This window comes from Tachypleus tridentatus, chromosome 7 (genome assembly GCF_004210375.1).
Source record: "Tachypleus tridentatus isolate NWPU-2018 chromosome 7, ASM421037v1, whole genome shotgun sequence".
NCBI lineage: Eukaryota > Metazoa > Arthropoda > Merostomata > Xiphosura > Limulidae > Tachypleus > Tachypleus tridentatus.
In genome coordinates, this window is record NC_134831.1 from 119,233,127 (window position 1) to 119,294,786 (window position 61,660).

Below are 61,660 nucleotides of genomic sequence, written 5' to 3' on the forward strand. Positions count from 1 at the left end.
TTTGAGTTATTTTATCATGACAGTGAAGTTTAAAGGGTTTTTATTTGTTGAAATTCGAGAGCTGTCGTCCCTCATTAAAAACGAAATGTGGGGTTGATAGTCACAATACAACGCTTCCACTATGGGAAAGCTGAGTATGTTGGGTGATGGGATTCGAACCCTCGACCAGAAGATTTCGAGCGCAGCAATCTAACCATGAGGGCATGCCAGACAGACTGAAAGTGATAGCTAAAACTATGAGTGGCCATTCACCACTTCTCCCCTCCCCCCCGAGCAGTCCCTTCCATCCCCACACTTCCTCTACAAACAACTCCACTTCCTCAGAGATTTATTGTTCCATAGAAGTGACTAATCACAGTAAAGCATGCTCTAAAACAACGACGCCCTTTTTATACAACGATTGTTTTAATTACAAAGACTGAACGCCTTCGGTTTCCCAGTTCATGCTTGTCTAAGAATCCAGGAAATGTGACGTAATTCGGAGTTAACAAACATCTTGAACAGCGTAACACACTTTACTGCAGAAAGACGGGCACGTTTAAGTACGCTCTGCAACCAATGTGGATGATTTAAAAGGCTTTATAGTGTCTTAAGTTTATACTGCAAATAGTGCGATTGGCGAAAAATTGGAAAAATATGTTTGGTTAAAATAACGGCGAATGTGTTTAAAAAATTAATATATTAAGAACAGTTCTTGTTGTTTTTTTCAGTCGTGATAAACATGCTTTACTAAGTTGCTTGACGACTGTTACCAGTTTTCGCCAACTCGTGACGTTACAAAGAAATCGGATAAAAACCGACCAACCTGCATCTAACCCTCAGATCTAAACACAATGCCTTAGTGTAAACTCTTGCTGTGTAAATAAACTATATTTTATCTACAGTACAGAAACAATTCGAATTTCTTCAGTGACAGGTTTGCTGTTACAGAATTTAAAGGTTAGTGTTCATCGATCTACCAGTTTAACCTACTGAAGACTAAATACAACCAGTCCTTAAAAAGATTGTTGCATCTCGAACTTTTTCCAGCGTAAACTCATTCTTTCTTGCAACATCGGATCTTAGTACTTCTGGAAACGACACCAAGTAACTGGTAAGAACATATTGACATCTACACTGTATAGTAACTTGTGTTATCTATTGTACACGTAGGTTTAACTCTTTTGGAGAAGGTAGAAAAAATTATCACTTCGAATAGTACAACTCTTCATCATAGTGGACTTGTTTTTATTTTGTTTTAGTTTCGTCGTAATGTGCCCTAAATCTGAAATTGTTTATTCATGTTATCAGACGTTCTTTTTTAAATATATTTAGCAGCTTCAGTTAGACCCACAAGAAGAAATCTCCCGAGAAATAATTTAATTATTACAGTTTCAAAAATCTTGCTAGTTTTTTTTTTTTTTAATTATGAAAATGCATAGGAATTTGTGAAACTTGAGGTCGGAGTTTGTCTTGAGATGAGAAAACTTCGATAATTTTAATGAAACTACTTGAACCTGACGGTCCTTAGCCATTAGTAATGTTATTCCAGGACTTTCTTCAAGTTCGTTCATGAAATACGGATGCGCATTGTCATGTTTCACTCGATTCCACTATTTGTTGGTAAAAAAAAAATAGCTCGAGTTGACGGTGACTAGTGATGACTGGCTGCCTTCCCTTTAGTCTTTCAATGTTAAGTTAGGGACAGATAGACCTTGTGTAGCTTAACGCGAAATTCCAAACAAGCAAGCAAAAACTGGATTTAGTGTATTTGCCAAGTAATAGGATTTTTTCTTTTCAAGTTGAGAAATAAATAACATGAGCCCTTTAAACAAAATCATTGATTAATTCTTAAGAAATTAATTAATTCTTAATGAAATTCAAGCACGTGTTGTAGCAGTTAAAGTTCTATGCAAGATTACACTTGTCAGTCAGCTGGTTGGTTGTTTCAAAATTTTCACAAACCAACATTAGGGCTATCCACGTGTAACCAGCCCTAGTTTCCTACTGATAGACTAGAGGGAAAGTAGTTAGTCAACAGCACACTTCGTCGACATTTAAGCCTATTTAATCGGAACTGTAACATTTGATCGTTTCTTATATATAATGCTCCCACAGGCCCAAATTATGCGGCAACGAATTTTCGGATTCACAGACAGACAAGGTAACTGTTATTCCACTCATTAAACAGACAGCTGGACAGACTGTTAAAAGTTTTTTTTATCTCTAAAGCTGTAGAGTGTCTAGTTAGTTTAAATACACAAACATGAACTATACACATGTATGATGAGAATACAAGGATAGCCAACAACATAAAACATTTAGTTTTGTTATGAATTTCTCGCAAAGCTACTCCAGAAATATGTCCGCTAACCATCCCTAATTTAGCAGTGATAGAAGAGAGGGAAGGCAGCTAGTCAACATAACCTACCGTCAACTTTTGGGCTATTCTTTTACCAACCAATAGAGGGATTGACCTTTGTATACTAACGCTCCAAAGGCTGAAATTACGTCTTCGGATATAGGGATTTGAATACGCGACTCTTAGGTTGTGTAGTTAACAAAAAATGACGAAGTGAGCTCGTTCTTAACATTAACTTAAAGAAAAAAGTAAAACCTGAAAGATAAACAAAAAATTTTGCACTATTTAGTGCTTCTCTTTAAAAGAAAAAAGAACAGTGTAATACTGTTACTTTCTTTAAGGGTTCACAGACAATAGACATTTGTAAACTACATCCAAGAATGTTCTGTGTATAGTTAATAAATGATTTATAATCTTCAAAACATATTCCTGCTTAATTAAAGACCAAATAACTGTGTAGCGATTCTGTCGTCAGAAGTTACGAGTCTTTGGTTACGTTGTAGACGTTTCAACGACAGAGTTTTGTGGAATGCTGTTCGCTTGACACGTAGAAGTAACTGGTATTGTGGATATATTAACAAATAAAGACCGATGGTGGCCAACTGCAGTGCTCGTGAGTTGTTACTTAAATGGCTCAATGTAACTGATCATACGATAGGTTCAATCCTTACACTTAAAAAAAGAAAATAACAACACAAAAAATCAGCTTTTTTTTCTTTCTTTGTCGAGAACGTATATTGTATTTCTTTACCACATCCAATATTGGGTATATTTCATTTTTCTCGTATATTGTTGATTGATAATTCAATATTTTCGAGGCAGCATGGCTAGGTGGTTAAGACGTTCGACTTTTAATCTGAGGCTCGCGGGTTCGGATCCTCGTCGCACCAAACCTGCTCGCCGTTTCACCAGTGGGAGTGTTATAATATGACGGTCAATCCCACTATTCGTTAGTAAGTAATCCAAGAGTTGGCGGTGGGTGGTGATGACTAGATTCCTTCCCTCTAGGCTTACACTCTTAAATTAGAGACGGCTGGCGCAAATAGCCCTCGTGTAGCTTTGCGCGAAATAAAAAAACAAAGAATTATGAAAACTATCACAGGATATAGTGCATCGCACTTGTGATACATAGCTTTCAGTTCTGTAGAATATTCACTTCCCAAGTTATAAATAGGTTATTATTTCGCCACCATAGAGAGAGAGAGAGAGAAAAAAAAAGCTTTCTTTAGTTTGAAATATTGATTAATGTTTTTATACATAAATACAGCCCCACAGTGGAACGTGTACGATCACTTCCAGCTTTTGAGGACTTTGACCATAATGGATATTAAAAAAAAATGAAAATACATGAAAATAAAGTAAAACCAGTATTAGCTCGTTAAAAAGTTAAATACAGTTTAGAGGAAGGCATATAAAAAAAATAATAAGTCGCAAATTTTAATAAATGATGCCAAAAATTAACAAGTGTATATATTTGAGTCTCAGACCAAATGTCCCTCCTGACCTTGTCTTTGATTGGTTCTGCTCGAGGGATATTATGTGGATAGGGTGGAGAACTTATCTTGTGATTCGATGTATTCTAATAATGATAACTTTAGGATTACGACTGGAGTATTGTTAACGAATCCAAGTAAAAAGTGGTAAATTTGCAAGTACTGCTGCGTAAAGTTCCTTTTGCAGGTCTTTGTTTAACAGAAAGATAATTTCTGCTCTCAATGTGTAGAAGTCATTTTTTGTTTTATAACTTTAATTCTTTATGGTATTTAGATAAAATATGACTTTTTATCCTGTGACTTTATTTATTTTCACCTTGTTAACAGGGAAGGGTACTCATTTCGCGATTGTAATTATTGAAGGTTTACCTATCTCTTTGGACTGTGGAATACAAAAATGTGTTTGTTTTTTTATCAATCTTATTTTCTAAAACGATTTTTTCCCCACACTTACCACACTAACGGGTGAAGTTCATAAAACTATTAGAGCAATAAACGTAATGGGGAAAAAAAAATTGGTTTTCACAGGTATGGAATTAGTTTTATCTGTGTTTGAATGTGTTTGATGTGATGTTGATTTAAGTTGTGCACACAAACCGTCACTACAAATATCCCCCCCCTTCTCTCTGCTCGTTAGTATTTTTATTAATGTTTCTACAATGTTACGCCCCTAAAATTTTTCGGTGGGGTCTTTCAGCCCTTCAAGCTTGCCTTGAGCCAACCCTGCACGAGGAATGGAAGAATCGTGTTTCTACCACACTTCTCATTTTTAGACAATCCCAGGCTTTAGGCTACAAACGCTAGCGACTAGTTGCATTTTCTCCGCTCTGTGGTTCAAATTAAGGATCTATGCTTGAACCGTATGGGTCCCTGAGAACCATGCCGTTTGTGAGCATAAGGCGTTTAAAATACACGGAAAGTTATCAAATTAGTGGGAATACCAACGAAACAAGCTAGTTTATTGGTAGGCACGTAAAAAGCTACATTTAAAACGCAGGAAGTCATTCGTACATGTATGTGTACGTCATTTCCTCGCCAGCCAATGGCGGAATGTTTCCTTTCAATAAACTCTTGGTTTCTTCTCGATCGCTATTGGCCAATATATACTTAAATGTGCCTTCGTTTACTGAATTTTGGACATTGTCATTTCTCTATGGTCGATACTCACGGTTTAGTTTTAGTAGAGTAACTTAAATAGTAGATTAAGTGTCCTATAATGAGAAGTGCTTGTTGAGCTGAGAACTTTTTGTATTGAAGAGAGTTTAAGTGCCTGGGATTGTGTACCGACAAGCGTTGCGTTTAAATGGCTGGGAATTCTAGACAACTGTTTTGCGCAACTGAAAATTTTTCCCCGGAAGTAAAGTTTTTCCTAACTGATTCTTCCAGGAAGAAGACTTGATGCAGTAATAAACCACAGCCCGTACACACCATAGCTCAGCGGCAAGCGCGGCAGCTAATAACATTAAAATTAGGGTTCGATCCTTACATTGGGCACAGCTCAAATAGCTCGATATGCAGGTTTACGTTTAAATAAAACAAATCCAGTTAGCGCCAAAGCTAGCTTAAAAGGTCTCTTATCTAAGAGCAAACGCGTGTACTTTTTATGTATGTTAATATATAGTCTTTCTGATCTAGAGTCTTGCGAATATTATCAGAGAAAAAAAAAAAAAACAGCTCAGATAAGTTGATTCGAACATGCTTGTTACATCACACGAACTTCGTCACTGTCGTACAGTAACGAGCATCTATTAAAACAAAATATGTATCAGAATTTACTAGAATATTTATCTATTACTGTTGCGAAGCTCTTCAGTGGCTCAGCGATACTTCTTCATTCATAAGCCTCTTTACCACAGAAAAATATCTTCGCTTATCATAATGAAAATAAGGTTTCGATACCTACAATGGGCAAATAGTTCACTGCGTAGCTTTGTGCATGTCAGCAAACTGAAGAAAATGAAGTTACCGTTTCAAAATATCCTTTTACTAGGCTAAACTGTGAGAATTTGATATTTAGTTATTCATTTAAGACAAACTAAAATAGAACACATATCGTTTGTTTGGTTTGAATTTCGCGCAAAGCTACACGAGGGCTATCTGCATTCGCTATCCTTAATTTAGTAGTGTAAGACTAGTAGAAAGGCAGCCAGTCATCGCCACCCACCGTCAATTTTTGGGCTACTCTTTTACCAACGAATTGTGGGACCGTCGTATACTAACGCTCCAACGGCTGAAAGGGCGAGCGTATTTGGTGTGAAAGGGATTCGAACCCGCGACATTCAGATTACGAGTTGAGCGCCCTAACCACCTGGCTATGCCGGGCCTGAACTTTTATCGTGCAACTCAGAAACTGTTGTGATGCGTTTTGATCAGACTATAATTGTTTGTTATGATAACGTCGTAGCCTAATTTAGTTCTGAGTAAAATGTAGACCAACTGGTGATACGCTTAACAAAACCTGTTAGTAAATACTTAATTAATTAAGATTATTCACAAACTTTATTAATAATCGCATCTGTGATAATCACAACAGAACAGTTAACCTCTCTAGCATCTGTGTTAATCACAACAGGACAGTTAACGTCTCTAGCATCTGTGTTAATCACAACAGGACGGTTAACGTCTCTAGCATCTGTGTTAATCACAACAGGACAGTTAACGTCTCTAGCATCTGTGTTAATCACAACAGGACAGTTAACCTCTCTAGCATCTGTGTTAATCACAACAGGACAGTTAACCTCTCTAGCATCTGTGTTAATCACAACAGGACAGTTAACCTCTCTAGCATCTGTGTTAATCACAACAGGACAGTTAACCTCTCTAGATTTGTTGGTATTGTCGTTATCAAATTCCGTTGAGCGAATCGAAAGTATTGTTAATGGGGTCTTATCCCTTCACACTTGCAGAGAAACAGCTCTCACCAAATAATTATTACTACATACTAGCTGGGGTACCTGTACCCTGGACAGAAGTTATACAAGTTCATGATTAATGAAAGGTTATCTTAGGACATGAAAAGTAGTTTCCTTTATATATAATTAAAAAACAACAACAACCAAACGCCCATAAAAACAGCAAAATACAAAATATGAAACCATAAATTTTCATTTATCACCTCATAGATTCAACAAACCTTCATACCAATTTTGGTGAATCCACACCTTGCGAACTATTTACATGGACATGCAACAGACAGTAATATTATATTTATACAGATGTTGCCAGTGCATTAGATCCGCGTGTGACGTACTTATAACATCATATCTGCACCTTGAGAATAATAAAAAAAAAAGGTTCTCTGTGACAGGAAAGGAAGGCGAAACGGGGAAAATCTTGATCCTTATTGCAAATATACGTGCACACAGGATAAAAATTTTGCGAAGTTGGAGGTTGCACATTGCGTAATAAATTTTTTTTTGCCGTATCATATAAGCAAGAGTTTCATTAAACTATGATGATATTACCGATCAACAATTAGTAAAGTTTCTCTATCCACATTTAAGCTTGATGTTTCTTTAATGGATGATGTAAAAAGCGTTTCGACTGCGGCTTTGTGTGAGGGTAAATCCAACCAACCTGGTGAACTTTAGTATTAGGCAAAAAGCCTCGTCGGTAGCAGCAGAAAACAAGATGCAAAGTGTGAGGCTTAAATGTTATTATATCCCTTTTACTGAAAGCCCTATAAACAAAACGTAATAAATGTTATTATTAATTGTTGTTAAGTTTAAAGCTACACACTAAAATACCTGTGCTCTGCTTACTTCGAGTATCAAAACCCAATATTTAGCGTTATAAGCCCACAATTTTACTGCTGAGTCAACAGGGTATCTTATTAGTACTATTATTATGTAATTTAAAAATAATCTACCGATAAATAATACTTTCCAGCTTAGACGTTCACATCATAAGAACTCTGTTTTGTTTGACGTTGTAGAAATGTGAATCAAATATAGACTATAGTACTGTTACGAAAAACAATGGTGAGTAATTAAAAGTCATTATATTATATCAGTCAACGGTTTTATCATCAGTTGTTAGAACATTAAGTATATCAACCAAATACTACCCCTTTTGATACTTATATGAGGATATCCTACCATTTATCTTTCCACTTTTAAAAACAACAGGACGTAATTAAACTAATATATCGTTAATCTCTTACATACCTAAAGGATGTGAAAGAGAGATTAGGTGCTTTATTAGAATATTGTTGTTTGTAAACCTATGTTGTTCTTTTAGGACGTTGAACTTTCCAAATCTCGTCTGTGTTGCACGCATGCGCATTACGATCAAAACAATTGGCTTTGTCAACACACCGGCAGTAGTTATTTTATATTTGTTGCCACTGGTATGTAGTTTATCTTGGGTAAAGACTACGCTCCCTGAAGGTAATTTTTTTTTTCTAGCACGGAAAACAGATTTATGTGACATGATACCGGTATTTGTAACAGGGCATTGAAAACGTGAAGATATAAAAAGGTGTTTTATATATATATGTTACTTTACTTGCTTTGTTTTGAATTTCGCTCAAAACTACACGAGGGCTATCTGCGCTGGCCGTCCCTAGTTTAGCAGTGTAAGACTAGAGGAAAGACAGCTTGTCATCACCACCCACCGCCAATTCTTGGGCTATTCTTTTACCAACGAATAGTGAGATTGACTGAAACATTATAACGCCCTCACGGCTGAAAGGGCGAGCATGTTTGGCGCGACGGGGATGCGAACCCGCGACCCTGGGATTGCAAGCCGGGTGCCTTAACTACCTTGCTTTGGCGGGTCTACTGTACTTGTACCAGTAAAATTGGTAATCAAAATAAAGAAACAGTTGTGTACTGGAAAGCTAAAATAATGGGAAAAAAATGCTAATTTAATAAAAAGTAGCATATTGACTTACATTGACTAAAAACGTTACTCGTATAGAATAAAGAATTAAAATTTGAATGTTATTGGAACTGGCATGGTTAAGTCGCATTTTGCGGGTTGCGCGTTCGAACCCTTGTCTCTACAAATATTTCCGCCAATTCCACTGTTTATTGATAAAAGAGTAGCCTAAGATTTGTGAGTGGTGATGACGAATTGCCCACTCTCTAGTCTTACACTGCTAAATTAGGAACGACTAGCTCAGATAGCCCTAGTGTAGCTTTGCGCAAATTGCTAAATAAACCACATCATTTTGACTTCCTGTTTCGAAAAGTTATAATTTCTATTAAATTAATTATATACCCAAATATTACACATGTCTAACTGACAAAGCAAATTCCTACCAGTATCTTATTTTTAGTAATAATGAAACAAATATGCATTATAATTTCGTGCTTGGTTCATTTTCAAAACAGTCATATTTTTCAAACATCCCGACAAGTCATTTGCAAAATTCTAAAAAGGCTTCAGAAACCATGTAATAATTGAGAAATAGAAGTATTAATAAAACATAAAAGTTTGATCTTTGGCTCTCTTGTCATTGAAAATTTATTGGCGCATAATGTCCAAAGTTTTTCATCAACCACAACTTCCCCCAAATTTAGCTGCACGCGCTATATTACCATCCACTGACTATCCACCCCATCTGGGCCCGGCATGGCCAAGTGTGTTATGGTGTTTGACTCGTAATCCGAGGGTCGCACCAAAGGTGCTCGCCCTTTCAGCTGTGGAGGCGTTATAATTTGACGGTCAATCCCACTATTCATTTGTAAAAGAGTAGCCCAAGAGTTGGCCGTAGGTGGTGATGACTAGCTGCCTTACCTCTAGTCTTACACTGCTAAATTAGGAACGGCTAGCGCAGATAGCCCTCTAGTAGCTTTGCGCAAAATTCAAAATAATCAAACAACCAATCCAGTGATTATCTGTTTTATTGTCAATCAAACAAACAACCAATCCAGTGACTATTCGTTTCATTGTTAATCAAACAAACAACCAATCCAGACTATCTGTTTCATTGTTAATCAAACAAACAACCAATCCAGTGACTATCTGTTTCATTGTTAATCAAACAAACAACCAATCCAGTGACTATTCGTTTCATTGTTAATCAAACAAACAACCAATCCAGAGACTATCTGTTTCATTGTTAATCAAACAAACAACCAATCCAGTGACTATCTGTTTCATTGTTAATCAAACAAACAACCAATCCAGTGACTATCTGTTTCATTGTTAATCAAACAAACAACCAATCTACTGACTATCTGTTTCTTTGTTAATCAAACAAACAACCAATCCACTGACTATCTGTTTCTTTGTTAATCAAACAAACAACCAATCCACTGACTATCTGTTTCTTTGTTAATCAGACAAACAACCAACCTACTGACTATCTGTTTCTTTGTTAATCAGACAAACAACCAATCTACTGACTATCTGTTTCTTTGTTAATCAAACAAACAACCAATCCACTGACTATCTGTTTCTTTGTTAATCAAACAAACAACCAATCCACTGACTATCTGTTTCATTGTTAATCAAACAAACAACCAATCTACTGACTATCTGTTTCTTTGTTAATCAAACAAACAGCCAATCCACTGACTATCTGTTTCTTTGTTAATCAAAGAAACAACCAATCCACTGACTATCTGTTTCATTGTTAATCAAACAAACAACCAATCCACTGACTATCTGTTTCTTTTTTTAATCAAACAAACAACCAATCCACTGACTATCTGTTTCTTTTTTTAATCAAACAAACAACCAATCCATTGACTATCTGTTTCATTGTTCTAAAATTATCACAGTGAACGTTAGTGACACCAGTGATTCTCAGTTTCATTATTTTTTCTTGAAATTTAAAATGACACTTAAATCTACATTCAAACTTACACAACTGCTCACAGTATTGCACTGTTAAAACTTACGTATGCTAGTTTTTAGATTTCTCTGATGTTTTGACTATATATAAAGTTCAATGTTAAAGAATACATCTTTGATATTTGTAGATTATCTCGTGGAAGGTGTCGCTAGAAAATTCCCTAGGCTTCTGTTAGAAGTTTCAATATTAGTATTAGTCGTTTAGCAGCTAAGATAAAATTTGTAGAATACCTTCCTTTACCCCCCCCTTCCCTCCCCATTGGCGTAGCGGTATACCTGCTGACTTACAATGCTAAAACCCGTGTTTCGATACCCGTAGTGGGCAGAGCACAGAAAGCCCAATGTGAAACTTTGTGCTTAATTGTATTAGTCGTTAGCGGTTTCGATACATATTGCAGAGTCCGTCATTCCTCTAATTGCAATGGGTTAATTATGTTACAAATACAACTGGTTACACCATTAACAAATATACGATGCAGTGGGGTGTTCGAACCTATTCGTTAAGCATATTGTGGCTTTCCTCTCTCTCTACTCAGATTTGTTTTCTAGATTTCGCTCGATAAAAATTTCTCAGCATCTACAAAGACTGTGCCACTTGTTTGTTTAACTGAATTGTCACTGTTCGTTTAATTGTTACGTTAAATAAGTCATTTATTTTTGTTGCATTGTTAAACAGTATGGACTCAATTAAAGTTCAGACAAGAACCCTGCGTTCAAGCAACCACTGCACTTTTATCACCAGTTACTAGTGAACTTATCACTTAATATTGCATTCTTTCCCTCAAAATCACGCTTATATGAAACACAAAGAAATTTTGTGTTACTTTTATAATAATTACGTTAGCAATCAAACTATTTACAGCTTTCCTCGGTCGGGCTGTACAGAGGCTGTTTAAGAAAATTCAGTTTTTTCATAATTTCAGTATGTGAAATATTCATGGTTTTTGTTTTATTTTACTTCTAATATTTAATTGAATTTCACCAGGTGAAACTTACCGAGTTCCTCCGTTTCTACTTGAAACAACACTGTTTTAAATATCCATTTTTTATACACCTGTTTACTAAACGTTGAAAGTCGACTGAAATGAAATATCGAACTGATTTCCATCACAGGTGCTACTGTTGAATGTTCCTGGAATATAATATGAACCCGAATCCAAATGCGTTTATAACTGTGGACGCTGTTTACATAATAAAGTAACTGTGGATGCTGTTTACATAATAACGTAACTGTGGATGCTGTTTACATAATAAAGTAACTGTGGATGCTGTTTACATAATAACGTAACTGTGGATGCTGTTTACATAATAACGTAATTGTGGATACTGTTTACATAATAACGTAACTGTGGATGTTGTTTACATAATAACGTAACTGTGGATGCTGTTTACATAATAAAGTAACTGTGAATGATGTTTACATAATAAAGTAACTGTGGATGCTGTTTACATAATAAATAAAAATAAGCTTCATATTATAAATTACTGAAACTAAACTCCGTATTTTTAAAGAAATATGAATTTCAGCAACTTTGCTGTAAATTTAAATATATATATTATATTCAAATGTACGAGTTGTAAAGTCTCCCAGTTCTTAAGGACGAAGCTGAAAATATGGGCTGTGTGTTTTATGTCCATCATAAGGATCGAGCTCAGTTGTTTTCTAGCTTAATAAGCCTTGCCGTATAAGCCACCAGGGGTCAGGTTTACAGACGTCAACTGCACGTGAATAAGTTTCTTCCATTGTTTTTCTACTTCTTTAAGCAGAACTGATTCGTTTTTTAGCAGAAATTTATAGTTGTATGATGATTAAAACTATTACTTGAAGCTACACTGTTTTAAATACGTTTCTGCCGCAGTACATCTCAAAAAATGTTTTAAAAGTACTAGAAACTGTTTCAGAACTCTATATCTTCATTCATGCGATGCATTGTTTCTAAGCTCAATGACAATCTCTGTAACATTAAAAATACTTTGTATTAATCTTTAAGAATCGCATCATATTGTTTGTTTCTATTTGATTTTCGTGCAGAACTATGCGAGGGCTGTTGGCGCTAGCCGTCCCTAATTTAGCAATGTAAGACTAGAAGGAAGGCAGCTAGTCATTATCATCCACCGCCAACTCTTCGGCTTCTCTTTTACCAACGAATAGTGAGATTGACTGAATATTATAACGCCTCTACAGCATTTGATGTAAAAGTGATTTGAACCCTCGACCATCAGATTACGAGTCGCGCGCCACTTAACCACCTGGTCGAACCGGACTCGCATCATATTAAACATTTGAAAATAACTTTAATGTAAGTGTATTTTAGAGGAAAATTTCAAGTCTGAAGTCATAGAAAAAAATAAAATATACATTTTAGTATGCGGTGGTTCATCATAAACTTGAGGGTTTATAACTCTAACATTCGGAGCTCAATAACTGCTTTGACCCAACAGAGACAGCTCACTTTTAACTTTGTAAGGCATATTAAGACAAAAACCAACTACGACAAACATTAAGCTTTGGAGAATGACGTCATCACGATTTATTATTATGTACGATGTGAATGACATGCGAAGAAACTTGATCAGATGGCTGAATGAATTGTTGAACTGCGAGGCGGCGTGATTAGTTGACGTTCGACCTTTTTAAACCTAAAAAGTAGGTCAAAAGACATTTTGTGAAGGGTTATTTATTACCATTGAAACGGGCTCGGCTTGACCAGATGGTTAAGACGCTCGATTCGTAATCCGAGGGTCACGGGCTAGAATCCCCGTCACACCAAACATGAACGCCCTTTCCGCCGTGGGAGCGTTATAATGTTACGATCAAGCCCACTATTCGTTGGCAAATAAGTAGCCCAAGAGTGGCGGTTGATGGTGATGCCTAGCTGCTTTTTCTCTAGTCTTACACTGCTAAATTATGGACGACTAGCGCAGATATCCCTCGCGTAGCTTTGCGCGAAATTCAAAAACAAAACAGTAGTCCAAGATTTGGCGATGGGTATTGTTGACTAGCTGCCTTCCCTCTAGTCTGTTACTGCTAAATTAGGGAAGATTAACGAATATATTTATCGAGTAGTTTTGCACAAAATTCAGGATATGAAGGAAGAAGTCAAAGATGTACCTGACCCTCCCAGGTCCAGTTAAAAAACACCAAAAAACAAACAAACCCGATACATCGGATGGATTCGTCAGGCGATATCTTCCACAACGTTTACATGAGTTGTTTTACAAAAGTATTAAGAAGTAAAAAGCTTGTTAGAACTTAGTTCTGTATACTGAGTTTTGGAATTTTGCGCAAAGCTACTCGAGGATTATCTGCGCCAGCCTTCCCTAATTTAGCAGTGTAAGACTAGAGAGAAGGCAGTTAGTCATCACCACCCACCTCCAACTCTTGGGCTACTCTTTTACTAACGAATAGTGGGATTGACCCTCACATTATAACGCCCCCACGGCTGAAAGGGCGAGCATGTTTGGTGCGACGGGATTCGAACCGCGACTCTCAGATTACGAGTCGAACGCATTAACCCACCTGGCCATGCAGGGCCATTTTTGTTGTTTTTAGAGCCGACTATGATTAACGCTATGCGGCGCAAATCTGCGCCCTATCGAGCACCCTACAGTTAATTTTGTGTTTTGTAACACCACACAAACGCATCACTTAAGATATGCGAAAGATCGATCCAGTTATCTGATTATTTGACCAACAGGAATATTGATTTTTATTAAAACAATCACGTGTGAGTCATGGGTCAGAGAAGTGAATTTAGAAAACATATATAATGTAGCATCAGTGAGAGCCCACTAGAAGAACAAAAAATATAATTATGTTGTGATGATATGTGGCGCATGTGTCGAGCGTGGTTGTTTGTGTGGGCTGGTATACAACCGTCATCTTTCAGTGCGGTCGTGTATGAGATATGAAGATAATTGATAACCAGACATCTTTTCGACTTGTCTTAAAGCAAAATGTTAATATATACAGGTTTGGGTTTGTATTCCATTATTTATGTTCAAGTCTTGTCCTTGAAGTTAATTGAAAATATACGAGTTTAATTAAACATCAATGCTCGTGCACTTCAAGCAACTGTCGATTAATGTGTTACACATCGTATGGGATAATGTCACAGTGCTGTTGTACTCGGTTAACATAGGTATACCAGAGTACTTTGTGAACGAAGTGCTTTTGTAGTCAGTAAACATAAGTATATGAGAGAACGTTTTACACAAAATGATTTTGTAGTCAGTGAAGATAAGTATATGAGAGAACGTTTTGCACAAAATGATTTTTGTAGTCAGTAAAGATAAGTATATGAGAGAACGTTTTACACAAAATGATTTTGTAGTCAGTGAAGATAAGTATATGAGAATACGCTGTGCATCATGTGATTCATTAGTCAGTAAACAACTTTAGCTGATTGTATGTGAAAGAAATATTTGGTTTTCAATCTTTGCCCCGTTTTTTAAATGTACAGACAAGAGTTAAACTGGACAAAACTTACACAGAGAGGTCAAAGGTGACCAGAACATATCAAAACAATTTGTTTTCCTCTAACGCCATGCAACTTCCATGTTATAAAAGGAACCAGGTGAACAAGTTTGTTAAATACAAAACTACACAATGGGCTAGCTATGCTGTGCCCATCACGAGGGTTGAAACAACGTTTTTAGCACTGGGTAGTCAGTTGATGACCTAGAGGAATCACGTTTATAATGCATGATACCTGTAAAATCTGAGAACAAAGGACATGACAGAAACCTATCTCCTTCATTTTGTTTCACAAGAGCGCTTAAATGCGAAGTAACTTGAAGAGCTTGTGACATGCGATTGGTATTCGAATAAATCGTCTAGTAATTCTTGAAGTTTCCAAAGAAAAATAAATTAACAGATGACTTTCTTATATCCATGGCAGTGCACTGTCTGATTGGTATAGTGTCTTGAAATGACATTTCAATGTTTTACTTTTATGTCTAGGTGATAAAGTGTATTCAAACAATGTCGCCGTATAGGGGCTGTCTCTTCAGACGTCTTATTAACTCTTGTTATGTTTACGTAGGAATACATTGTAGATAATAAAATCCGAGTGTTTCCGGAAACGTATTGCACCAGACTTGGATAAACAGATGTTGGTATTAAAATTTGCCCCCAAAATATGTTAATACCACGTTTTTTTTCGTGTTTTTTTCTACCTTTGAGAAGATAAACACGTTAACTTAACAGACTTAGAAAGTAAGAATGACAAAGCAACAGAATCGTGACTTACTTTTCTTCTCTAATACGAGGTATCGAAACAGTATTAACATTTTGGTCTTTCTCGTGTTTTAATTGTTAATTTGATTTCAGATATATAGATGGCGTCTACAGCAAGAGAGAACGGCGGACCGTGGGAGAAAGACTCCGATAACCAGTGTAACACACAGTTGTGTACATCCTATGTTCTGGGTATCTTAGCCTGTGTACTAATTATCGGTGGGATTTGTCTGGCTTTTTATCGGTGGGATTATATGTGGTTAGTCGTTTCGGCCATTGGAGCTATTCTGGCGCTCCTCGGAGCAGCACTTCACTTCTGCGGTTCCAGTACCAACCAGAATCATCAACGACCGAAGATGGAAGAAAGAGAAAAGCCGAAGAAGCATGGTCAGATTCCCACCGACCAGTCGATTCCATCGGCACCAACTCTGAGGGATGCTTGCTCTACCAGTCAACTTTCGTTAAACATGACACCTTTCCACTTCCCTGGGTATGATACTGTTCCAGGAGACTCCAATCGCCCAACGTCTATAACCTCTGTATCGAATTTCAACATTAATGGCCAGAATTACGTGTTGTTACCAGTTGATGTGGAATGTTCCGTCGCAGACACCCGGAATATTGCCGCCAGACTAAGTGAAGTCTTTTCCAACTCTTCGCTGGAGTTCGTTAGGTAAAATATTGGTTTTATTCTGCTATTAAACAAGATAATAAGAATTAATGTAGAGAACAACTACCGCTAGTTGAAAGTAAAGTTCAGTAAATATAAACAGCGTTTCAGAAAATCAGTTTCACATTTCAAAATGTATTTAAAAAAAGAGAGACACGTCATAAAGGATAAAATTCATAAAGCGATCAAAGAAAAGTATTTTTTTGTTTACGTTGGACAACCTACTGTGCCCAGTGCAGGGAATCGAAGTTTTGGTGTGTCACTGGTGGACCTGAAATTATCATCTGGTGATGAAAGTATTAACGAATTGAGAGTGAGGGTGGGGCTTGAAATGACCAGGTAGTTAGGGCGTTTTACTCCTAATTTGAGGGTCACAGGTTCAAATCCCCCTCACACCAAATATGCTCGCCGTTTCAGTAGTGTGGGGGTGTTATAATGGGACGATCGATCCTACTATTCATTGGTAAAAGATTAAAGTAGCCCAAGAGTTGGCGGTACGTGGTGATGACCAGTTGCTTTCCTTTTAGTCTTGCGCTGCCCTCTTGTAGGTTTGTGTGAAATTCAAAAGAAACAAGGGAGGGTGATTATGCACTTTAATATGATGTAACTTTTAAAAAAACAAAGTGTTTTAGGTTTATTAAGCATTTCTTTCTTTTTTCGTTTTAAAGGTTATTGCACATATTCTCCAATTACATAACAGTTTTTATGTTATCTTTGTTTTTTCGACATCTTATAAATCAAGCCCTCCCCTACAGCTGTATGTATGCGGATTTAAAACACCAGAATCCGGATTTTGATATCCATGGTGAGCAGAGCACAGATAGCCCATTGTATAACTTTGTGCTTAATTACAAATAACAACAATACAAATCAAGTGTTAATATAAATTATTGTTTGTATATTAATGTTTGTCTTGGTAATCCTGAATAAAATTATTTTATTTCAGTTGTTTTATTTTAGTTCCATTAACCTCTCTGTACAAAATTCCTTTTCAGCTCAGCCGTAAGTCTGAAAGCTTATGACGTGGGTTTCGATACCCGTTGTGGGTAGAGCACAAATAATCTAGTGCGTAGTTTTTTGCTTAAGAACAACTAAACATTATAACAATTAAAATATATGTATAAAATCCATTAATGTGGGGTTTTATTTAAAAAAACAAAACGAATCAATGTATCTAAGGACAACCTACCGTTCCAAAGTAAATTAATTTAATTGGCGCATAGTACAAGTAACTACCTCTAAAACCCACAACAACGTGCGGAAAATTCTCAACAATGCACGAAGGGTAGAAAAAAAATATATTTTTGTTGTCTTCTTTCAGAAGACATTGGAAAGTATGCACGTCTTTTAACACTTCTTTCTGAAATTTTTAAGATTTCTATTGGAATTTATATAATTTTCAAGTTGATTTCTAAAAATTAAGAAAGTAGAAAACAAAACATTTGAAAAAATAAGTTATCAATATATTATTTCCACTTTAGTTTTAGTCTTTTAGGCTTAAGACCCACTTTACCCGCCAAATCTGATTTTTTGTCACATTTCCTTCCGAGATCAAACGTTGTGTAGAATGTTTGAGTCCCAACAAACAACTTTTATCAGTTTTTTTAAATAGGTGCAATATACTTTGTTAGGACTAGCAATGTGTACTACTTTCGTGACCGTTTTTGTTCCCGTTCTTTATTTACTGAATTTTTACGAAACTATTTGCACTAGTTGTCCCTACTTTTGAAGTGATACAGGAAGGTAGGTAGCTAGCCAATATCACCCACTTCCAACTCTTTATCCACGAATAATGAATGGTCTTCTATGACAAGTCTGATGTCCTGACCACAAGGCCCGTTCACAAAATACGTAAAAGATTCGAAATATGTTTTATTTAAAGAGGGCAAGTATTTTTATAGCGCAAAGCAACGTAATGGACTATAGCGTTATGTCCACTGCGAGGAATCAAACTCCAGTTTTGGAGCTGAGAGTTCGCAAACTATGAGTTAACCACCCTGAGGGTGAGGGTGGGGTGAAGACGGTGAGAATAAGAAAATAAATAAAGTAACTGATATTAGGTTTTATTTATACTAAATTAAAGAATAATTTGGTCAATAGTTATTCTATTTAACATTTATATCTTTTCAAGAAAATGTTCCATACTTTTTTCTCCACATTCTTGACAATATGCAAATTCAATTTTGATTTTCTAGTGGGACCACTGAGCAGTCCACGACACAGAAGGATTACCGTAACTATCAGATAGAGGATAATGTTCATGCGAATGAACCAAAGTCTCAGTCAAATCGTCATTCGTATCTTCAAACGATTAACGGAACCATTGCTCTCTGGCCACCGGAAGAGCGGAACACCAAGCATCTAATGAATGATATGCAATCAGGAACTCGGACGTGCTCTCAATTACCGGACTACGCAAACAGCGAGAACACTCGAACAGTTTTAATTTCGAATGAAGAGCGTTTAATAGAAAGTGGAGAAACTCTAGGTGAACCGATGATTGAAACAATAAACACTCAAATAGCTAATTCAGAAACACAGGTCTCTGAGGAACAGCGAGTCGGGAGGAATCCAGAACAAGAATGTTTGTATGACTTCCCACGCCAGTTGATCAGACCTGTTGAACCTGAACATGTAGTGATAACCAATTTTAACGCAAGAAGCGCAGGTGAGCATGTTGGAATCACTGTTGTAAAGGAACCTCTTCTTTCAACGTCTGTGCTTCAAAAGTCAAATGATCTGGTTCACGATCGAAATGCTAAAAGTGTGAACTACAACAACCCTTCAGAAAGTACTCTACAATCAGATGATATCTCTTCAGACAAACAGTCTTCCTCTGGAATAGTTACTGCATCCTCCAGGAACAGTGTACATCTTAGAAAGAGTCAGCAAGAGACTAGTTATGAAGAGTTTCGAGGACAAGAAAACTCGCTTGGCCACGTTCCAGAAGTTCACGTGATGTGCAGTCAAGAACTAAACGAACATTTAGTGCAAAATTTGGAAGTACAATTCCCTCGTGAGAGTCACGATGTCCAAACCTCGGACTTGCTCAGTTCTCCTTCGGTTGAAACTGTTCTAGAAGCGCAATCTTTTCCACCTCCCAGCTACGAAGAAGTCGCACGAGATAAACGCATAACTGAGAGCGCATATTGTTCAGCTTTCGGAACGTTATAACCATTAACAAATGGAAATGTAGTACAGATCGTGTCATGCGTATAACATACTCTGTATTTAAGTTGAAATGTCAGAAAAAAAAACGTATTGCGTATTATAAGAAAGAAATCACCACCTGTAAACCATGTAACTGTTATCTTTTGTTAATACATGGTGTTTTAGATTTGTGTGTAAGCCAGAACTCTCAGTTTGATGTCGCACTACATATGCACTCGACAGAGTAACTCAGAAGCACCAACTTTCCTCCAGCATTGTCGAACCAGTAATGCAGAGACTGACAAACTGTAGTATGCGAGAACAAAAGTAAAAATTGTAAGATTTGTAATAAGCTTGAATTTAGCTTCCCGAATTCGCTTCTAGACTCATCCTTAGCATTCCTAGACCTGACAGTGTGTTCTTCCCTTCAAACTGACAGAAACCATAACAGATGTTTTGAGTTATGTCATACAAAATAGCTGCATATTTACTATTAGTAGGTAAGTGTTAAGAAAAGTTAAAGTAAAGTTTGATTTCATTAAACTACCTCTACAAACAGTGACAACCATCACCAGAATTGGATTTCAAGAACGCTATGCTGACAGTATAGTTCTTGAACAGGTTCAGCTGTTCTTCTAGGAGTATAGAGGAGCATTTGCTATGATATACGGACATACATCAATAAGATATACTCACATATCTGTATATCACTGGGAATGGTGCTCGGATGCTGTACGATATTTTAAAAAATCGGAGCAATTACCAGTTGGCCGTTTCGGTGCTATTGGACCTTATTTAAACGTTTATGGGACGTATTGTTTATTCCTATTGTGTGCTTTTTTTTCTATCTTGATCCGGAAATGCAAGTGATAAACAGACTAATAATATTTCCAGACCTCAGCTCCATAGAACACGCACAAGACCCTTTTCGGGAGTATCAATTACCAAGCACATTGGATTAGTTCATAAGCTCCTAGACTGATATTCAGGACTCTGAAAGGGTGTTTGAAGATATTTGTTTGGACATACTCGTAATGAACGTGAACAGAAAATATCCAGACAGCTCCAGTTTTAATATTCTGAACCATAGTGTTGCTGTCGACACCTATATCAAGTGTAGCATTCAAGGAGGGCCTATTGTGGCAGTTCTATGTTCTCTGCGTTATGGCTATTACAAGGCATTTAATTTATATTTAAGGAGTTATATTTCAATGTTTTACAAAATATACATTGGTAAGTTCTTAAGCCGTGATAACTTATGTACAATATAAATGTTAAGAGTGGTGAATTCATGCACTCAAGTGGATCAAGGGTAAGAATACGTTAATATTAATGAAACGTCTAGTTTTAAATGTTTCTTTTCATAAAGTAAAAAAACAACTTATTTTACATTTTATCAAGATTTGAATGAATAAACAATCAAAGCCAAGGAATAAATGATTATTATATTTAGTCAGGTCTCTTCCCACTTTTTGTTAATGTAATAATCAGTAGAGATTAATAACAAAGTGTAAAATACATACAACTAAAAATCATACATATAATATACAGTTCACCATAAGTAGAAGTATGATGCTTAACAACAGTTTTCTTTCTTAAAACAAATATATTTTAACATACAAACAAGAATACAATTTTAAATAGCGGTCATTACAAATAATGATTTGTATACAAAAGTTTTCTAAGCTTACAAATAATGTAGAGGTTTCTATCTGGCCTCGAACTGGATATCTTATTGAAGGTTCACGATGAGTGAATTAATTTCGATTTGACATCGGTACAATTCATTTAACACTGACCACACGTGAGTTTCTCACAGGTGAAGTTATATAATATCTTCGTAAAAATACTAATGTCTGATGTTTTGAATTTCGCGCAAAGCTACACGAGAACTGCGTGTCTGGCGTTAATCCGCTGAAGTTAAACGATTTGTAATGTTCGAAATATTTAAACGTTCACGGTCAGTATATCCGAAGTTACCGATTAATAAGAGTTAATCACAGTTATGGGCCCGGCATGGCCAGGTGACTAAGGCACTGGACTCTAATTCCGAGGGTCACGGGTTCGAATCCTGGTCACACCAAACATGCTTGCCTTTTCAGCCGTGTAGGCATTATAATATGATGGTTAATCCCATTATTCGTTGGTAAAAGAGTAGTCCAAGAGTTGGCGGTGGATGGTGATGACCTCAAGTCTTACACTGCAAAATTAGGGACGGCTAGCGCAGATAGCCCTTGTGTAGCTTCGTGTGAAATTAAAAAAAACAACTAATCACAGTTATAGCTTCCAAAGTTATAGTATACCAACTGTAACAAACCGACAATATATATTGTCTCCCAGCTCGTCGCGTTTGTTACATTATATAAGTGTGAGGAGATATTCTAGAAAGTTCAGCCTGCACAACAGTAATGACAATAAGCTAGTGCTTTTATACACACACATATTGTTGTTTCTAACGCTCAAGAATCTTCTAGAATTTTAGTGAATAGACGGGAATTTCGCAATACACATTTAACAATACAAGTTACATGAATTTCTAAATTTATATTTAACTGAAACAAACATGGATATTAAAATAGATATATAACAGTAAATCCATCATAATATGTAGAAAAAAAACATTTTTGTCTATCGTACAGTTTGTAAATTTCCTTTACATAGCCTCAAATCTCCATAACTAAAGTTCTTTCAGTATCCTTGTATGTGGTATTTTCTCTACCACAAGCTGTTACAAATTCAGCAGTTTACGGTAACATTAAATGGTAATAACCCTCACAACAAATATCACATTGAATGTCACTCTGTACGAGGTTAGGACAATCACACTTCGAGCCCCATTCTTGCACGAAGGGTTATGAATTAGAAACATCATTTTATTAAAGTTCCTAATTAAACTGATTAATTAATATTTCAAATATTAGACGTAAGTAAATAAGCTGTTAGGAAATAAATACCCTCTCTGCACTTGTCTGATTACCTTCCTTATTTTGTTCGCGAAATACAGGAATATACAGAATACGGGAACAGAGACATTATAATAGGATGGTCGCCATACACATACTGTTGTAAAGGCTGTAATTAAACAAACAAAATGTGTGAAACTGAAGGGACGTAAAGTTGGGATGGTGCCTGAACTTTTCACAGTTTAATGATTCTGGTCAGTTGAAAACCACCCAGCAGTTTAAGACCACAGAATGGGAGAAGCCCAAACAGCAACTAACAGATGAACACTACAAAATTCAATGGTGGAATCTGAGTGTTTGAGATCGATTAACTACCTTTTGGTTTTGAGTAAATCTTTGGAACATTAAGAAGGTAAAGCGCCACCTTATTTGGGTAAATATTTGAAACTTTAAGAAGATAAAGACACCTTATTTGATGGGGTAAGTTTCACTCTCCTTTTTTGGCCTGAAAATTTAATCAAATGAAATGCATCCTTAGTAACTTCTGCCATTCCAACTGCAAAGTATGAATAACCAAGAATCGAGGGATTGACAGGAGGAATAAAATACCAGCAATATTAGGTCTTCACGCTTACTGCATTAAAATATGGTCAATCCTATCAAAGAATAGTGATTTCCGTGATAGCTTATGATCAACTTGTAGAAAAAATGGAAAACATGTTACTTTAGAGATCAAGCAGACCACACAGAATAATTCTGTAGTCATCCAATAACAACACCCGACTCATCATTTTACGTTTGAAGAATCACGTTAAGTATGGTAAAGTATCTGGCTAGTTCAGATGAAACGTAGTTCAGATGAAAAGTAGTACATATTTGAAAGTACAAAATGAGTTTTGAATAATTATTACTCAAACCTACGGTTTAAATAAAACAAAACAGAAGCACAACTGAGTCCAACATTGATTTAATAGCGGTAACTTGCTGTGACCTTTTACAACTGGACACATTTGGTTTTAGAATGAAACATTAAGGCAACAAAAGGTGTCACAAAGCTATCAATCCATTTCATTGTAACAAAATTATCCAATGATATCAAGTTATGAAAGCAAAATTGAAGTCCTGATTCAAATATACTCATGATGGTACAACAAGCAGCCCAAGAAAGATGACTGAAGGTTTGCTCAGGCTTAGTAAACACCAGTCTGATTTCTGCAGTGTCAGTTGGTGTATTGTCATTAGAATAGAAAGTCACCATAAATGAGATAAAACTGCTAAATTCCATGAACAACGTAGGTCTTCTAGTCTTGTATAGAACTTAATAAAACTGTTTGCATCCATTATGTTTAAAAGTTAACCTCTGAAGGTGTGCTCTTCCTTGAACCGTTTCCATAGATTCATTTTATGGCATGAGGGTGATTGATCGACAAGAACATCTTTGTCAACTGTTCCTGAGTTAACACTTTCTGAACAATTCAAGAAGATGCATTTCTTGAGGTAATGAATGACTCATACTCTAGAAGAGTGCTTCTCAACTGGATGTAGTCCATCCAGAGATTAGAGATCAGAAGCAGGGGGAACAAGTATTGTTTATTACACAACATATTCAAGAGCACAAAAAGTCATTATTTATTCTAGTTGTAGTTTGATAAATACATTTTTTTTTTTTGTTGAATTCATTCTGGTTGTATTCTGCATTTTAATTTAGTACTTTCTTCTAACCAGGGTAAGAAATTTTTTGTAAAACATATACAGAGGTGAATGGTATTGGAAAAAAAATGAGAATCACGTGTCTATAATACAATTTACTATATTAACCCACTTGACTGTGTTTGCTTGGAAACCAGTTGCTTGCATCTAGCCATTAACTCTGAGCATATTTCGATATGGTTTGTCTTTCAATTTTCATGTTGCAGCTTAATGTGTTTCAGTTCACACAAAATAGATTTTATACCACCACTTTTTTTTTTAATGCAAAGTTTTGTGTGTGTGTTTTTTACAGCAAAGCCACATCAGGCTATCTGCTGTGTCTACCAAGGGGAATCGAACTCTGATTTTAACATTGTAAATCCAAAGACTTACTGCTGTTCCAGCAAGAGATGTGAAGTTTTACTCCCTGAATGGAATCCACACTATCAGAGCCTAAAAAAAAGTTTCTGTTGGTACATCAGCAATCTGTAAAGATTTGGTATGATGTATGAAACTAAAACAAATATGGCTGGATGTTTCTTGTACACGCTTGTCCATTATAGGATGTTCAAAAAATATCAAACTATTTTTGACCACCTTGTGTAGACATTATTCCAAAAACAAACATAGTTATTGTTGAGACACTGTACATTCTAATTGCTACGAATTGTAAAGTATTCTTAAAATGTTATTTATAGACAAGTAACCATTGGTCCTTCAAGGTTGTCCCTGTACACCCACCATTTAAACAGTAAAAACTTAAACCAACTCTTTACTTTCAAGGAAATCATTAATTCCTCTTTTAAACTCTTGTAAAGTGCCATCCTAATGCTAACAGCAACTCATTCCTTACACCAATAATCCTTGCAGAAAAACAAGACTGGCTTAAGTAAAATCTTTTCCAAGTTGTAACTCTGTATTCCCTCATCTCATTATTTTAATAATTTAGTGCAAAGAAATCACTGCTTTAGATCTGTAACAATAATGGTTATTTTTAAAGTTGTTGGAGTGAGATCTAGAACTTTCCTAAGGTATAAATCCATATTACAATGAATATTTAATGTTGTTTTTTTTACATTGTAAGGCAAAAACCATCATTTTCTCAATTACATAACTATATTTTACATGTCTCTAAGGAACTTTAAAAGCATAACGTTATTTTAAGCTGCATTAGATAAAATAAAACATAAATTTCATAAAATTGACTTTTCTATCTTTCTGTTGAAATTTTTAAATAAATGGAACATTTTCTGTATAACATTTTGCACAACAGTTTCTGATCCACCAATCAAATGTTTCACAGATGTAATGGTACATCTCTTTTATTATTACTATCTTTTTTTTAAGACAACTGTGACAATTGTAAAATAATTTACCAATAGCTATTCCTACTACCATGATTTATAAGCAAGAATTTGATGTTGTCTGATACTGACAATAAATATTTGGTAGTTTAAAAAGTGAGGTCCGAATGGGAGTTCCATTTTATTATGTTACTGAACCAACTGATATAAAAATCAATCAACTCTCATCAACTGTTGGTGACATAATGATTCATAACTCGGTGTGCTTTTATGTAAGTAATAAATTCCCTTCCGATGTTTTGACAAGACTATTGGTGTTAAAGGTGAACTGTAATAAAAGCTATTAAACTAAGATGTTGCTAGATATATGTAAAACTAGAACTGCCTTATGTTTTTTGTTTTTATTGATAGATTGTTCGGGCAAAGTATTAATGATGAAACTTTCAAGAATGGACAGCAACTGCCTGTTGTGAAGTAGACAACGTTTTGTAAGTCTTCTGCCTTTCATCTTCAGGTGGACCTTCAGGCTGTTAAATTTCTGTAGTATCTCCAGATCCAACATCTAGTACTTGTTTTCAGTTATTTTTTATCTAAAGGCAGACATACTATAATTAAGTTTAATTGTATTTCAGTTGCATTGGGAGTTGATGCAGTCTGTGATATTACTACTTTCCAGAACCATACAAATTAATTTGGTTTCGAATTTTGTCCAAAGCTACTAAACAACTGTTTGCATAAGCCACTCCCTAATTCAATTGCAATAGACTAGAGGGAATTGCTGTTAGCAAACACTATCCACTACCAATTCCCAAGCTACTATTTTAACAACAAAAGGTGTGACTGACCATCACATTACTGCACTCCCACAGCTGAAAAGATGAGCATATTCAGTAAAGGGATTCAAACTTTCAGATATCAGGCTGAATGCCTTAATCACTCAGCCCAAGTTGATGTTTAATATGGAAGAAACATCATTGAAAACCATTAGATCCTCATCAAGAAAATAAACAGCAACGGAAATATGATTTTGTTTATGACAAAATACAAAATCTCCGACTTAAACGTCTAGTACACACTTATCACCTAGTGTGAGTAACAAAAACTCAAGGGTATTGCACATATGTATGCCTCAAATTTTATTTCATTACCCTAACATTTTCAAACAAATACAGCACCATACTGGAATTATATAAATTTTTTTAACCTTCACACTACATTACATAAAAACATAACCTTCAAAAATGATTTTGTATCTCTTGCCCTATCTGGTAAACTATCAGCTCTTGTATATCGTAAGGCCCCAGTGAAAGATAAAACATATATCCATATCATAAAAAAGCTCCAAATAAGCACATTATAAAAACATAAGCTGGTTATTAACATAAACTAAATATACTATAGAAAATTTCATAACAAGCACTTGCTTCAAACACATAAGTTTTTGGTTTTAATCTCGTAACTGTTTTAGATACCTTATTTTCATGGAGAAAATACTGATTCAAAAATTCTATTACTTGTAGAAAATGTTCAAGGATCAGGTAAAAATATTAAGTGCTTTTACATCTTTATAGTGTTAACAACACAATAAAACAACAAATTCTAAGTCAAGTAAAACAAGCATTTTAGAATATGAAAATTAACCAAATTTCCAGGTTTGTTTATGTTTATACATAAATAACAAATTAAAGTCAAGTCAGATTTTGCTGTTAATTAATAATTGTTTTCTTGAGACTGCAGAAGGTGCCAGATCAAAATTAACCAAATTTAACTCACAACCCACTTAATCATAAAAAAAAACAACTATAGATTTAAATTTTTCTGGTGAGTATTGAGGACATATTAACATTATTTGGATGAAGCAACTATCTGTCCAATAATATTTTATTATTGTAGAGAAAACACTATAACATTAGATAACTTTAAAAAATAGACTTCAAATATGTGAAAAATTCTTCAAATATTGGCAGACACATTTTACTACAGCTGTATTCGTTAAAATATTAAATTCCATTATTCTTGAATATAAAAATTGTACAACATTACAGCATAAGATACACACAGAGATTTGTTGAGCAACTTACACACACACACACACATTTTCAAAACATGGCAATTCTCGACTTGCCAAACCGTTTATCACCATGAAACAGTTTTCAAAAATTAACACAAACTGTAGTTTTTCTCCACTTCCATTAAGCCATAAGAAAAACTGAGAAGAACACATGTCCTCTAACTTGTTTTAAACTAGAATACTAGTTTGTTATATTATACAGGAATGTCAGAGTAAAAGTTAAGATAACAAATTCCATAGATAATGCGGCACTGAGTTAAATATTTGCACTGTGTAATAAAAAATAAACGTTTGAGAACATGGATTACAAAAATAGTGTTTTACTAGTTTAGTTAAGAACATGAGATAGAAAAGTACTGTTCTCTATCTTACGTAATGTGACCAGAAAGTATTCATGTTTAAACTAAACACGGACATGAATACTTTTTTTGAATCTGGACACTGACGTGAGAAGAAGATGTATTCTCCTTGAGCTAGTAAACACAGTGCATTAGACAAGGCCAGTTTGTAATGTAGTCTCCTATACCTCACTTAACAATGCTAGCATGAACAACCCGTTTCTTTAGATTTGTCATTAAAACAATCAAAAGTCCATTCTTTAATCCTACTTCATGATATCAACAAGAAGTATAACCTTCTTAATAACCAAGTTAAAAGAGAATTTTTTTTGAATTTAATTAATGATGTGAACCATAAGGTTCAGTTCAGGCAATAATGTAAGCAATACAACTTCGGTCCCATTGAGACTAGTAACGTGAGCTCAAAGTGTGCTCTTCCCTGGTTAAATTAATATTGTTAAACGTAAGTTCAGTTTCTTCAAGCTTGCTCAATAGTGCAGGCTATAAAAGCTAACATTCTTATCTGGTATAGTTGAAATGTAAGCAGAAAAAAAGTTTTTGCTTTAATTTGATAACAATTCAGAAGAGGACTATAATCTAACTGACAGAATGGAGCAAGTAGAAACATTACAGTTTGAATGGAAGAGTCAGAATATTCGTTACATATATCATATAAAAAAGAAAACACAAGAATGAAAAAAACACCAGCAATGCTCCACAATTTAAATTTATTTTGAAAAACGTTTTTTGAAAGAGAGTATTAGCTTCAGAGAAAAGATTTGGAGAACTAGATATGATCACTAGATGGGCATAGCCTCTATAGTTCATCATGCTTTGGACCACTGAACTCTTCGTGTGATATTAAACCATTTTTATCCTGATCTTCATGCTGAAAGATTTCTTCAACAATTTTGTCCTGGTCAGGAAGATCTTTCATTCCAGCTGCTTCAGCTTCTGGTAACTGTTTTTTTAAGTACTCACTCACCTGTAGGGGAAGAAAAAGACTGAGTAACAAAACCAAATCTGTTTTTTCAGAAGAGTCGTTTTAACTTTTTTCATCTGTTGACATTATGATTTCTTGACCCACTCCAAGACCAAGAAAAATTACCTTTCTGTTTATCAGCAGACAAATACATAAATAGATTCTGGCTCGGATGATACATCTTTAAATAAGGCCTAGATGGCTTATTTACTTATCACTACAACTGTAAAAATTAAGCTGGTAGACAATATTAGTTCTGATGATCGTTTTTACGTACCTACGTAAAACTACATCATTGACAATAACCTTGATTACTTCAATAACAATGAATAATAAGTAACTAATTAGTTCAATAAGGAGCAGTCATGGGAATTGTTTACTGATACATAAAGGTAAGTCACACAAGGCATATCATAAATATGGGACAGGCAATATTTATGGGCCGAGAGCACAATTAGACTAAAACTTATACGGTAATGTCCGTAGAAGTGCTGGCACTGAAAAAATACTAGCTCCTATCTTCACTCTTGGGAGTTAAATGTTTATGTACCATAACTTATCATATGTCAAGTCACATGTTTAGAATTATTAAGATAACACTGTATCATGAGCCAGTCAACAACAAACACCTGAGAGAGGTTAATGACAACTCATTAAACTAAATATTGGTTACTGTAACATTCAAATAACTTGTAAAACGTTAAAGAAATTCATATTACATTTCTCAATATGCATGTCTGTTAAACAGTCTCTGCACATGCACGTATAACAATATACCATATAAGAGATGAATGTACACTTGACACTAACATGGTCCAAAAATAAATAAAATTGAGAAATAAAATGTTTTCTTACCTTTCATCCATAGCTTTTCTACAAGAAAATGTAGCACAGATTGTGGTCACTGGTAAGTGACATATAAATTAAGATGTCAGACTAAACTCACTTAACTTTTTCTGAATTGTAACAAGTTTCTGGAACTTAAAAAATTTTATTTTATTAAACTAGACCTCATTTATTGATAAAATTCTTCTACCACTAAAAACAACCAACTAATACATTCATACTTAAAACGAAAACAAAATTTCTATTGTCTTAATACTGAAACTTAGGTCAACCACTTTCTAGTTTTCACCATCTTACTGACTAATACTGAGATTTTACCTGTCCCAGTTTTACATCGTTCAAATACCCAAGTGTATCATTTAACCTTAAACATAGTATGTTTATAGCTTCCACTACTGGTTGTATTTACTAGCTACACCCAATGGAATAATTTTGTTTCTTTCTATTACAAGAATGAGAAGGTAGAACTGAAAAAAGAAAATAAATCAAATCACTTTTTGTCCTTATAAAATACATCTTTACTTCTTTTGTGCTACTCATAATGATAAGTACCTTGTAATCAACAGGACATCTGGTACACAAACATTTTACAAAATTGTGGTTCTGGGATTAAACAGATAACCAATCTCACTGGTAATTCTAGTTTTAAAACACTATATCAGTTTGATGTTCCAATATATATCCAGTTCATTCTTCACCTGCTTTAGGCATATGACAGTTGAAGAGATATAAATAAAATATATCATGGAAGCAACTGTGCTTCTGACTTGTGTTTCTTTTCCAGATAGAGATATTTCTTGATCATGTTGCATATTGTTATCTCAGTCGTGTGAATGGCTTCCGCACTGACCTTTCAAGTTTGTGAAACCTCAGCTGTTGTAAGACTAGGTAAATTGGGATCTGACTTGTAGAAAGTCTTTTTATTGGTGATTCTGATGCCCCAAGTTGATACAGATTATTTTATTTTCCATTGCCATTTAGTACAAGGGATATCCCCATATTAAATTTGCTAAATACCTGATATAAATACATTGTTACTATATGAATATTTTTGTGAGGGAAAGGGCTGTTACATATCTTCCCCTTAAAGCTATAAAGTTTCAGTGTCAATGTCAAATTATATTTTTGGTATCTATTATTCCACTATGACTTTATACAGTTGTGAATGTTACATTACTTGCCCACTTGTATACTTAAAATCACTTTAATATAACTATGTCTTAAGACAGTGTACAGTTTGAAGTAAAATATTATGTAATCTTTACAAAACATATTCTTACTTCTTCACGAGACAGCTGATTATCTGAATTAGCATCTATTTCTTTAAACACATTCACAGGTGGTGGTCCATCCTCTATTTTCATAAGTTCCACTTCAAAAATAAGAGTGGATTTAGGTGGAATACTTTCACCTAGAAGAATAAAATTTAATCATTATTGTAAAAAAAAGCATTCTGTTAATGAGAAAAAAATACACATTAAAAGTATAATTTGTGAAGCTATATATGTCATGTGTAAGAAATCACTCTGGACTATTGATACCACTTCTGAAATTGAACAATTTTCTGCTTTAAAATGATTTATGTATTAATAAAAACAAATGAAGCCACAGTTTCTATGATACTTTAAAAACATAATTAATCCTGGAGAGCACAAATGAATTGTTGATTCAAAGGTCTTAGATCATAATCATGAATAAACACGCTGGTCCCAAAAACAGAACTGTTAATAAATTGTGTGTGTGTGTCTATACATACATTGTGTAACCAAAATTCAGGCCATTGTACACAATTATTAACACATTAACATATCTGATTTTACTCCTGGTATTGGCCAAAGATGCAAAAGTATTCATGATTAGAGAGAATTTATAGGTGTATACATGTTCTTACAGATGAATTTGTGAAAATCTAGAAGTTCAAAATTATTCTTCCATCAGCTAATGTAACTCCAAGTAGTTTAGATTAAAATATGTAACTGGTCTTTACATCCCAGATTCTATGTTTGTAGTCTATATATCAATGTATTTAACAGTAAACAAGACATGTATAAACTGCATAATTATTCATTTTGAAGACTATAAGCTGAACATGTCACTTCTATGTTAGTCCAAACAAACTCAGAATTGAGAAGGTTTCCTATCAATTAAATATAGTTGAAAGATATACATTATATCACACAAGATAACCTAATATGAAAGCCTTTTACTGCAATGTTAACTCATAATCTTTTCATCTAAATTATAACAACTAGTAAATATACAACAATAAAGTTTATAACAACCAATCAAACACTGAGGAATATGATTCAATCATGTACGTGTAACACATAGCTCAGCAAAAGGAAAAGAACAAAAACTATATAAACATTTATTAAAAAAATGAGCATAACAAACTTTATCTATATTTTTACTCATACTGCAAGCTGCATCTAGAGATAATGATTTTCCAATCCAAGATGTCAGTTTTGTTTTCTGGTTGAACATTTGAAACAATTTGATATAAAACTTCCATACAAGTTGTGAAGAATATGCTGATTACAAAAATGTAATTATAAAGCAAAACATTTGTGGCCATGATAAGAAATTATGTGGCTCTTTCAAAACACGCACTTACCTGCTCCTGTGTCTCCATAACCCAGATGAGGAGGAATGGTTAGTTTACGTTTTTCTCCAACACACATGTTTATCAAGCCTTTATCCCAACCTTTAATGACTTGACCAATTCCAAGTTGAAACTGGAAAGGTTCATTTCGGTTGTAGCTGCAAACAAATTGCCAGTTGTTAATATAAGAAAAAAAACTATACAAATAAACGTGACAAATTAGCTATTTATTAATTTAGTTTTAATATTAAATTTTTGCTTGTTAATTTACTACAGTTTATTGCTTAAGAACTATTATCTAGTATTCTGTAAACTCAGAAGTCATGTCAACTTATTTCTCAGCTCACTTTTTTTATATTTCTATTAACCTTCAGATATACTCTAATGATACGATCCTGAATATTCAGTAAAAGTTAGCACAACTTATTCAAAGACAAAGATGCAAAAATGTCTTTTTCTTACCTAACTGATATATTAACCACATAAAATATGTAATCACCAGTAACTTTTTACTTTAATAAAAGAAAAGTACTGTGTTGCATATTATGGAAAAATAAATCTAAAAATGTAAACCTGCTCCAAGTACTTATAAATCTCACTTTTAACCTGCTAAAAGAAGTAAGTTTAAAAATGATTCAAGGGGTCTCACAAACGGCTAAATTTTGAAGTAATGACAGCAGTTTATTCTAAACTGTTAATTTTATGTATTTTTTTTTGCAACATTTACATTGCTCAAATTAATAATACACTGTTAATTTATCATAAATGTTACAGCTGCAACGTCTAGAATAGTCTATTACAACTTTATATATCATTATATGACATAAATTACAGATTTCTTTGAATTTTAAGATGTTTAATTATAGCAACTTCTTTTCAAACCTTGAATCGAACTCTGTTCCATCTTCTAGGGTACCTTTATAATGTAATGACAGCAGATCGCCTTTCTGAGCAGATCTATCACATTTGTCAGACTTTTGTAACACTTCAATTTTTAAATCTTCCTCCTCAGCGTCCGTTCTTAATATACAGTTAAAGTGCACTGCGATAAATAAAAGTGCAAAAGTTGAAATACATTTGATGTTACACATATTAGTAATGTTAAGTTACTATTGCTAAATACGATAACTCCAATGGCATTAACTGTAGGTAAGACACTATCAACACCCAATATCTAAGCACACGTTGCATTCGTTTGAGCCACGAGAAGGTCACGTAGCTTATCACTCATACTGCTATCTAGCAAAGATATAAGCTCAAAAATCAAAACAAAGTAAAATTGTACTACGCCATTTTGTGTCCCACCCATTTCATAAGGTAAACAATTTTTCAGATTAATATTCGTATAATAAATATTGAATAATTTAATCTGTAAGACCAAGCATAGCCAAAAGGTTAACACTATGGATCTGGGAGTTGTTGAAACTTTCATATATATGACATTACTAACAATATTTTTGTCTGAAAGTTAATAACAAAGCTATATAATGGGCAATCTGTGATTTGGCTACCATAGATATCGAAAACTGGTTTCAAGATGACACGCTGCTGTATCACTGGGGAGCGCCCAACAATTTAGTTTCTGAAAATGGAACAAAATTAATCTCTCATATGATGGCAGAAATGTATAAAGCAATAAGAATTAATAACGCATTGACTATCCTTTATCATTCTCGTTTAAATATGCAAAAAACAAACAAACCCTGCAATATTGGAAGAATGATTACCGAGATAGATTCACAAAACTTGGTATATTTATTTATCTTATATTGCTATCGGAACTTCAAATCGTGAATTAATAGATTTTTTTCATAGCGATTACAATTAATTTTAGATATACGAAATCGCTTTTGCTTGGGATCGCGTAACTGAGTTCTTGACCAAACCTCAGTTTGTTGAATAACGTAATGTTGAACAACAAAACATACTAATCTAGAAGAAATAGCTTTGTGACAACGCATACATACTTACAATTACGGCGAGAGGTGTTTCGGGTAATCGACATCGTTTGTTAAAATATCATCCCATGTCGTCAACTGTACACCAATTTTCTGCCGAGTATGCTCTTAAACGGATCATATGTAATTCTGAGATGTGTAATATCACTAATGCACGAACTAGAAGGTTTTAGAAATGGTGATACACAGGACACTGAAATCGGTTCTTTAACATTAAAGCAGAGAGAATGATGGGAATTATGGCAAGGAGTTCACTCTCCTGAAACTTTCTTTCTGTAAATAACTTAATTAACCACACTTGCTAAATACTACAAAACAGAACTAAAGACCAAAGAAATACTCGTTGTTAAAAGAGTCCCTACTTTTGCAGTGTAAGACTACAAGGAAGGCAGCTATTAATCCCCACCCATCGCCAACTCTTAGGCTATTCTTTTACTAAAGAATAGTTGGATTGACCGTAACATTATAATGCCCCACTGTTGAAAGGGCGAGCATGTTTGGTGTGACGGTGATTCGAAACCGCGACCCTCAGATTACGAGACGAACGCCTTAACCAGCTGGCCGAGGTTGTAATTGATTATGTTGTTAAAAGACAAAACAAAAGGTATACGCTAACGCTTCTCAAATAATTTCTAAGTGTATAATAATAAAGTACGATGTCCAATTATGTGTTTTCACAAGATCATGTTGTTTGTAAACTTACAGTTACTTTGCGACAGTTTATATTCGCTTGACATACAATATAGCTTGTTTCATCTTACTAGTGTAGGTCAAAAGATTATTGTATTTTGTTTTTCTGGAAAATATTGAAATACCTAATTATTCTCTGATGGAAAGGGTTAGGCCTGAACTCCGGATTTCTTAATCGTCTAGTGACGTCTCTGGTAACCAGGATAAAAAATCATGTGGGTCACCAATAAATTTTAGTCCCCAGAGCAGTGCCGGATTAACAATGCACACCCACATTAGGGAGCCTCCTACAAACTTAAGTTATTTGTTATAACTTTACAAATATATATATATTTTTAATCAAAATATTTCACCTTATGAAATAACCGTTTTGAGAATGGCGGTGAGTCACGTGACATTATTTTTATATTAACATTTGTATATTTCAGACAGTTTTAGTTTGTTTTTGAATTTTGCACAAAGCTACTCAAGGGCAATTTGTTGGAAGCCGTCCCTAATTTAGCAGTGTAAGACTAGAGGGAAGGCAGCTAGTTAACACCACCCACTGCCAACTCCTGGGCTACTCTTTTACCAATGAATAGTGGGATTGACCGTCACATTATAAGGCTCCCACGGTTGAAAGGACGAGCATGTTTGGTGCGACCGAGATTCGAACGCCTTACAATAGGAAAATGATCAATACACCGTGGATTGATATCAACCTCCCAAGAAAAGCAAGTGAAAAGTGAAAGGTAGCAGATAGAAAGATCTATAGCAGTAAATGACTGACTGGGTGCATGAAAATAAGTGTAAGAGCCAGTACTGAAGAGAGACAGGTTGTGATTCAGGAGCACATGCTCTATAGCACGACCCTTCACATCAATACTAGAACAACCCCAGAGGGTATTATGCCCATTAAGATCCCCCAAAATTAAAAATGGAGTTGGCACATGCTCAATGAAGGCATCAAGGTTTGAGGGATGATAACTTTGTCCAGGGGTAAGGTACAGAGAGGAATAGTGATGGTATGACCCAAGGAGATATGGATAGCTACAAACTCTAAGGGCGTATTCAATGACAAGGACCCGGTGGGCACATGTTGATCAACCAGCAGTGTTACTCCCCCACGTCCTTGTCCTACACGTGACCTATCATTTTGGTATAAGGAGTATTGTCGAATTGTGACTGTATTGGTAGGTTTTAAAATGTTTTCTGTAAAGAAAGACGTGGATGATAAAAGTCAATCAAATCCTTGATGTCATTCACATTTGATTGAAAACCTCAATAGTTCCATCGGATTAGTGTGGCCATTTTTTTATTTATTTTGGAGGAAGACCTTCTGCTTGCGACCGCACTTTTTTTTTTCTTTACTGGATGTGGGTCAGTCACTCTCTAGTGATCCTTCTCTAGATCAGGTGGGCAGGTCGATGTAGGTAGACATACGTTCTCGTGATTGAGAACGTGAACGAATGGTTTGTTTAATTTTGGGGTGTTAAGAGAGGAAGACCCCATGGAAACACCTGGGCTTTAACAAGATGAAGTTGGGCAATAACTGGCAGATGTGGTAGGGACAGAGATAAAAGTAGATACTGATTCATTAACTCTGTTGATTTTGGAGGTGCTACATTAAGATGCACTGTTAAGGATTCTGTAGGCGGCACAGAAAGGTCTGTTTTGGACTCTTACTGTAGTAATGGAATAGATTACAGCAGCATAAGTCCAAGATGGAAGTGGGAATAGTAATTTCCGAGCCTCTGGGTAAGTAATATTGTGAACAGTCTTTAGACGTTGTATTCTTTCTCTTCTACCCATTTAGGGCTAGAAGTAAAATAGGAAGGATGTGGACCATTACAGTTAATACAATGTGATTCAAGTTGGCAATCAAAAGAATCATGGTCTTTACCAGCACAAGAGACACATGTCAAGGAACCATGTGTGACCAAATCGTTAACAATGGAAATATATAACAGGATTAAGAATATAAGGCCGTATCTTACAGTTCAGATATCCTGCCTTGATTGTGGTGGGAGGACGCGATGTTGTAAACATTAATCAGTTAGAACATTTGTCAGCTCCATAATTCCGTCTCTACGAGTAAAAAATTCGGAGCACGGCTGTAATACCTGGCTGGTGAAACTTACGAGGATCTCTGACTCTGGAATGGTTTTAAATCCCTCTCAACTATAACTCCTCTGGAAGAATTCAAAGTAGAATGAGGAGTAACCTCAATGGGTATATTCACGTGGCCTTTGATTTCAAGAGGAATTTGAAATGTTGTGATGAAGATGTTTCCACTAAAATGTCCCCAGACATTAATTTTTTTACCGATTTAGGAGAGCCAGCAAGCCCTTCTGAATAAAAAATGAAGACATCTGCCCAAAGGAATTTCAGTTAAAGAATGTATAATTAAAAATATCGGGACAGATTCAAGCTGTGAGTTTGACTGTACAGAGTCATAAATGTGCGATTGTTTGCCAGTAGACGGATTTTTCTCTATGCTGTCATATTTGTTTATTTTTTTATTTGAGGGTATCCATAATAAAAAAAATATATTTCAGTGCTCACTGTCCCCACCCACCATTAGGGACGCACTACAATGTCATGCAAGGACATTGCAGCAACGCCATGGTTTCGTGAGCACTATACCCAAACACCAGCATCAGACACAATGTCCACAACACCCGTTGAGAACTTCCAACACTGGTACTTAGTTGACTCTAGCCCAAGTGGACCAGCCGATTGACCCAAGAAGGGCCACCCAAAGGCCGCCCGTCTACAGGAATTCAAGGCCAAAGTGGTGTGTTAGGGTTGGACTCCTCAATAACCAGGATCCTCTCCTCCCCTTCACGGGCCACCACACATGGCAAACACGCAGGTGAATGTTTAGATCCCAGAGGAGGTAAATTGAAATACACAACCTTCTCTGGGAGGTCCCTCACCACGTACAGGAATCCACATCAAGGAGTGTTGGAGAAAAGACTTGGATGATACCTGGGATGGTGAAATTGTCCTATGAGGAGAGACTAAAATCTCTAAACATATTTCCTCTGGAGAGAAGAAGGATCAGAGACGATTTCATTGAAGTGTTTAAGATTATTTGGGATGTTGATAATACAGATCCAAACTTTGTGTTCAGCAGTGAAAATAATAGAACAAGGGGACATATAATCAAATTTTGGCAGAGAAGGAGTCATCTGCAATTTAGACAGTATCATTTTTTTAAATAGGGTGATTGGCTTTTGAAATGAGCTGCCTTCAATATCGTTACGTCATAGAGTTAAGCGAAAAGAAGGCCAACCTAGACTGGGTTTCACATATTATTTTAATGCATTGAAAACGTTTATTAAAAAGAAAAATATATCACTAATGAAACTGGCCCTGAATTTTTTTAGATGTTTTTCTCGAAAACAATTATTTCTTTTAATGCGTTTTAACCCAGGAAAAATGACCCAGATATTTAACCTTCGAAGCTGAAAAAGTAGAAGTGAATTAACTGTGAATTTATTTAAGAAATAAAAATAACTTTATTAAACGAGTGCTTATTTCAAACATAAAATATCTTTTAAATGAAAAACATTTTAATTTCCAGTTAAAGGGGACCTTTGTTACCAGAGCATCCGAACATATAAGCTTGTTAGTTTTTTAATTTTGCGCAAAGCTAATTTAGTAGTGTAAGACTAGAGGAAAGGCAACTAGTCATCACCGCCAACTCTGGGACTACTCTTTTACCAATGAATAGTGGGATTGCCTGTCACAATATAACGCCCGCACGGCTGAAAGGGTGAACAGGTTTGGTGTGGCGGTGATTCGAACCCGCGACCCTCGAAACCTAACCATGCCAGGCCTCCTTTAAATACGAAGAACATTTCAGGTTATAACAGTATTGTGATATGTCGGATCGAACTGAATTAAGAGTGATGGGATAGTTCCGCATGACAATAAGAGATTAAGGAATGATACCGAGTAACTACGAGTAACAAAGTAGTGCCGATGATTTAAAGACAATGTACACAAAGTAAAACATGAAACAAATAAATTTTATTGAAACACTAAACAGAAATACAGAATATATACTTAATTTGTACGCTGGATTGTCCATTTTAGTTTGTCAAGCTATTTTCTCTTCAAGATGGTGTGCTAGTCTGTTTAAATCGATGTTATCTTCTCTACAAGACACATCGTACTTACCCAACGTGACTAACGTTACCCCTGTAATGGTCATTCTAATTAGGTAAGGTTGTAACCTCAAACCTCCACGCGTTGTGATACTGAAGGACATTGTTGCATGATGTTCAGTATTATAGCAATATCATATCAGGACAGAACAAACGATATTCCTTTATAAATGTTTGTTTTTGAATTTCGCACAAAGCTACTCGAGGGCTATCTGTGCTAGCCGTCCCTAATTTAGCAGTGTAAGACTAGAGGGAAGGCAGCTAGTCATCACTACCGACTGCCAACTCTTGGGCTACTCTTTTACCAATGAATAGTGGGATTGACCGTAACTTTATAACACCCCCACGGTTGATTGGGGCAAACATGTTTGGTGTGACTTAAAGTATCCAATAAATATTTTTAAAATTTATTTGTTGCCTTAAACTCAATTAAAAAACCGAAAAACAGTTTTGTAGTCATTTTCTGTAACTTTGAGGATAAATTCACAATATGTAATTTTCACGTTAGCTCAATCTAGAAGTATTAATTTTCATATACTTGAGTCTAGTAGATATACTATGTCTGTTGAAAAACGTGAGAAAATAGTTCTTTGGCGTGGGCTTAGTAGACAAGTAAAACGACCTGCCTTTTCTAACTCTGAATTACTTCCCAGAGGTAATAGAGCCAGTCATCTTTACCCTAAGTGTGAGCTCGAACAGATGTATCGATATACTTTTGTCGGTGTGTTGTTCTAAAATAGAAATTTAATTTACTTTAGAAAGCCAAAAGTGCAAATCTACCTATAAAAAACTACCACAGTGTGGCATGAGTTTAATAATATGTAAAGGGTATAAACAATCTATAAGCCTTCGACACAATACAGTACTTTCTACAAATGTCCGTCAATGGGACAGCGATAAGGCTACGCTAAAGTCCAGGAGTCGAGTCTTTGCTGTGGACAAAGCAAATACGAAACAACTACTGGCAAAAGTTAGGCTGTTTGACACTATTTTTAAAATATTTAATTTCTTATTTTAAGATATAAAGTAATTTGATTTTGTGCTTCGCGTTTTAAAGTATCGCTTGTACATTACACAAATTGGCATAATTAGCAATTTCTCTCCGTGTTACTTTCAGAAAGTTTCAGACTTAACGCAGCTATTCAAATAGTTGTTTGTTTGTTTGTTTTGAATTTCGAGCAAAGCTATTCAAGGGCTATCTGCGCTAGCCGTCCCTAATTTAGCAGTGTAAGACTAGAGGAAAGACAGCTAGTCATCACCGCCAACTGTTGGGCTATTCTTTTACCAACGAATAGTGGGATTGACCGTCACATTATAACGCCCCCACGGCTGAAAGGGCGAGCATATTTGGTGAGACTGGGATTCGAACCCGCGACCCTCGGATTACGAATCGAACGCCTCAACACGCTTGGCCATGCCGGGCCCTCTACTGAAATAGAATACTAGTATACTCTTATTAAGTAAAGTAAAATAAACAGTAATTTGTACAAACAAAATATAATTATGCTTGCTTCATAAATTCCTTTATTTATTCTTTGTGTTTGCGATATGCAATATACAGTTACATTTATTATTTTTTCGGTGCTGTTTTTCACATTTAGTTTTCAATACCGTTAGTGATACAAAATACCAAAATATGCATTCACAAATAGCGTATTGAAACCAAATTTCGATTCTTTTCTTGAAAAACTCAGTTGTCCAGTGTAGCGATTTTGGAAATAAATGGAACTCGGCTTGTAAAAGGAATTAATGCAAAATCAGAAGATCTATCTGGATTTGTTCTTCCGATTCGAGGAATAAATGGCGCACGGCCTATCCGAGGTGTGAAATAAACTCTTTTGACCCAGTCTACGTCACCACCATCTAAAGTTTTGCGGCTGACATAGGGAGTTGGATCAATTCGTCGAACAGTGTTTTGAATATCTCCATCTTCAACTGCAAAGCTGTCAAGCCAATCTGTTTGAACGTCCCCGCCATGTTCCTGGAGCATGGACCTCTTCTTTCGGCCAATTCTTGGAGTAAAAACGTGTAAAAAGAGCTTAGGATCATTTGCCTTTTCAGAACTTTTAAGCACAAAATCTTCGACCATGAGATAGGAATATGGCAAGAAATCAAAAACTGGGATCGCCCTTTTCGAGAAAAACGCCCTTTCGTCACCAGTTGGTTTGAAACTACGACCTTGTAGTGACACTGAGATGGAATCGTCCTTCTTACTTTTGTCATTAGCAACATAACCTGAAAAATATGTGAACATTAAAGTGATTATAAATTATTAAAACAGACAACATGAAACTGGTTGATATAAAAATAGATGTGTTCAAAATGGGAAAAGTTGAAAAACACGCAAGTTTTGGAGCAAATGTAACCATTTAAGAAATTAATCTAGAAATACATTTTTTCGTATAATAAGGTATTTTGTAGTTTCCAATGTTGGTCCAGTTTTACATAAATTTTAAAGTTAAATTTTTTTAACAGTATCATGCTATTCGTATTGCTTACCTCGATCAGCAAATATATATGTCCTTTCTTATGCATCAAATCAAATTGACTTTAAATTAACTCATTGAAGAAATAGAAACCATTATAAACTTTTATCATAAAACAATCTTTCAAATCGATTTTCGGCCCAAGATGGCGTGATGGTTAGGGTACTTAATTGCAATTTGTATGTCGTGGGTCAGCCCCATTATTCGAGAATAAAGAATAACTCAAGAGTAGATGGGTGGTAGTACTGACTAACTTCTTTCTTCTAGTCTGTTACTGTAAATTAGGGACAATCACTGCGGATAGTTTGTTTTTGAACTTCGCGCAAAGCTACACGAGAGCTCTCTTCGCTCGCCGTCCCTAATCTAGCAGTGTAAGACTAGAGGGAAGGCAGCTAGTCTAAACCACCCACCGCCAACTCTTGGACTACTCTTTTACCAACGAATAGCGGAATTAACCGTCACTTTATAACGCCCCACTGCTGAAAGGGCGAGCATGTTTGGTGCAACGGGGATTCGAACCCGCAACCCTCAGATTACGAGTCAGCCGCCTTAACCCACCTGGCCATGCAGGGCCTTAGGTGTAATACTTCTTATAAGTTAGATTCGGTTGATACTAAGTACCAAAGAGTTTACATTACACCATGTTTCATAGATAACAGCTTACTTCATGGTTTACTGTATTAATAATATCATAACTCAATGTTATACCATTCGTAAAAATTAATTAGATATATTATACAATATTTCAAGGATTAGTACTTTTATCAACTTACATTTCAACGTTAAGTGTTTACAAAATCTCATTGTTTAAATTTAAATGTTTATTAACATTCTATACACATTTTTATTTCAAGAGTTATTATTTTCTTAGTACCAAAGTTCAGCTTTAAACATTTATGTGCATTTGTTTAAAGTTAATTGTTTATAAACAATACTTTTGTTTGGAATTAAGCAAACAGCTACACAATGAGCTATCTGTGCTCTGCTCACCACGTGTATCAAAACTCGTATTTTAGCTGTGTGAGTCTGCAGACATACCACTGTGCCACTAGGGGGCTTTAATTAACAACGTATTTTAAGGCTCAATATTTTTGTAATACCATTTGTCTGGTGTTAAGTGTTTAAAGATGTGATGGGTTTATAACTGTATAGCTATTTTAATATTGATGTTTAAGTTGGATTTATATTTAGAAATGTACATAACTTATACTTTTAAATTTGTATTGCGAAATTTTTGCCTTGTCACTAAAGTTGTAGAAGATTCTTGAGAGTAAAAAATAAACACTATATATGTTGTACATAAACAGTGGTGTATCGTCAGTATTGTTGTGCAGGCTGAAATTTCTAGAAATTCTCCTCACGCCTACAAATGTAACTAACGCGACGTGCCGAGAGACAGTATATATTGAGGCATCGTTAAGTATGTGAATGCCCTGCATGACTAATTATAACAATAAACATAGAAGGATGCCGTACATGTAAGCATATTTTTCAAAGTAATGATGTCTAGAAAATAACATTTGAAGGAAACACGTCGAGAGACGTATTGTCCTGCGAGTAATATCAAAGTGTAGTATAAGCGAACATTTTTTTAAAGCAATAATGTTTATAGACAGAACAATATCTTGAGCAAATGTCGAGAAACGTGTCATAGTACAATTAACCTGTTGATGAATAACTGACCCAACCAATGATCAAGTAAATATAGAGGCATCACTTAGGACATTACTTCAGAAAACACACCGAGGGACTTTAGTTATGTGTTTACATTAAACAAATAGACGCTCTTGGAGTTATAGGAGGTTATCGAAACTACAAACTAAAATCGAGGAAATGTCTCATGAATGTTGACCTAAATAATCAGACGTCAGCGAGCTTGTAAGAAAATATACAAACTTAGATGTTGAACTTAAAGACCTCGATTAATGAGACGACGATATAATCTGACCATTCTTCTCGGATGGTGAAGGAAATACTTTACTTGTATAGAGAAGAGGTCGTGTAGTCAGTTAAATCAACCAATCCCGTGTTAAAAGAGGATTAGTAATTAACTGGAGAACGTAGAAGTTCGTAAACAAAGTTTAACAGATTAACGGTGTCTCGATAAGAGTTTTTGTCACGCAACAAACTCAGAGCAATTGTAAACAGATAACCAGCTGTATCTCTGAGTAGGCTGATAATCACTCTTCTACTAATATAAAAGGACTTGGAAAATAAGTCCAGTTTGTTAGTCAGTTAAGTAATTCAGACAGCTCAGTATCTCAGTCAGAATGTCAACTAAAGATGTCTTCATACCCTTTGTAAGTAATAGTACTTCTTAACATCAGTCACCTGGTAATAACTAACTGTCTATAATAAACCTTAGCAAGTTAGACTGTATATATGTGTGTAGTGTTAACTGTTTGGAAGTATCAATAAAGTCTCGGGTTCGAGTCTCTTTTGTTTGAACTGTAAAGCCTTGAGTTAGTACCTATGAGCTCCGTTCACTACGACATCCACTCTTAAAAATAAATTTTGTACTTGACATCTAGTAGTGTTAGTTGAAGGTCCAATGGCAAAACCGATTAACTCGCACGGTTTGCCTTCAGGTGTTTGTATTAAGCAAGAAACTCTGTGTATCATTATTCTGTGTATCATAAATTGTATAAACATTGACATTTAATTCTTAATAACTTCTAAATTTAAATTATCATTTAACTCAGTTTTAGTCTATTTCAAATTCTAACACGTAATACAAATTAAACTCGAATTTGAGGTAGGCATATATTCACTCAGAACGACGTTTTGAGCTTGTACAAAAAATACAGTGAATTTCTTGTCGAGGAACATGCATAAGTTATGAAGTGTGTCGCCCATCCCAAAATATACCTACTTTGGGTCATGAGTTTAAATGCCTATATACTGTGATATATAAGTATAACCAATCATTATCTTCTGTTTGGGAAAGCCTTGAATTTTAGAACTCGTCAAGATTTAGAGTTATTCAAAGAATGAAAGTTGCTGAGTGGTGGCACCAGTGGCATAGTACAAATACAGCACGTTTAATGGGTCAGGATTTGAACCTGTGACCTTCAGATTGCAAGTTGAGCACCCTACCCGTGCCAGGCAAGACATTGTTTTGCGATGTACTTAATGTGTGTATGTAACAAAGTTATGTTTTGGCTGAAAACCTTTTTCTCAACATGATTTTCTATTGCGAATAATACAACCAGCTGTAAGAGTAAGTCTAACAACTGTTCAATGAATCTTTAAAAATGGAATAGCAGACACTGCTGAAGTTTGGTAAACAGTCAATCAACCAGTGCTCTACTTACTGTTACTCACTATAGTTAATGTTACAAGATGTAGGCTTAGCACTGTGTATTTCTATAATTATTTTAGGTTTAATAATAAGGACATATAGTAGTTCTAATTCGGATCTTCCTTTTCAGTATTATAAAAGATGAAACTTAATTTTTAGTTGCGTTGGACTTAACTACTTTATATGTCAGTTTATATCAAAAGTATTGTAATTTCTTCCTCAGATTTAATATCTTTAAAAAAAAGTCTACAAGTCACTTGTTGGAGTCGATGATAAAAAAAACAAAAAAAGCTTTGAAATTCAAACTTCACCTCCAGGGTAGTAACAAGCATATATTCTACTTAAAACAAATATTGTGTGAATAATTTGGATATTACTGCATTTTATTTTATATTTTCATTATAAAGCCACTTTACTTAACTAAAATCAATTAATATATTACAGTTCATAATTTCTATTCTGAGTAAGTTACATTTTTAGTATATTTCTCTTGTTCCAAAGATGAATCTATAAGAAAGGACCAATAAGTAGTAGTAGAGAATAACAGTTGTTGTACATTTATAAAAAACATGAAACTGTGGAATGCATTGCAAGATGTACACGAAAACAGTATATTGTTCTAACTACTAACCTCACAAGACTGTCATCTGTTCAGCATGGGAAGTCTCAATCTATTCCTTCAGTGGTTGGGTCTGAGGGTGCTATATTATTATAAAACGACTGAAAGCCTTCATAGAAGTCTGACAAAAGAAACATACCATCATATCTCAGAATCCGATGTGCTGTTTGTAAAAGAAGTAATCTCATTTAATTTCTCCAATAATTAAACTAGTTCATATTTAAGGTTTAAAACTTTGAATTAAGCAAGCATGTGATTAAACTTTCAGTGATAAGTTATATTTCATGATAAAAACTATTTTTGTATTTGCAGGGGGGGGAGGAATAAGGTGAATCAGGTGTATTTCTTTTGTTCTTCTTGTTAGAGAATTGTGATTCTTTGATGAATGATGATATGAGTCACAAATGGAAGCTAAAAAATTGTATATTTTCAAAAGCAATATAACATTTGTTATGCTGTCAACTAATACCACAAATAAAGAAAACATTAGTAACTAAGAAAAGTTTATTTGCAAATGATTGAATTTAAACAAATCAGAAAGAAATGTTTGAAAGTTAACACTTTCTGGTAAATGTAGAAGATAATATTTGCACTGAAAATAATTGTATATTTTTCTATGTCCTCATTCAAAAAAAAAATCCAGGAAGTCTATAATATATTAGATCAAACACAGATCTTCAGGTTTGGTACTTCAATTTCTAACGGCAAATAGATCTACGTTTGAAACTAATATTTTAATAGAAAACAAAACTAACCAATATCTAAATCTACTATAACTATTGTTCTTGAATTCAAATTCTTTGTTATTTCACTGTTTATCTGTGTTTCCTCCCATTGCTTAATTCTGTATACAGGCTTGGTCATTTTGACTGACCTTGTGACCACCATGTAATTACAAAACTATACATATTATAACTATGTGTATCTTCACAAAACTTGGCAAACTTTTAGTAAAATTAAAGTCTGTTGCACACACACACAAAATTTTTAATGAAGTATTTTTGCATAAAATTTGTCTCTAAATGTGTGGAACCAGACTGGTCAGAGAAGAAACTGATTTTCATGTCAAAAGTGAAAATACTTTTCTCATTTCATTTTCATAACATCTAGAACCTCCTAAACAAATATCACAAGTTTTTGTAGAAAATTTTGTATTTTTCCTTTTGTGTTTCATATTTGAACACAACCTATCACACGATCAGCAACATAGGATAGAATTAAAAGATGAAAGATATAAAATAAACCTAAATTAACCCTTTTTTGTTCTAGAATAACATCATATTTTAACAGGTAATTACAGTACAGGCAAAACTTACAGACACTTTAAATATATGTTTAAGTTCTATTGCTTTACAGATGCACTTAGTTCCCCTCCAAGTAATCCTAAAGCCAATTTACTACCACAGGAAAGTTTTGTGTGAAGAGATAGAGGTGTGAAAAAAGGTGATGACATCCACACTTTGACTCACACATGTGCACAGGGTTAATTAGCATTTGCTTACTTTGCTGTCTCAAATTTAGATGACTAAGTGAAATGTTCAAACATACATGTTATGTCATTTACTGAAAGTATCTTTGAACAATTAATTTAACCACACAGTACTTCTATATAAATACAATTTATAAACTGAATTTTAGCTGGTTATTTACTAGATAATTCAATCAGTTTGTCCTTCATATTAAATGTTTGGTGGATATCATGTGTTATGTATTAGATTTAACCCACTTATGTTTAACCTTGCAGTCATTGAGATGCCCTGCACAGCCATCAGGTTTGTTCAGAACTCGACGTACCCAACTTTGTACATGAGTAGTGTAGACAGGCCACTTATCTGTTTTATTTATATAGCACTGTCTTTATATTTTATCAACTTTTTGTTAAACACAAAATACCACATCCAAAATAAATTTTTAAGGATGGTGTTTGGTATTTAAATTATAGTTTTTTAAACTGAAAGATGTAGAGAGTTGAAAAGCAGTGAAAACTATGAAACCAGATCTTTAAAGTAATTTTGATTAAGTGTAAAAATTGGAGGAAAGAATGAAACAAGTTGTCATAAGAAATAATCCACAGAAAGTGAAATCTGACAGAAGCAAATGAACATCTGTAATTCCAGGAAAAATAACAGTCTTATAGAAGTGGCCATAAAAAGGTGGACACATAACATTTTAAACTACAATATGGCCCATTTCTGGTACAGTGGTATTCATGCAGACCCACAATGCCAAAAACTGGGTTTTGATACTCGTGGTGGGCAGAGCACAAATAGCCCATTGTGTAGTTTTGTACTTAATTATAAACAAACAACTCACAACATGATTGAGGTCCTGATTATGTTCTTCTGATCATGTGGCTGGGTTGAGTGTTAGAGCTTAATAAAAGTCTATTTCCAGTGGCATGAGATATTCAGCTTACATTAAAAGAATGCATTCCAACTTGCACATATACATTAGACAAGTTACCTTGTCCTCCATTTAAAGATGTAACTGTACTGTTTGGTTGAGTACACAAGCTATGAAGGTATTGAATTGATTTTGAAATGTTATATCAGTGTGTAAATGAATAAAAAATATTATAACTGTTAAAATTTATAAATTTAAATGTTTGTACAAGAAATACAAAAAACGAAATGAGATTATATTTTATTATGAACATCCAGTACATTACAAGAAATATGTTACTTATTTTGATAACAATGATACACAGAAACACATTAAGTCTAACTTGTGTCCAATTTATTTTTCTTATGTGTTTAATAAAATTATTATGTTGAAAAGACTACTCTTTAAATCCAACAGAACTAAAGAAATAGAAATAAAGAAAACAAACCAGAAGCTGGAAGTTATTGCAATATTTGTTTGACAAGATATTCATACGCAAGTTTACAATACCAAATTAACGTATGTGTAAACTAATGATACCTACCAGAAATTTTTAAGCTTCAATCAGACACCATTATGATGTGGTCGAAGTATATAACAAAAAACTGGCATTCTTCGAATAGAAACAAACCATTGAGTTTCCAGAGGATAGAGACTCTTACTAGGAATACATATACTTACAAACACCAGAACAAAAGATTTGCCCAAACTAATGCCTTCACATAATAACTTATATTTTCAATAATTAATAACTATTTATTGAAACTAAAGCAATCCAGTATCAAATTAGGATTTTATTCCACTGCCAACAAAATGTGAAATAAGAAACGTACAAAGAACATTACTATTAACAACTATAAATATTCCATCACAAGTCCATAATGCATAATAATTTGTATTACAACATCAGCACACTGTCTGGTACAACATAAGGTATATAATGCACAATAATATTGCATATTAACCATATCATATTTGCCATATTCTGTAACAGTGAGATTATTTAACCCAATACCTGGACTCATCAGGACAGCTGAGACATCATAGTAGGAGTCTAGGTGTTATTTATATTACCAACTTGTTTGAACAACTGTTATAATGTGGTAACTTAGCTCATGGTGCTTATATTTCAGAAAATTTGCAGGCATTAACATTAACTGTGCATCAGTACCAAATAAAAGGAAGTGGTGAGTTAAAAAACTGTGACCAATGCGTAGCCTAGCCAAAACAACTTCCCCTTCGATCTTTACAAAACAAGATGGCCAAAGAGCTGTAGAAGGCTTGATTTGAAAAAGCTTATTATTTTGTTGCTCACTCCAGGTCGACTGACAACTGGTGTACAGTCGGGTTTTGACAACTGGAACAGGTACGGTGGTGATAGAGCCAGAGCATATAGACTTTGCTGCTCTGTAAGCTAACTCATTCCCACGAATACCAACATGACCTGGCATCCAAAACAAACTAGCCCATCTCTCTCTGACCATGGAATGATGTCAGGGCCAATAGACAGCTGAGTGAATCAGTATAGATCGTACAATTCGTATATTGCATAGTTTCGACATGATTTGGGGCAAGAGAAATGGCATACAATTCAGCAGTGAACACAGAAACTTTAGAGGGGATTCTGTGTGCTACAACCACACTGTAACAAACCATTGCAGAGTCTACAGAGTCACCTCATTTTGAACCATCTGTATATATGGGAATGGATGGATTGTTTGAAAAATGTTCAGCAAAGAAAGAGCGATATTTCGAATGAGGTGATTGAAAGACGAGTCACAGTCGGGGATAGTAATTAACCATGGTGGAAGAGGCCGATCTGTTGTTACTGCTATGCTATTCAAAGAGAGGGGGATAGTAATTAACCATGGTGGAAGAGGCCGATCTGTTGTTACTGCTATGCTATTCAAAGAGAGGGGGATAGTAATTAACCATGGTGGAAGAGGCCGATCTGTTGTTACTGCTATGCTATTCAAAGAGAGGGGGATAGTAATTAACCATGGTGGAAGAGGCCGATCTGTTGTTACTGCTATGCTATTCAAAGAGAGGGGGATAGTAATTAACCATGGTGGAAGAGGCCGATCTGTTGTTACTGCTATGCTATTCAAAGAGAGGGGGATAGTAATTAACCATGGTGGAAGAGGCCGATCTGTTGTTACTGCTATGCTATTCAAAGAGAGGGGGATAGTAATTAACCATGGTGGAAGAGGCCGATCTGTTGTTACTGCTATGCTATTCAAAGAGAGGGGATAGTAATTAACCATGGTGGAAGAGGCCGATCTGTTGTTACTGCTATGCTATTCAAAGAGAGGGGATAGTAATTAACCATGGTGGAAGAGGCCGATCTGTTGTTACTGCTATGCTATTCAAAGAGAGGGGGATAGTAATTAACCATGGTGGAAGAGGCCGATCTATTGTTACTGCTATGCTATTCAAAGAGAGGGGATAGTAATTAACCATGGTGGAAGAGGCCGATCTGTTGTTACTGCTATGCTATTCAAAGAGAGGGGATAGTAATTAACCATGGTGGAAGAGGCCGATCTGTTGTTACTGCTATGCTATTCAAAGAGAGGGGGATAGTAATTAACCATGGTGGAAGAGGCCGATCTGTTGTTACTGCTATGCTATTCAAAGAGAGGGGGATAGTAATTAACCATGGTGGAAGAGGCCGATCTGTTGTTACTGCTATGCTATTCAAAGAGAGGGGATAGTAATTAACCATGGTGGAAGAGGCCGATCTGTTGTTACTGCTATGCTATTCAAAGAGAGGGGGATAGTAATTAACCATGGTGGAAGAGGCCGATCTGTTGTTACTGCTATGCTATTCAAAGAGAGGGGGGATAGTAATTAACCATGGTGGAAGAGGCCGATCTGTTGTTACTGCTATGCTATTCAAAGAGAGGGGGATAGTAATTAACCATGGTGGAAGAGGCCGATCTGTTGTTACTGCTATGCTATTCAAAGAGAGGGGGATAGTAATTAACCATGGTGGAAGAGGCCGATCTGTTGTTACTGCTATGCTATTCAAAGAGAGGGGATAGTAATTAACCATGGTGGAAGAGGCCGATCTGTTGTTACTGCTATGCTATTCAAAGAGAGGGGGATAGTAATTAACCATGGTGGAAGAGGCCGATCTGTTGTTACTGCTATGCTATTCAAAGAGAGGGGATAGTAATTAACCATGGTGGAAGAGGCCGATCTGTTGTTACTGCTATGCTATTCAAAGAGAGGGGGATAGTAATTAACCATGGTGGAAGAGGCCGATCTGTTGTTACTGCTATGCTATTCAAAGAGAGGGGATAGTAATTAACCATGGTGGAAGAGGCCGATCTGTTGTTACTGCTATGCTATTCAAAGAGAGGGGATAGTAATTAACCATGGTGGAAGAGGCCGATCTGTTGTTACTGCTATGCTATTCAAAGAGAGGGGATAGTAATTAACCATGGTGGAAGAGGCCGATCTGTTGTTACTGCTATGCTATTCAAAGAGAGGGGATAGTAATTAACCATGGTGGAAGAGGCCGATCTGTTGTTACTGCTATGCTATTCAAAGAGAGGGGGGATAGTAATTAACCATGGTGGAAGAGGCCGATCTGTTGTTACTGCTATGCTATTCAAAGAGAGGGGGATAGTAATTAACCATGGTGGAAGAGGCCGATCTGTTGTTACTGCTATGCTATTCAAAGAGAGGGGGATAGTAATTAACCATGGTGGAAGAGGCCGATCTGTTGTTACTGCTATGCTATTCAAAGAGAGGGGGGATAGTAATTAACCATGGTGGAAGAGGCCGATCTGTTGTTACTGCTATGCTATTCAAAGAGAGGGGATAGTAATTAACCATGGTGGAAGAGGCCGATCTGTTGTTACTGCTATGCTATTCAAAGAGATGGGGGATAGTAATTAACCATGGTGGAAGAGGCCGATCTGTTGTTACTGCTATGCTATTCAAAGAGAGGGGGATAGTAATTAACCATGGTGGAAGAGGCCGATCTGTTGTTACTGCTATGCTATTCAAAGAGAGGGGGATAGTAATTAACCATGGTGGAAGAGGCCGATCTGTTGTTACTGCTATGCTATTCAAAGAGAGGGGATAGTAATTAACCATGGTGGAAGAGGCCGATCTGTTGTTACTGCTATGCTATTCAATGAGAGATCCAATTTTTCTGATTGTGCCCGGATACAAAGGCTAAAAGGAAAAATGGCAGATTTTCTTTTATAAAAAAAGTGTGGCCCACTGAGGATGGAAACCACAACCTCAAGTATGATGCTGTGGTAAAGAGCGAAGTTTGAAAGCGTACATTGAAAACAGCGAATATATAGAGGGGTTCATGGGACTCCACATACAAACTTTGGACTGGAGAAGTACGAAAGGCCCCAGTTCAAAGCCGAAGCCTCTGATGGTGGATAGAATCCAGCAGTTTCAGTGCTGAGGTTCTGGAAGAACCATAGTCAAGTTTGGATCGGATAGGGGCACGATAAATTTTAAGCATGAAGTATCGATCCGCCCCCCAAGAAGTGGAAGACAGGACACAGAGGATGTTCGGTACTCTTATGCATTTGACACAAAGTTGCTTGATATGAGAAATAAAGTTTAATTTACAGTCCAATATAAGACCTAAGAACTTTGCCTCAGGGACTACAGGAAGTACAACATAATCAATACGAAGTTCTGGATCTGGATGAGTACCCCGTTGGTGGCAGAAATGTGCACAAACAGTTTTAGGGAGAGAAAGTTGAAAACCATTTGCCGTGGTCCACTTAAGTATATGATTGATTGCAGTTTATAGCTGCCGCTCAATAAACCTCATGTTTAATGACTGATATGAGATGTGAAAGTCACCAACGAAAAGACCATTTGTAACTGCAGGAGGTAGCTGTTCACTGATGGTATTAATCTTTATAATGAAAAGTGTGACACTCAGAACACAGCCCTGAGGGACTCCAAGTTCCTGTGGGAAAAAAACTGGAAAGTGTTGAGCCCACACTGACCTGGAATCGGCAGTTCATTAAAAATACTTAATAAAAAGTGGCAAATTGCCACACAATCCGTATGAGTAAAGGTCTCGCAAGATGCCATATCTCCATGTTGTATCATAAGCTTTTTTTAAATAAAAAATAGAAACAAGATGTCGCTTCAAAAAGGCTTCTCTCACTGATGCTTTAAGTCGAATTAAGTGGTCTATTGTGGAGCGTTGTCTTTGGAACCCACACTGAGTGGGTGAGAGAAGGTTGTTTGATTCAAGGAACCAAACAAGACGAGCATTAGTCATCCTCTCTAAGATCTTACTGAGACAACTCGTCAAAGCAATGTGACGGTAATTCGAAGGAATCTTTGGATCCTTCCCAGGTTTAAGAATGGGGAGTACAACAGTTTGGCACCAATCATCAGGAAAGACATTCTCCTGCTATATCCGGTTAAAGACAGCCAGGAGAATAGTAAGAGAGGCAAAAAAAAGTTGGCGTAGAATCTCATAATGTATATCATCAGGTCCAACTGATGTACTGCCAGACCGATGAAGCACAAGTTTGAGTACCACCAGTGTAAGAGGGCAAAAGAAAGAGGCAGATGTTCAACACGTGTTTTAATAGCTAAGAAGGAAAGGGATGTGTGTGAAGAGCTAGATACATGAGAGAATCATTCATTAAGAGTATTAGCAATGTTCTGAGCATCAGCAACTTCATGGATATTGAATATTAAGCTAGAGAGGGTGACAGCAGTATATTGTCCACTCACCTTCCGGATCTTGTCCCATATGACTTTTGAACTGGTGGTTGAAGAAATGCTGGAGGTGTATTTAATCCAAGATTCCTTCTAGCTTTGACGTCTAACTCGCCAAGCCTATGCAAAGGCTTGCTGAAATGCAATGCAGTTTGAAAGCGTGGGATATCTATGAAATTTATCCCAAGCACGTTTCTGAGCTTTTCGTATTATAGAACAAGCAAAATTCCACCAAGGGCGGGGATGCCGTGGGAAAGATGTTGAGGTTTTGGAGATGCACTGAGCAACTGCTTGAACAATACAGTTGGTTACTGCTGCTACACAATCACCTATCGATGATTTACATAAGATGACAGGATCAAGTTCCGAGAGAGCAGTGAAGGAGGGCCAGTTGGCCTGGCACAACTTCCACTGAGGCAAACGGGTCAGGTGGCACTGATCACGGCCAATCTCTCTTAATACAATAGGAAAATGATCAATACACCGTGGATTGATGTCAACCTCCCAAGAAAAGCAAGTGAAAAGTGAAAGGTAGCAGATAGAAAGATCTATAGCAGTAAATGACTGACTGGGTGCATGAAAATAAGTGTAAGAGCCAGTACTGAAGAGAGACGTTGTGATTCAGGAGCACATGCTCTATAGCACGACCCTTCACATCAATACTAGAACCACCCCAGAGGGTATTATGCCCATTAAGATCCCCCAAAATTAAAAATGGAGTTGGCACATGCTCAATGAAGGCATCAAGGTTTGAGGGATGATAACTTTGTCCAGGGGTAAGGTACAGAGAGGAATAGTGATGGTATGACCCAAGGAGATATGGATAGCTACAAACTCTAAGGGCGTATTCAATGACAAGGACCCGGTGGGCACATGTTGATCAACCAGCAGTGTTACTCCCCCACGTCCTTGTCCTACACGTGACCTATCATTTTGGTATAAGGAGTATTGTCGAATTGTGACTGTATTGGTAGGTTTTAAAAATGTTTTCTGTAAAGAAAGACGTGGGATGATAAAAGTCAATCAAATCCTTGATGTCATTCACATTTGATTGAAAACCTCAATAGTTCCATCGGATTAGTGTGGCCATTTTTTATTTATTTTGGAGGAATATATGGCAAGGAGACCTTCTGCTTGCGACCGCACTTTTTTTTCTTTACTGGATGTGGGTCAGTCACTCTCTAGTGATCCTTCTCTAGATCAGGTGGGCAGGTCGATGTTTGTAGACATACGTTCTCGTGATTGAGAACGTGAACGAATGGTTTGTTTAATTTTTGGGGTGTTAAGAGAGGAAGACCCCATGGAAACACCTGGGCTTTAACAAGATGAAGTTGGGCAATAACTGGCAGATGTGGTAGGGACAGAGATAAAAGTAGATACTGATTCATTAACTCTGTTGATTTTGGAGGGTGCTACATTAAGATGCACTGTTAAGGATTCTGTAGGAGGCACAGAAAGGTCTGTTTGGACTCTTACTGTAGTAATGGAATAGATTACAGCAGCATAAGTCCAAGATGGAAGTGGGAATAGTAATTTCCGAGCCTCTGGGTAAGTAATATTGTGAACAGTCTTTAGACGTTGTACTTCTTTCTCTTCTACCCATTTAGGGCTAGAAGTAAAATAGGAAGGATGTGGACCATTACAGTTAATACAATGAGATTCAAGTTGGCATTCAAAAGCATCATGGTCTTTACCAGCACAACAGACACATGTCAAGGAACCATGGCAAGATGTTTGAGTGACCAAATCGTTAACAATGGAAACATCTAACAGGATTGAGAATATAAGGCCGTATCTTACAGTTCAGATATCCTGCCTTGATTGTGGTGGGAGGACGCGATGTTGTAAACATTAATCAGTTAGAACATTTGTCAGCTCCATAATTCCGTCTCTACGAGTAAAAATTCGAGCACGGCTGTAATACCTTGGCTGGTGAAACTTACGAGGATCTCTGACTCTGGAATGGTTTTTAAATCCCTCTCAACTATAACTCCTCTGGAAGAATTCAAAGTAGAATGAGGAGTAACCTCAATGGGTATATCCACATGGCCTTTGATTTCAAGAGGAATTTGAAATGTTGTGATGAAGATGTTTCCACTAAAATGTCCCCAGACATTAATTTTTTTACCGATTTAGGAGAGCCAGCAAGCCCTTCTGAATAAAAAAATGAAGACATCTGCCCAAAGGAATTTCAGTTAAAGAATGTATAATTAAAAATATCGGGACAGCTTCAATCTGTGAGTTTGACTGTACAGAGTCATAAATGTGCGATTGTTTGCCAGTAGACGGATTTTTCTCTATGCTGTCATATTTGTTTATTTTTTTTTTTTGAGGGGTATCCATAATAAAAAAAATATATTTCAGTGCTCACTGTCCCCACCCACCATTAGGGGACGCACTACAATGTCATGCAAGGACATTGCAGCAACGCCATGGTTTCGTGAGCACTATACCCAAACACCAGCATCAGACACAATGTCCACAACACCCGTTGAGAACTTCCAACACTGGTACTTAGTTGACTCTAGCCCAAGTGGACCAGCCGATTGACCCAAGAAGGGCCACCCAAAGGCCGCCCGTCTACAGGAATTCAAGGCCAAAGTGGTGTGTTAGGGTTGGACTCCTCAATAACCAGGATCCTCTCCTCCCCTTCACGGGCCACCACACATGGCAAACACGCAGGTGAATGTTTAGATCCCAGAGGAGGTAAATTGAAAGTACACAACCTTCTCTGGGAGGTCCCCTCACCACGTACAGGAATCCACATCAAGGAGTGTTGGAGAAAAGACTTGGATGATACCTGGGATGGTGAAATTGTCCTATGAGGAGAGACTAAAATCTCTAAACATATTTCCTCTGGAGAGAAGAAGGATCAGAGACGATTTCATTGAAGTGTTTAAGATTATTTGGGATGTTGATAATACAGATCCAAACTTTGTGTTCAGCAGTGAAAATAATAGAACAAGGGGACATATAATCAAATTTTGGCAGAGAAGGAGTCATCTGCAATTTAGACAGTATCATTTTTTTAAATAGGGTGATTGGCTTTTGAAATGAGCTGCCTTCAATATCGTTACGTCATAGAGTTAAGCGAAAAGAAGGCCAACCTAGACTGGGTTTCACATATTATTTTAATGCATTGAAAACGTTTATTAAAAAGAAAAATATATCACTAATGAAACTGGCCCTGAATTTTTTTAGATGTTTTTCTCGAAAACAATTATTTCTTTTAATGCGTTTTAACCCAGGAAAAATGACCCAGATATTTAACCTTCGAAGCTGAAAAAGTAGAAGTGAATTAACTGTGAATTTATTTAAGAAATAAAAAATAACTTTATTAAACGAGTGCTTATTTCAAACATAAAATATCTTTTAAATGAAAAACATTTTAATTTCCAGTTAAAGTGGGACCTTTGTTACCAGAGCATCCGAACATATAAGCTTGTTAGTTTTTTAATTTTGCGCAAAGCTAATTTAGTAGTGTAAGACTAGAGGAAAGGCAACTAGTCATCACCGCCAACTCTGGGACTACTCTTTTACCAATGAATAGTGGGATTGCCTGTCACAATATAACCCCCCACGGCTGAAAGGGTGAACAGGTTTGGTGTGGCGGTGATTCGAACCCGCGACCCTCGAAACCTAACCATGCCAGGCCTCCTTTAAATACGAAGAACATTTCAGGTTATAACAGTATTGTGATATGTCGGATCGAACTGAATTAAGAGTGATGGGATAGTTCCGCATGACAATAAGAGATTAAGGAATGATACCGAGTAACTACGAGTAACAAAGTAGTGCCGATGATTTAAAGACAATGTACACAAAGTAAAACATGAAACAAATAAATTTTATTGAAACACTAAACAGAAATACAGAATATATACTTAATTTGTACGCTGGATTGTCCATTTTAGTTTGTCAAGCTATTTTCTCTTCAAGATGGTGTGCTAGTCTGTTTAAATCAATGTTATCTTCTCTACAAGACACATCGTACTTACCCAACGTGACTAACGTTACCCCTGTAATGGTCATTCTAATTAGGTAAGGTTGTAACCTCAAACCTCCACGCGTTGTGATACTGAAGGACATTGTTGCATGATGTTCAGTATTATAGCAATATCATATCCAGGACAGAACAAACGATATTCCTTTATAAATGTTTGTTTTTGAATTTCGCACAAAGCTACTCGAGGCTATCTGTGCTAGCCGTCCCTAATTTAGCAGTATAAGACTAGAGGGAAGGCAGCTAGTCATCACTACCGACTGCCAACTCTTGGGCTACTCTTTTACCAATGAATAGTGGGATTGACCGTAACTTTATAACACCCCCACGGTTGATTGGGGCAAACATGTTTGGTGTGACTTAAAGTATCCAATAAATATTTTTAAAATTTATTTATTGCCTTAAACTTAATTAAAAACCGAAAAACAGTTTTGTAGTCATTTTCTGTAACTTTGAGGATAAATTCACAATATGTAATTTTCACGTTAGCTCAATCTAGAAGTATTAATTTTCATATACTTGAGTCTAGTAGATATACTATGTCTGTTGAAAACGTGAGAAAATAGTTCTTTGGCGTGGGCTTAGTAGACAAGTAAAACGACCTGCCTTTTCTAACTCTGAATTACTTCCCAGAGGTAATAGAGCCAGTCATCTTTACCCTAAGTGTGAGCTCGAACAGATGTATCGATATACTTTTGTCGGTGTGTTGTTCTAAAATAGAAATTTAATTTACTTTAGAAAGCCAAAAGTGCAAATCTACCTATAAAAACTACCACAGTGTGGCATGAGTTTAATAATATGTAAAGGGTATAAACAATCTATAAGCCTTCGACACAATACAGTACTTTCTACAAATGTCCGTCAATGGGACAGCGATAAGGCTACGCTAAAGTCCAGGAGTCGAGTCTTTGCTGTGGACAAAGCAAATACGAAACAACTACTGGCAAAAGTTAGGCTGTTTGACACTATTTTTAAAATATTTAATTTCTTATTTTAAGATATAAAGTAATTTGATTTTGTGCTTCGCGTTTAAAAGTATCGCTTGTACATTACACAAATTTGGCATAATTAGCAATTTCTCTCCGTGTTACTTTCAGAAAGTTTCAGACTTAACGCAGCTATTCAAATAGTTGTTTGTTTGTTTGTTTTGAATTTCGAGCAAAGCTATTCAAGGGCTATCTGCGCTAGCCGTCCCTAATTTAGCAGTGTAAGACTAGAGGAAAGACAGCTAGTCATCACCGCCAACTGTTGGGCTATTCTTTTACCAACGAATAGTGGGATTGACCGTCACATTATAACGCCCCACGGCTGAAAGGGCGAGCATATTTGGTGAGACCGGGATTCGAACCCGCGACCCTCGGATTACGAATCGAACGCCTCAACACGCTTGGCCATGCCGGGCCCTCTACTGAAATAGAATACTAGTATACTCGTATTAAGTAAAGTAAAATAAACAGTAATTTGTACAAACAAAATATAATTATGCTTGCTTCATAAATTCCTTTATTTATTCTTTGTGTTTGCGATATGCAATATACAGTTACATTTATTATTTTTTCGGTGCTGTTTTTCACATTTAGTTTTCAATACCGTTAGTGATACAAAATACCAAAATATGCATTCACAAATAGCGTATTGAAACCAAATTTCGACTCTTTTCTTGAAAAACTCAGTTGTCCAGTGTAGCGATTTTGGAAATAAATGGAACTCGGCTTGTAAAGGAATTAATGCAAAATCAGAAGATCTATCTGGATTTGTTCTTCCGATTCGAGGAATAAATGGCGCACGGCCTATCCGAGGTGTGAAAAAGGCTCTTTTGACCCAGTCTACGTCACCACCATCTAAAGTTTTGTGGCTGACATAGGGAGTTGGAATAATTCGTCGAACAATATTTTGAATATCTCCATCTTCAACTGCAAAGCTGTCAAGCCAATCTGTTTGAACGTCCCCGCCATGTTCTTGGAGCATGGACCTCTTCTTTCGGCCAATTCTTGGAGTAAAAACGTGTAAAAGAGCTTAGGATCATTTGCCTTTTCAGAACTTTTAAGCACAAAATCTTCGACCATGAGATAGGAATATGGCAAGAAATCAAAACTGGGGATCGCCCTTTTCGGAGAAAAACGCCCTTTCGTCACCAGTTGGTTTGAAACTACGACCTTGTCGTAACACTGAGATGGAATCGTCCTTCTTACTTTTGTCATTAGCAACATAACCTGAAAAATATGTGAACATTAAAGTGATTATAAATTATTAAAACAGACAACATGAAACTGGTTGATATAAAAATAGATGTGTTCAAAATGTGAAAAGTTGAAAAACACGCAAGTTTTGGAGCAAATGTAACCATTTTAGTAATTAATCTAGAAATACATTTTTTCGTATAATAAGGTATTTTGTAGTTTCCAATGTTGGTCCAGTTTTATATAAATTTTAAAGTTAAATTTTTTTAACAGTATCATGCTATTCGTATTGCTTACCTCGATCAGCAAATATATATGTCCTTTCTTATGCATCAAATCAAATTGACTTTAAATTAACTCATTGAAGAAATAGAAACCACTATAAACTTTTATCATAAAACAATCTTTCAAATCGATTTTCGGCCCAAGATGGCGTGATGGTTAGGGTACTTAATTGCAATTTGTGGGTCATCCATGTCAGCTCTGTGGTCAGCCCCATTATTCGAGAATGAAGAATAACTCAAGAGTTGGTGGGTGGTAGTACTGACTAACTTCTTCCTTCTAGTCTATTACTGTAAATTAGGGACAATCACTGCGGATAGTTTGTTTTTGAATTTCGCGCAAAGCTACACGAGAGCTCTCTTCGCTCGCCGTCCCTAATCTAGCAGTGTAAGACTAGAAGGAAGACAGCTAGTCATCACCACCAACCGCTAACTCTTGTGCTACTCTTTTAGAAAATAATAGTGGAATTGACGGTCACATTATAACGCCTCCACGGCTGAAAGGGCAAGCATGTTTGGTGCGACAGGAATTCGAACTTACGACCCTCAGATTACAAGTTAAATAAAATCTTCTTTCTTTAAAATTGAAGTTTGGACATAAAAAGTATTACAAAACTGCTTAATAATTGAACGTAATTTCACTTTAAAAATTTAACGTGGGATCATGTACTTTAAACTTTAAATTAAAGACAGCATGTATCAAGGAATCAAAAGTAGGTGATGTTTTAAGATATGGAACAAAAGTAAATGGGTTTACATTTAAATTGTTAATACGTGATATCTTCCTTTTACTTATAATATACTTTGATTAATATAAAAAGAGAGACAGTGACGGCAAGTTGGCCAGCTCGTTAATAACTTTTACAGATTGTATCTTTAGGTTTCCTAATACACAATATACAAGAAAAGAAAGTGAAAATAATACACGTTTAACAGCTGATACGTCAAGACTATTATAGCAAAATCATACCCATAGAGGTCCAGTAAAAGGATGTTATAAGGCAGATCGCAAGCTGGAAATTCTGGACGATGAACATGATCGGCTGGATGTGAAAAGAAGTTGTGTCCAAGAACGAAATGTGGTCTCTGAAGAACTTGGTATCTACTTATAGTAGTCCATAGACCCAACAAAACCATCGTAAGCCGAAATATCTACTCTCACAATTACTGAAATATTCACAGAGTATCCATGGTTATTGGTTGACGTCAGAGGATAAATCTTCATCATGCCAGGAATTCAAATAATTTATGAATATATATGTATATATGTCTTTATTCCCTGTATCACTGAAATAAACCAAAGAAAATGAAATTCTAGGTTTCGTTGCTATATGATAATTACATCATTTTAGAGATTCAAAAGGTTTTGATATGTTTGTTCTCAGCAGGGTGTCTCTAAATCAGAGCAAAATAAATTGACAAAATTTGCAGAAAACAAATCTCACTATTATAGGAT

The 61,660-nt window shown here is 35.7% G+C and overlaps 2 protein-coding genes across 2 annotated transcripts; one reads left to right on the top strand and one right to left on the bottom strand.

The window, feature by feature from the left end:
- Positions 1-414: 414 nt before the first annotated feature.
- On the top strand, positions 415-21,149 carry LOC143256482 (uncharacterized). Its single transcript, XM_076513768.1, has 3 exons — positions 415-1,093; positions 15,971-16,550; positions 18,743-21,149. Exons 2-3 carry the CDS (start codon positions 15,979-15,981, stop codon positions 19,719-19,721), a joined length of 1,551 nt encoding a protein of 516 aa, XP_076369883.1. The 5' UTR covers positions 415-1,093; positions 15,971-15,978; the 3' UTR covers positions 19,722-21,149.
- Positions 21,150-26,714: 5,565 nt separating this feature from the next.
- On the bottom strand, positions 26,715-33,664 carry LOC143256483 (uncharacterized). Its single transcript, XM_076513769.1, has 4 exons — positions 33,315-33,664; positions 32,445-32,590; positions 31,111-31,241; positions 26,715-28,987 (listed from the first exon to the last, which is right to left on the bottom strand). Exons 1-4 carry the CDS (start codon positions 33,521-33,523, stop codon positions 28,820-28,822), a joined length of 654 nt encoding a protein of 217 aa, XP_076369884.1. The 5' UTR covers positions 33,524-33,664; the 3' UTR covers positions 26,715-28,819.
- Positions 33,665-61,660: the final 27,996 nt, after the last annotated feature.

Excerpts from the sequence above, each read along its gene's own strand:
- LOC143256483 (XM_076513769.1), bottom strand. The coding sequence starts at position 33,523 with ATGTGTAACATCAAATGTATTTCAACTTTTGCACTTTTATTTATCGCA. Across the intron at positions 32,591-33,314 it reads GGAACAGAGTTCGATTCAAG|CTACAACCGAAATGAACCTT; the intron begins GTTTGAAAAGAA and ends ATTTGTTTGCAG. Across the intron at positions 28,988-31,110 it reads ATCAGCTGTCTCGTGAAGAA|GTGAGTGAGTACTTAAAAAA; the intron begins GTAAGAATATGT and ends CTTCCCCTACAG.
- LOC143256482 (XM_076513768.1), top strand. The coding sequence starts at position 15,979 with ATGGCGTCTACAGCAAGAGAGAACGGCGGACCGTGGGAGAAAGACTCC. Across the intron at positions 16,551-18,742 it reads TCTTCGCTGGAGTTCGTTAG|TGGGACCACTGAGCAGTCCA; the intron begins GTAAAATATTGG and ends TTGATTTTCTAG.